At 37.5% G+C, this 72089-nt stretch overlaps 1 protein-coding gene and 1 pseudogene across 1 annotated transcript; one reads left to right on the top strand and one right to left on the bottom strand.

Moving 5' to 3' along the window:
• Positions 1-28546: 28546 nt before the first annotated feature.
• TMPRSS11B (transmembrane protease, serine 11B) lies at positions 28547-42748 on the top strand. The gene is made up of 10 exons (XM_008583395.1): positions 28547-28647; positions 30020-30135; positions 34989-35107; positions 35207-35274; positions 37838-37998; positions 38772-38810; positions 39337-39511; positions 40673-40932; positions 41420-41562; positions 42444-42748. Exons 1-10 carry the CDS (start codon positions 28547-28549, stop codon positions 42603-42605), a joined length of 1344 nt encoding a protein of 447 aa, XP_008581617.1. The 3' UTR covers positions 42606-42748.
• A 949-nt stretch (positions 42749-43697) lies between these two features.
• On the bottom strand, positions 43698-60343 carry LOC103599268 (annotated as a pseudogene).
• Between the last annotated feature and the right edge of the window lie 11746 nt (positions 60344-72089).

Below are 72089 nucleotides of genomic sequence, written 5' to 3'. Positions count from 1 at the left end.
ATATACCACAGTTTTTTTTATCCATTCATCCACTGATGGTCATTTAGGTTTATTCCATCTCTTGGCTACTGTGAATAGTGTTGCAATGAACGTGAGAGTGCAGGTGTCTCTTTGATATATGGATTTCATTTGCTCTGAATATGTACCTAGTAGTAGGGTTGCTGGGCATAAAAATAGTTCTATTTTTAGTTTTTTAAGACACTTCCATACTGTTTTTCATAGTGGCTGTATTAATTTAGATTCCCACCACCAATGTAGAAGAGATCCCTTTTTTCCACATCCTCACCAGCATTTGTTATTTTCTTTCTTTTTGATAATAGCCAGTCTAACTGGAGTGAGGTGATATCTCATGGTGGTTTTTAACTTGCATTTGCCTGATGATTAATGATATCACAAACTTTTAAGTGACATAGCTCAGCTCGAACCCATATCTTAATATGTTAAGTGTATCATTATACTTTATCATGATTCTTCTGAGTGTCGTTCTTCTGAAATATGTTACTAATAATGCAGTATGGATAATTTTTGACTGATGTGGTGACAATTCTACTTTTTCTTTCAACCTGGCTTCTCTGTCTTTGTTTTTCCCTAGTGCTCTTGGGACTTGCCCTTTAGAAGGGTAGCAGATGCTCACAGCCTTTGCCTGCCACATTTATCCATGAAATCTTCATAATCTGGATCTTTCTGTCCTCTCTTTGCCTCTACTTATTAAAAAATAATATTCTTCACATTATTCCCTTAAGGATAGTGCTCTGAGTCTTCAAAATTAAGCCCCTGTGAATAAATTCTGTCAATGTGTTAATTGAGACCAGTAGCTTAATTATTCTACCAAAATATAATTTGCATCTTAACAGGTCTCTTTCCCTGGGGAAACAGTGCATTAACGGAAAGGAGAGATGCAGAGGGGGAAACTACAGTCACCATGGCTTGAGCAGGAAGCGTGTGAACAGCTCACCTTTGAATGTCTGTCAATAGTCAACCACCTAGCATTTCAGATACAAGGCTAGAGCTGCTTATATTACCTGAAGTTAAATTAACTGAATTGGGCTACTGTGGAGTAAAAATGGACACTCAAACTCTGTTTAAAGGTTGTTTGAAATCAGGTTGAAAGAGGGGTTTGCTCTAGTATTCTATCCCAGAGATATTATTAACAATAATAAAAATATAATAATAATAATTATTAATAACATTATTAACAATCTTTGTTAATATTGAGAACAGCTTAAGCTGGATGACAGCTATTGTAATCCCTCATTTAAGTGGTAGGAAATTAATTTTCCTATCTTAATATATCTGTTGTTTTTCAAGCCATTACTTATTTTTGAGTTTCCATTTTTTGGATTAACTCAGATTAAAATTTCACAAGATCATTATTTTATTTTATTATTGTTTATTTTTATTAAAACAAGTCAATGAATTTTAAAAGACTAATAGAAAATATTTTCTCTGACCACAATAAAAGAAGGAAATTCAGAAAACTCACAAATGTGTGGAAATTAAACAGCAGTCTCCTAAATAAACAAAGAGTAAAAAGAAAAATCACAGGGAAATTAGGGAGTACTTTGATATAAAAAGCAAAGGACAACATATCAAAATTTATAAGATGCAGGGCTCATGAAGGGCTGAGGGGAAAAATTATACTTGTAAACATCTATATTAAAAATAAGAAAAATCTCAAATCAGTAATGTAAACTTCTACCTTAAGAAAATAAAAAAAGAAGAGCAAACTAAACCCAAAGCAAGTGTAAGTAGGAAATAACGAAGATTACAACAGAAATGTACTAAATAGGGAATTAAAAAACAAAAGAGAAAATCAACAAAACCAAAAGTTGATTCTTTAAAAAGATCAACAAAGTTTGTAAATCATTATTAGATTGACCAAGAAAAAAAGAGAGAAAATGGATATTTCTAAAACCAGAAATAAAGCAGGGCATTATTACATCATCATTATGGATTTTTGTGGTGTTAAGGCTTAATTTCTGTGTATTTGTGGTAGTGATCATTGTTTTTTGGATTCCAGATGCAGGGCTTTCTTGAGAATTTCTTGTAGGACTGGTCATGTGGTGGTGAACTCCCGCAGTTTTCTTCCGGAAAAACGAATATTTTTCCCTCGTTTCTTAAGGATAGCCTTGCTGGGTATAGTATTCTTGGCTGGCAGTTTTTTTCTTTTAATATGTTGAATATATCATCCCATTTTCTTCTGTCCTATAGAGTTTGTTGAGAAGTCTGCTGTTAGCCTGATAGAGCTCCTTTACAGATGGCTTGACGCTTTTCTCTTGCTTCTTTTAAGATTTGCTCTTTGTCTTTGAGCTTTGTCATTTTGACTAAGATGTGTCTTGGAGAGGATCTTTTTGGGTTGAATCTGTTTGGGGATCTTTCAGACTTAGAGCTGAAGGTTTGTGTCTCTCCCTATACCTGGGAAGTTTTCCATTATTATTTCATTGAACAGGCTTTCCATGCCTTTTCCTTTCTCCTCCACTTCTAGAACACCCATGACTTGAATATTTGTGCACTTAAGGTTGTGCACTGATAGCTCTCTTAGATTTTATTCATTTTTTAAAATTCTTTTTTCCTTTTTTTTTATCCACCTGGGTTATTTTGAAAAGACTCTCTTTAAGATCAGAGATTCTTCTGCTTGTTCTAGCCTGCTGCTTAAGCTATCAGTTGTGGTTTTTATTTCACTGAATGAATCTTTCAGTTCCATGAGTTCTGCTACATTCTTTTTTAAGGTATTAATCTTTTTGTAAATTTGTCCTTCATATCCTGGATTTTTTTCTTGTTTAATTATGTTGTCTGAGTCTTCTTGTATCTCAGTGAGTTTCCTTAAGATTGTTACTCAGAATTCCTTTTCAGTCATTTTGAGGGTTTCCTACTTTATAGGATCTGGTATCTGAGAATTACTGTATTCTTCTGGTGGTCTCATATTTGGGGGAGGGGAGGGTTTGTATTTCTAATATCTCTACATTGATGTCTGGTCATCTGAGAGTGCAGTTGCTTCTTCTATTACTCTTGAGCGGGCTTTGAGAAGAGAGACATCCTCTTCTTTTCCTGGTCTCTGCTGCCAATGCTTTCAAGTGTCTAGTGGGCCAACTGCATGGTGGCTGTGGCAACAAGCCATGTCTGTGGCAGCTGTGGCTGTGGCAGTGGCTGTGGTGGGCAATCCACATGGAAGTTGTGTTTTGGGCATGCTCCTTGCCTGTTTGCAGGTAGGTGGAGGATACTGCCCTCAGCTCCTGCGTAGGACCCTGGGGCATGCTCTGCCTCTTGCCTGCTTCAGGCAGAGGAGGCCATTCTCAGCTTCTGTCTAGTGTACTCTGCCCCCTGCCTGCTTCCAGGTGTAGGATACTGCCCTCAGCTACTGCCTAGGTGTTCAGGCTTGTTCTGCCTCCTTCCTGACTCTGGGCAGAAGGGGCTGTCCTCAGCACCAGCCTAGGCCCCTGAGTGTGCTCTGTTTCTTGCTTGCTTACAGGTAGAAGGGGCTGCCATGGGCTCTTGCCTAGGCCCCTGGGCATGATCTGCTTCTTTGGATCATTATTTTAGAAATGACTTTGGTTCAGCTCTTTCTTAACTGTTTTATTTTTTTTATTTATTTATTTTTTCCTTTTTGTCTTTTTTCGTGACCAGCAACGGATCACAACCCTCAGTGTCGCGCCCGTACCGGACCGGGACCGGCAACGGGATCGCAACCCTCGGTGTTGCTCCCGCACCTCGCTCAGCCAGTGAGTGGGAACCGGTCTGTATGTGGGATCCGAACCCTCGGCGGGAGCGCTGCCGCACTTCCCAAGCGGCGCACTGTAGCAGTGCACCACCGGGCCGGCCCTTAACTGTTTTATTTAACAAAGCTACTTCCAAATGCTTACATCCACATCTATAAGGGATTCTGAAATTCTACAGATAGTTTATCAAGTAGTTCTAAACCCTGGCTTTCCTCAGAATCACCTGTGGAGCTCTTTCGAAGAAGTGTTCATTCCCCAGGTCCCATTCTTATGTTTTCTGATTCAGCAGGACTGGGACAGAACCTGCCCACATATGCCTTTTAGAAGGTAGATAGTGACACTGATATTAGATGGTGTCACCATCTGCAAGTCTAGGAAAGTGTTTTAAAGAGGTAATAAAATATATTTCTTTCTTAAGAGAAAGACTTTACTATAAACTTTGGGATGGGAGGCAGGTTAATCATGTAAGTTTGACTGTTGCTATGTTTGTAAAACTGAAAATCTCCGGCCACATTGTAGGGTACAGAGTAGATTCTCATTCAATTTATGTAAAAAATTTGATTAACTCAGGCTACCATAACAAAATACCACAGACTAGCTGGCTTAAACCACAGACATTTGTTTTCTTACAGTTCTGGAAACTGGAAGTCCAATATCAAAATGTCAGCAGGGTTGGCTTCTGTTGAGGCCTTTCTTCCTCACATGGCCACTTTCTCACTGCAAATGGTCACTTTCTCACTGTGTCCTCACATTTCCTTTTCTCTGTGTGTGTGGGAAGGGGTGGGGGAGAGAAAGAAAGAGAGAAGGTAGGGGAAGAGAGAGAGAGAGAGCGCTGGTATCTTGGTATCTCTTTTTTCACAGTGATTTATTGAATGATAATATAATTAGTTTTCTACATTTAAAAAATGTGATTATATTATTCTTTCCTGTCTTATAAGGGCACTGGTCCTATAGGATTAGGGACTCGCCCTTATGACCGCATTTAACCTTAATTTTCTTCTCAAAGGCCCTATTTCCATATGTAGTCACATTGATGTTTAGGGCTCCAACACATGAATTTTGGAGGGACAATTCAGTCGATAACAACAGTCAAGTAAAAATTAATTTCAAAATGACACCTTGAATCAATATGATCTTCCAATAATATTATGAATAGAGTCAGAAATCTAAATATGATAATTTCCCTGAATCTGGGCACAATATATGTGGTTTTTGACAAATTAATCCATCTACTTGTAAATAACCAGGTTCAGCATTCAGGATGTAACATAGAGGTATCAGATTGTAGTTATTCACTCTAGTTCATTTGGTGACAAAATTCTCAGATTAAAATCATAAAACAGTAGGGTGAAAATAGTCTTAAAGTTTATCTACTGCAATTAAGTTCATTGTAATTGATGAAAAAAATTCCAGAGGGCTAAAGTGGTGTGCCACGGTGGCACAGCCAATGTGTGGCAGGGTGGGGACAAGTTCCTCTAAATTCATATGCATTATTCCTTTCAGATGACCTTAGGTAACTTCTTAGGTAGAACCTGGCACTGGCATTTGACTTTCATATGCACTGGTTGCCATTTAAAAAATATAGGAAATAATACGAACATAGGAAAGTAACTTTTATTTTAGATTAAAATTACTCCTGACTACAGAATAGTGAATTATTTCAGCTCAGAAGATCATACTTTTCAGTATCTTAGAGACTATGTGGTGTATTTTTAAGGTGGATCAAGAGCACAATTGCTCTCAAAATATACAAATGCCTAATTAGTCACCCCCAAACAGGGCACTGCTTCATATTAGTCCCTATATTTGAAAGTACATTTATGACCTGGAAGAACTACCACTAAGCTTGTCCTGTTTAAAATTCTGGTAGTCTAGTGTATGAGGTGAAGCAGTTTGTATTTGGAGAAAGGGAAAAATGGGGATGTGAGACCTTATGACACACTAATCACCAGCCACCACTTGCTGTAGGGAATTAGAAGGGCACCATGGAGTCCTCAAGGAAGGAGGTCAAGGAACGAAAAGCACGCCTAGAGGCAGTGGGCATGAGGAACGGTGTAAGAGTGTATGCATCCTTGCTGTGGATTGATTGAATTGTGTCCCCAAAGTTAGAAGCTTAATTAGAAGCTTAGTTCCCACTGTAACGGTTGAGGGTGGGAAATCCTATTGCGGTAATTGAAAGGTGGGACCTTGAAGAGGTGATTAGACTGTAGGATCATGCTGCAGTAAATGGATTAGTAGTGGTCATCAGGGGCGTGGTTCTGAGGCTTTAAAAGAAGAGCATGAGAAGTTAATCTCTTTCTGCTCCATGATTTTCTACCATGTGAGACCCCTGCATTGCTATAAAGCCACCACCAAAGAAGACCCTCACCAGATGTGTCCCTTGGGATTTGGACTTCTCAGCCTCTGAAACTCTAAGCAATAAATTTCATTTTCTTGCAAATTACCAGGTTATGTGTATTTTGTTATAAGCAACAGAAATGGACTAATATATAATACAGTCCTCCACTAAGTGAAGGGTGATGCTTGCAATGTTTCCTATATCAGAACTGCTTAGAAAGATTAATTAGGTGATCACTAGTCTAAGAGTTTATATTATTCATGAAAAATAGGTTTCATGTCTAGTGCATACTCAGATGGATTGTTAGTGGCTGCTGATAATGCTGTTTTGAGGAGGACGCTGGGGGTATACCTGGACTCTGCAGGACACTGATGTCTGTTACCACATGAATGGAAGGAGAGTGGTTGGTGAATGAATGCTGAGCGGTTTGCCAAGTGGATATTTATTGCCTTCCATTCCCCTCCTCATCCCCTCCTCTAGATTATTTTTAAAGCTGAATTGAATGTTAATTTTGAGGCAGAAATATGGATGGATTTGAAGGCACTTCCTATTTTAAAATTTTTTGAGTATTTATTTCACAGAAAGATTTACTATTATCAAGGTGATTTTCATATTTCTGAAGCCACATACAATGATAGTTGTGAAAACGCAGCTTCGCAAGTCAGCACAAATCTGAGTAAAGATATTGAGACTAAGGTAACTCAGATATTTATTTTATTAATATATCATAAATTTGGTTGAAATAGATATGGTGGCTCTTTTTTTTTCTCTCTCTTGATAATGTTTCAAAATTCTAGTATATATAAAGAATATGTCAACTCTCAGGGCATCAAACTTCTGTAAGCATAAATTTATTCAAAATTCAATTAATTTATTATTATTATTATTAACATTCTGAGATGTTGTTGAGGAGCAGTTGGAAGGAGGAGGAGAGGGGAAAGAAGAGGGTGTGTGGTCAAGGCTAGTGGCACCCTCCCCCCCATTCTGGCAGGGGAGACCAGGGGGCTTCTGGCAGTGGCTCACTCATGGCTTGGCTGGGTGTGGACTTTGGGGCAGTGTGGCTGAGGACCCTGGCACACCCCCAACATGGGAGCCTGGGGCACTTCTGGCATCAGCTCAGTGGTCATTGCTGGGCTGGATGCAGATGTTGGGGGACACGGCTGAGGCTGTAGGCCCCCTGCTGCCCAGCTTGGGACCCTGGGGCACTTCCAGTGGTGGCCTGGTGGTTATTGCTGGGCTGGATGTGGACATTAGAAGTGTGTGACAGAGGCCCGTGGCCTTCCCCTGACCCCAGCTTGGGAGCTGAAGGGGCTTCCAGTCTTTCTAGATTTTATAAATGTTCTTGGTGGCGTTAGATCTTTACTAGTTAGTATCAGAAATTTGTCTCTGATCTGTGGATTTTTTGTTTTTTCTTTCAGTTTTGTGTTGGATTATTTGCTATTCCCACCATTTAAATACTGCACTGGGACTAATTTGTCATCTTTTGCATACTTCTAAAATGGGGAAACTTCCTGTGGGAACCAGCATTTGAGCCCTGTGGTTGAGCTACATTGCTGCTCTACTGCTGATTCTCAGGAGAAGGCTTTTTGTGCAAGTCATGTTTTAATTATTGACTTTGTAAGCACTTCCAGATCTTGTGAGGTCCAATACACCTGGGTTGTGTAGAAACTCTGGTCTGGGCCTGTGTCTTTTCAGCAAACTGCACCCCCTGCAATTCTATATTCCTGACCAATCTCCACTGAGTGCTCCTGTGCTAATTGGAAGGCAGATCAGCTGCTCATACTATGCCCTAATGTGCCCCCAGTGGGCCCATCTCCTCCACTGCCTATACTCCAAACACTTCCCATGGGATCGGCCATATATGGTCCCTTGCAGTGACTTACCGGCCTCTGAGTGGCTCCTTTTTTCAGTTGTTTGTGGCCCCTCATTCCTGTGTGGGTCCATGGGAACCCTGTCAGGTTGCTGGCCTGGGGGCCACCAAGGCCCTCCTCTCCCCTGCCACCTCCAAACAACATCATACGAAGGGTACGGCTGCAACTTTTGCCAGCTCTTGTGTCATATGCTCACCAGCTCCAGCCTTGAAATGGCCAGGGTTGAAATGGTCAGAGTGGTCTTCTCTCTGTCATTGTTGCTTCTCTGCCTTTGTGAACTCCATAGGTCTCTGTTCCTCTTCCTCTGAGCACTAGTGGCCCCAGCTTGGCAGTTTGTTGCTTTTTAATAGTTATAAACTGGTTGATTGTGGAAAAGAGTGACTCTGAGTACCATCTATTCTGCCATCTTGATAAGATGTCCCTATTCAAAACCTTATGGAAGAAGGAAGTAGGTAATATATATCACATAGCCCTGGCTTTAGAAAACAACAACATAGAACAGCTTAACATAGATAAAGACAGAGAGAAAGGAGGAAGGAAGGAAGAAAGAAAAGAATGTTGGAAAAGAAAGTAAGGAATGTAAGAAGGAAGGAAGGAAGGAAGAAAGAGAAAGAGAGAAAGGGCAAGCTCTCCATGAATTAAAGTATTACTGTATTTAGCAAATTTCTGTTCAGGGCAAGAACTGCTACAAATCTATAGTCTCCTCTGTACTTGCAGGGGAATTACAAGGTGATTAGTGGCAGTCAGTCCTAATTGATTCCAATGATGAAAGATAACTGTAACTTCATGAAAACAAGTCAACCAATCTGTTTTTCTACTCATACTAGCCACCTCTTCCTCACCCATACCCATCTGGCCATACCTTCCCTGAAATAATCCTTTTTTGGTCTCTCTAGTAATTACTATCTCTACAATGGCTGTGAAGAAAAGTGAATCTTTTAAGATAACATCTGTCTAAGTATGTTTTTGAGGATGGTAGTGATAGGTAGGAATGAAGGGAGGAGGGTAGGAAGTACAGGGGAAAAGGCATAAAGGTGGATGCACTTATAATTTGGTAATTACCAGCATCTATTCTGGGAATTCTGAATTCTCAAAACAAAACAAATAAAAAATTAAGCTGATAAACCAACCAACCTACTTACCTACAGACAAACAAAAATCTTCAAAGACCCTTCAATTGATTATAATTATTTCACAATGGAATTGTGGGTTTATTTTTTTTAATTGTGATTAATATGGCTTTTGGTTTGAAAGTCTTCCAAAATCAATTAGTCTTCTTTCCTTATTAATATAAAGAATGTACTGAGTATATAATCACAATTCTCTTCATGCTTTGGTGTTATCTTTCTGAGCTTTCCCATCGTATAGATCTACTGGAGCAGAATTAGTACTGGCTCCTAAATATTTGCTGGAAGCTGTCTTTGGAATGCTTCCCTACCCTGCCTTTATTTTCTCATTTATCTCCTTTTTTTCCCCTAAAATTAAGTCAATAGAAAAAATTCTGTACGAGAGCACTGATTTTTATTGTATTATAATAAAATCTCATGCCAATCATTTGCTGGCCAGTATTCAGTTTCTCATATGTGTTTGAAATATTCTGATTTCTAGTTTGTGGTCCATATCTCTAATGTTCTTTCATGAACAGTACCTGTGAACCAGTTAAAAGATTTTTAGAGACTCTATACACACAGAGATAATATCTGTGTATTGTTCTTTAATAAATGCAAAAAAATATGGTAATTAAAAAATTAAAAATTTTTATGTGAAAAATTCAATATAGTCACAAAACATCTAAAAAGTCAGAAAGCAGCACAGTAGAGCATTTATGTTGTTTCTAGGCCAATGGTCCAAGTGCACAGTTGCAGCTGTCATTCAAGTTTCCTCCAGCAAAGAGGAATAGCGTGAGGGCTGAAATCAAAGCTGTGTTACATCAGATGTTGTAAGACAACATGGCATCCTGGAATGCAGTTCCTGCTTCTATTAAACTTATGGGTATTTCACTTATTCACATTATTTTCTACTATTTAGATTTCTGGACTATTAAAAACAGTTCTAGAAAAAATGAACTAAGAATTTCAGGAATATGTTTGGGGAAAAATAGGCTTAACAAACTCTTGCACTCCTAGCAGAGACTTGGTAGTGGGAGGGACGGTGCCATAGACTTGTAGTCTGAAAAGTGATAAGAATGAGAATTAAACTGCAGGCATGCATGTGAGTTTGGAAAGGTTGGCTGTTATGTATGCAAAAGGGGGTGAAGGGTCCTAACTGAAGTGTCTTTCCTCCCTACTCTACTTTTGTTAGGATCTCACGACAGGAAACAGATTTAGGGGTTTCTTGGTCATTCAGTAAGAAGATTGCAGGGTTAAAGGTGATGTTGGGGAGGGGAGTTCTCATTGGTTCTTGTGAAAAAATTTGAATACTACTACTTTTAAAGAGAAAAATTGTAAAAAAAAAAAATCCCTAGAAAACAAGGAAGAAAATGTTAGGATTTTGCCCCCTGCAAATCCCTAACCCTAATCACAATTTGAAAGGACTTTTGTACCGAAAGTGAAGTTTGTAAAGATCTTGAAGGTTTTGCAAAGGTCTAGAAACTCACTTGGATAAAAGGCTTAGAAGACCTCCTAGGTGATAAGCATATGGTTTCCAAGTCCAGTACTGTGGTTTTTCCAGCCTGCTAGTGTCCTTGAAGGCTCAAAATGCTGATAGCTGCCAGTTATAGCTCTTTTGCCTCAGAATATAAACCCTGTCTAATGAGCTACTCAGAAGTGAATTTGAGGCAGAGCTTCTCAAGGGAGCAATGAGTTTCCTCTGTGAGTAGCTGTTGAAGAGGGCTGCACTGGTTACTGCCCCTCTGCGTCCCAGGGAGTATAGTCAGCGCTTTCTAGTGTTTCTTTAGTTTCCTCCTGTTCTTTTTCTCTCTAAAGTCTCTTTTAAGTAGCAGAAATATGTGAATTTGAGTTATACTCTCAAACTTTCATAATTCAGTCTTAGTAAGGAGGTTTCTCTAAACAGCAGATGAGCCCAATGAAATGTAATTTTAATTGAAATTTTTTTCCTTGAAGTATACATAACTCTCAGTATTTTAGAGCAAAGAGAATTATGATAGGGAAAGAGAGCCAAACATTCGTGTCAGTTTCTTACCTTACTGAATATTTTACTACAGCTATCATAGAACTGAGACCTTTGTTTTTTATTTCCCTTTCCTTTTTCCTATACTACCTGGAAGAGATATGAAGAGATGGTTGAAACAGAACACGTGGAAGTTAGAGTGGTTGATAATCAATACATAAACTAGTCTAATAGTTAAATATTGAGTGCAGTTGGGCTGGCAAAGTTAGCATTTATGTTCTTAGGTTGAGGTCAACTGCTTGATATTTTATCAATTTTATGTTTTGTTTTTTGTTTTTTCTCACTTTCAGAAATCAGCAAGGCTAATTCTGAAATGTTCACCAACAACTGTAAGTTAAGGACTTTAATTATAAATTTAATACATTCACATGTATTTTCCCATCATTTTTCTAAAACGAATCCTTGAAGCACATCATGTAGAAATCTATAGTACTCTTTCAAAATTAAGTGATATACCAGATATCAGAGTTTCTCTTTGAAAAACACTGGTCTATAAATTTTAATATTTGTAAGGATTTGTACAAAAAGGTGAAATGAGAATTAATTCCAAAGAATAAAATCATGAGTGAAGAGATCCATATCTAAATAAGTTAAAATAAGAAAGATTGAAGAAAATAAAACAATTTAGAATAAGAATAAAATACAAACTAAGCTATATCAAATACATTTATTATAAGATAAAAACAGTTCTGCATCTTTTAAATAAATTCTTGTTAGAATGTCATGTTGCCCACAAGATACACCCATGCATTCATTTCCAGTGGATATTTATGGAGTATCTATTGTGCACATGGTACCTTACAGACAGTACTACATATTCTATGCAAGGTGCAGACATTAATGAAAGAAGGTCTCCACCTTCAAGAATTTTGCAATCCGGGCCGGCCCGGTGGCGCACTGGAGAGTGCGCCGCCTGGGAGTGCGGTGGCGCTCCCGCCGAGGGTTTGGATCCCATGTGGAGACCAGTTCCCGCTCACTGGTTGAGCGCGGTGCGGGCGCGACACTGAGGGTTGCGATCCCGTTACCGGTCAGTAAAAAAGACAAAAAGGAAAAGAAAAAAAAAAGAATTTTACAATCTACTTGGGAGACAAGAATTGTAACAAATGTATACAATAAAAGTCAGTGGTTGAAAGATGTTTGAGACTTGGAAAGAAGATAAGTAAGAGTTACCCAAACCAAGGTGGAATGGGGAACTATCATATGAGTAAGTTGAAGAAAAGAAACAACACAGATTAGGAGATGTTGGACAATCACTGAAGGGTTTCAAGTAACGTTTTAAGATAATATTTATTACAAAGCATAATTAAAGAGACCCAGTCTGTGTAAATAAATCCTTTTTCCAGGTTGTGGGAAACCACTGTCCAACAGTATCATAGCTAGTAACAGAATTGTGAATGGAAAAGATGCCCTGACTGGAGAATGGCCATGGCAGGCCAGCATGCAGTGGAAAGGCCAACCCTACTGCGGAGGCTCTCTGATCAGCAGATGGTGACTTATCTATAGCTCACTGCTTTGCTAAGTAAGTTTGAAAGTTTGAATAAATGCAGAATGCTGACTGCAGGCCTATTTGGGATAGCCTGTAGGCATTAACCTAAAAGTGTGAAAGTTCACCAAGGCCATACAAAATTTACAATAACCTGCATAATCAAAGGACAGGAAAAGCATTTAAATTTGGGAAAGGAGGTGAAAGTAAATGAAAGTAATTAACATTTTCCAAATAGCTACCTTGGCCTGACATTAAGTGCTTTACTTACATAATTCCATTTAATCATCATAATAATTATGTATGGAAGGTATAATTAACCTATTTAAAGATGAGAAAACTAAGGTTCAGGAAATGTGATATAACTTGGCCAAGACCATACAGCTCTTAAATAAAAGAAATTGAATGTGAACTCAGTTATGTCTGACTCCAGTTACTAGGTGCTTATTTGTCTTGACATCCAGGGGGTTACATCAGAAAATACACATAGAAAATTTAGTTATATCGATTGCAGACATCTCTAAACAACAAGAAATTTTACTGAAGACGTCTCTTTTTCAAAGTACATTCATAGGATTTGTATTCCTGAAGCCATTATCAAAAACTACTCCATGGATCATGGACTGCCTGGGGGACTTGTTTAAAGTATAGATTATTAAGTATCACACTAGGCCTTTTAAATATCAATCTCTGGAGGCAGAACCTGAGTTGATTCTAAGGGAATGAAGTTTAAGAAGCACTTCTGCTGAGCGTGTGGAGTTACTGAAGGTCTTAGAATGGGAGATGGATTGAAGAGTGTCACGGTTACATGAAGGTCTCAAAATCTTAAAAAACTAACATCTGACATTTTGAGGGAAGGGTGAGAATAGTTAAATAGGATGTTAGGTCCTAAACTGAGAAAGAAGTTCAGTGGCAAACTGGAGAAACTGGTCAGAAAATCTAAATTAGAAGCCAAGATGCATAGACTAGTTAAACATGATAGGGTGACCGAGCGAGAACAAGCTGCAATTTTTAATGTATACAGGTGCCCAGAGCTTGCCATGGGCTCTGGGAACCCGGGGTGTATGACAACAAGTCTCATTCTGGACCCTGGCTACTTATGGGACTGAAGATACTTATATAATTTTTGCCCAAATCAAGTGCTTAGAAACCAGATGGAACTGAATTAGCAGGAGAAAACACCAGTGACCCTGCTTGAGAGGATCTTCAGAAAGCTGACAGGTCTAATAGTCCTTAGCATATGTGACTGCAACATTTATAACATCTCCACATCAAAGACATTTTTAAAGATAAGAATTTAAGTTCTCATAGTGTTGTTTGGGAACCTATGCCTTAAAGTTGTGAGATAATGACCACTAAGAATGCTGTTGTGACTCAGAAATGGAGTATATTTTAATTACATTGTGTCCTCTAGTAAAAATAATTCAGAAGATTGGACTGCCAACTTTGGAACTGAAGTAAATAAACCATATATGACATGAAAAGTTCAAAACACTATTTTTCATGAAAACTATAACTTGCCTGAGGTTCATGATGATATTGTCCTTGTACAGCTTACTGAAGAAGTCTCTTTTACAAAGTCTGTTAATAGGATTTGTCTTCCTAAAGTTGAAATGAAGCTCTCAGAAAATGACAGTGTTGTAGTTACAGGATAGGGAACACTTACTATGAGTGGTAAGTTTCTCTGTGAAACATAATACCTTCTTGAAAATAATTATTTAAACAATTAACCAATCAATCAATCAATCAGCCCCTCATGCAACTAATCAATAAGTAAATATACTGAAAAGAAAACCAAATGGCAGGGCAAAAGACATGGCACCACACTGTCTTCAATTTGTACAGTATCTCTGTGAAGGAGAATTGGAAAAATTGGAATTATGCGTGAAGCAGTCAACTGTAACAAACATCTAGAAAAGATTAATCTAGCCTGAGACTGGCCTGGCTGAGGGTGACCAAAGAATATGCTTTATGCTATAGACATTTTTTGTTCCAACAGACAAGGATAAAATCCCCATAATATGCAGCATTTATTGCCCTTAGGTCCCCTTTCTTGAAGTGATACTTCAAGAAGTCTTTCTGGGGCCGGCCCGTGGCTCACTCGGGAGAGTGTGGTGCTGATAACACCAAGGCCATGGGTTCAGATCCCGTATAGGGATGGCCGGTTAGTTCACTGGGTGAGCTTGGAGCTGACAACACCAAGTCAAGGGTTAAGATCCTCTTAATGGTCATCTTTAAAAAAAAAAAAAAAAAAAAAAAAAAAAAAAAACCTTTTTTGAAATTTTTTAAAAAAAAAAAAAAAAAAAAAAAAAAAAAAGAAGCCTTTCTGAAGATTATTGACAACAAAAATTGCAATGCTCCCAATGTATTGTCTGCTTGGTGACCAATACAATGCTATGTGCTGGATTTATGTCAGGAGAAGCTGATGCCTGTCAGTTACATTATTGAAATTTTCTTCCAAAGGGCTAATTAAATGCAAGATTTTATCATCATCAAATATTTTTTATTGTATTAATGACTTACACATAGTAGCTTCTTATTTCAATCCACTTAAAATTTATTAATCCCATTTGTGAACCAGACTCCAACTTTAGTGCTAGGCATGTAGTGGTGAACATAGTCCCTGCCCTCATGGAGTTTTCAGCCTAGGAATCCAAATAAAAAGTAATACTTAGAAATTTGTAAGATAAATTTGGTCCTATTTCCTGCACAACCTGCAGACTTAGAAGCCTGCCTCCACCTTATCCTGAGATACAGCAGAGGCTGAGTATGCACTCGTATCACTCAATCCTTGGAGGCTTCATCATGGAGACTTAAATTCAGACCAATGTCCACAGTAGCTAAGTCACCTTTTCCATTTTCAAGGCTGGACTCACTATAAAGTCAAATTCTGATCTGCCCATTACAACATTTGGCAGCTGTAGGCGATATATTCTGGTTTGTGGCTGCCCTGAGTTTTGGGAAAAAAATCAACCCAGGATCCAGAGTTCTAAGCCCAAAGATGGTGGGTTGGTTTTAGTGCCCAGGGGGTACTGATAACTCCAGAGGAGAGGTAAAAGAAAATTCTTCAAGACAAGAAACATTTTTTTTCCTTCTTTTTTTTCCAGAATGATTCTGGTGGGCCACTAGCTTACCCTGACTCCAGAAATATCTGGCATGTTGTTGGAATAAACTGGGGTGATGGATGTAGTAAAAAGAATAAGCCAGGTGTCTATACACGAGTGACTTCTTACCGTAATTGGATTACATCCAAGTCTGGACTCTGAAAGAAGAGTGAGTATAGAATGGAACATAAACACACTGATGGGTATTCAAGATCTTTTTCTTTTGGTTGTTGGTAAACCAATTATTTTCTTATATACAAAAATATAAATGTCTTTTCAATATTTTATTTTATCTGAAACACTCTTCATTCATTTACCTATTTAACTAATATAGGAGATAGGAAGAAAAGAAAACAAAGAAGGGAAAAATATTATTTTTATTAATATCCTAGTTCTAGTTTATCTTACCATTATATTCAAAATTGACCTGAATTTGTTTTTCAGAATTGAAAGAAAATAAAATACACATTTTGTTAGTATGAGAGCATATATGCTGGATCTACCGAATAAATTATTTTTCCTTCTATCAATAATAATTGCATTTTTTAAAACTGGAGTATGTGAGACAAATAATATACATTCATTTTTTATTTATATGTGAAATAATTTATGTACCTCAGAAAGTCGTACGATATTGGAGTGGAGAAGTGATATCAGAGGTTCAACTAGACCAAGTCTCTCAATTTATACATCAAAAAACTGAAGGCCAGAGAAGAGAAATTATTTGCTTAAAATCATTCTTCATCATTTATGATAAGTTGATGAAGAGCTCACACGAATTTACCCCCACAGAGCTTAGATCCATAATTAGTCAGGAATTTAAAAATGATTTTTGTTGCAAATATTTTTGTAACATTTTCTTTATCCATTTTGTCCTTTGTTTGCTTTCTCTTGCAGAAAAAATAATGTGAAGTGCTCAAGAGCAGGAGCCCTATTTCAGTAGCTCTCCTTATAGTGAATTGCAATCTGTATGGAGGGCTGACTTTGTAATCTCTACAAGTGATTTACCTTTTGTAATTTCCGGAAATAAAAAAAAAAACAGCCCAAAATTTTAAAGGCTGCTAAAATAAATTGAAAAAATTCTCCTTCCTTCAGTTGTTTGAAGCATGACTCAAATGACAATCACAATGGCATCAAGCCAATCCATAACCAGGTGCGACAAGATGGTGTCTTTCTCTCCTACTGCTTCCTCAGGCAGTTCACACATTTTTATTGAGTACCTAGTGTGTTATGGGAACTGTCAGGTATAGACACAGTATCTCCCTTCAAGGATGCTACATTTAGTGGATAAAGATAGGCAGTAAACACATAAATGAGATAATTTTGTACTGTGATAAATGTTTAAAGGAAATAAAAAGTAGTATGATAGAAAGTAGTAGGGAAGATAAGGAGTACTTTGTACTGGGCAGTGTGAATAACCGCTCTGAGGGGTACCATTTGAGCTGTACCTAAACAATTAAAAGGCAAAAAAACAGAAAACATCTAAGAGAAGAGAAATCCAAAGAGAACAAGTGTAAGGTCCAGAGAGAGAAATAAATGAGGTGGACGTGTGGGGCTGATGGAAGGCCATTGCGACGGAAGCCTGGTGGAGAGAGAAGTGGGCGATGGAAGAGAATGCGGAAGAGGTAGCTTGGGGCCAAGTCAAGGAGGGCTTTGCATGCCATAGTGAAGACCTTGGATTTTAATTCTAACTATAGTGGGAAGCCCTGGAGTTTTCTAAGCAGAGAGAGTGAGATGATCTGATAATGTACACTTTGAAAAGATTACTTTAGCTTTGATGAAGAGAATGTGCTGGAGCAAGGGATGAAGAGTACACAATGAGAAGCAAGGAGACAGGTTAGAGAGCTACTGCAGTTGTCCTAGTAAGAAATGAACACATATTCACCCATTTCCTTGGGTCAGGAACATACCTCGGTGGGATAACAGAAGCGATCCTTTTACAAGTCAACTCAGATTGGAAAAAAAAGTATAATATTACTAAGAGGTATAAGAGGTATTTGAATATTTGAAAGGACTCATAAGATTCCACAGAAGATACTCACATAAAGCTTTTATTTGAAAATAAAGTATTCGGTGCAGCAAGAGAAAGTGCAGACAACCATGATGGGGGGGGGGGGTCAGCGGGGGATACACAGCCTTGGGCTCTCCTGAAGTTAAGATTCATCACACCGGTTTTGATGGTCCAGTCTGGAGACAGAATATGTACGTGTGTGAATAAAGACTACGGGGAGCTGGAACCTGTGTATCATGAGCCCTGGGACATGCCAACATTTAGAGTTTGGAAAAATTATTTTTTAAAAAGTGGTTCTTTTTACCTGGAAGCCAAGTGAAGAAAGTGTTTCAATAAAAAGTGATCAACAGTCCTAAATACTATTAATAAGTTAAGAGGAGGATTGAGAATTGAACGTTTGGAGGTGGCAACATGAAATCATTAGTGTCCTTGACAAACATGGTTTACAGGAGTGTCTGGGTCAATGACCTATTTGGAGTCAGTTTGAGAGAAAATGGAAGGAAAAGAAGTGAGGACAACACTTTGAACTAGTTTTTCAAAGAAATATAGCAAGAAGGAGATGTAGGATCAGAAAATAACTTTGCTTTTATCTGGGAGATACTGTAGAAGTTACTGTGTGTATGGAAGTGATCCAGCATACAGAATAAAAATGATATAAAGAGGTATGCATGACAGTTACAGAAACAAAGTCCTTGAGAAGGTGAGTGCAGGCAGTTTAGCTCCAGAGTCCACTTACCTGTACTACCTTTTGAGAAGCAAGTAGATTAGTAGATTTTTATGGTAAGTGCCAGTAGAAACTCTCATCTGGTTCCTTCTGTTTTCTCGATGGAATAATGAGCGAGATTATAAGGTGAGTAGAAGGAGGAGGAAAAGAAAGTGTTGGGGTTAAGCACAAGAGAGAAGAAGTCAGTGAGTTATTAGGGAAATAAGAGGGAGTTTGGATTAGGGAAACAGAGAAGGATTTTCAGAGAGCATTAAGGATCTAGTTGAGGTTTGTGATTATGATTTTAAAGACTAGTCAGAGTGATGTGGGTTTTTCTTCAGCTGGTGTTCATGCACCAAAAAGTTGGAAGCCTGGGTTTAACCATATTAGTGGTTTCACCAAGCTAGATGGTGAATGGAGAAAGGGGCAAAGGCAGTGGGTGTAGATGTCATGACTGACCGTAGTATTTAAGCTCAGTAAGGAGAACATGAAGATATCTGTGGGGTATACAAAAAAATTCTGGTCAATGGAATACAGCTTCAAGTGGGCTTTGGGCCATTAGGCCTATATCTGAGACTAAATTTAAAAAATAAACTTTAAAACAATTTTCTATATTTTGTATCAGTTTATCTGCTCTTTTCTGGTTCACTTTTCAGTGAAACCATTCCTTCAATGCATTAATATGAAAATCTGCATCACATAACAAAACACTGACATATAAATTTAAAAATCCAGTTCTCATCTGCTGATGTTTCTATTGCAAACACAATCCTTTAACAAGGAGATCATTATTAATAGTCCTTTATTAAAGCCAAGGTTAATTAGAGGCTGCACAAGAAGTGGGGGGAGAGGTGAATTTTAATATTTAAAGTGCAGCAGTTGTGTGCTGAAGCTGGCATACAAGCTTCATGTGGGTAGCTTGAAATTGGTCAGGGTGTATTTATACTATGGAAATTGGCAAATGCTACACATTAGCTCCCACCCAGTGATGCCAAGACCTGGCTGTTAAACACTTGCCAGGACACCACTGAATGTAACTATCTCTCATTTACGCTTTTAAACGAAATCTTAAGTACGACTGGATCACAATTCATGTTCCGTAGCTTTACAAACTAGCTTTTGGCCACTGTTCCAGATGTGTAATTAAATGCCCTAAGTACTGCCTCCTAGTGTCTGTGGTGAATAAAGTTTGTTACTGGTTTTCATTTTTCATAATTCCAATACAAGAGGAAGTTTCAAAAGAATTTGTTTTTGAAGCATTTCATAGTGATGTGTCAAGGACAATTCAGATTTGAAGTTTAAAAGGATTAAAGGATTTCTGGAAAAAATCAATGGCATATTGTTTATAATATGTTAATGATAATATGTTGTTCTACATGGTTATTAGCTTAATTATAAAAATAAAATAATTCTATCATTCTTCCGTTATTGCCTTTAAAAATTACTTATCTTCATTTAAAATTTGTCAGTTAGGCAATCATAGTTGAGTAAATAAAAGTTTGTTTTTATGATATATAGGAATACATATTATACAAGAATTCTGTTAAATAATAATCTCAGGTTTTATAAGCATAGGTATATGCTGTTTAAGTCAGATTTTTTTTGTTTACCAAAGATAAGATTCAAGGAAACAGAAATCATTAGCCAGGGTAATGACGGACTGTCCCTACATTATCCTTCCCAGACATTTGATGAGAAAGCAAGGATAAGAGGATTCAACACAAGCTACGATCAGAGCAGGAAACTTAAAGGCCAGAGAGGCATTCTAAATTAACCTGACTTCCTTTAAAAAAAACTGCAATGTGTCACCTGAATCATCGGCCCTGCTACATATCCCTAACTACAGTACAACGGCGCTGTTCAGAGGACAAGCATCTCACCAATCAGGGAAAATTAGTCTGGGAACACCTCTCTCTCCTGCTTAAAATTCTACTCCATCCCTCACCCCCTATCTCAACAGCCTTGGAGAATAAAATCTAAAATCTTTATTATGACTTGCAAGTCCTTAAAAGCTTGGCTCACTTTTCCTACTCCTTATTCAAGACATAGCTCAGGTGTCACCTCCCACCAGGAAGCCTTTCCCAACATTCCCAGGCTAGTGTTCCAGACCGCCTAGGCATACACCTGTCACTGCACTTCCCACAGATGTAAAAATTGTCTGTTTATGCATCTCAATTTCCTACTAGGCCATGAACGTCTCAAGGGCTCGTTTTCATCTCTGTGTTCTCGGACTTGTGGCTGGCTCAGTGGAGGTGTTCATTGTGTCCAACTGAATAAAAATGAAATACGCCATCAAGTCCTGGCTGCTACATGTGTTTCTGTTTTACCTCCATCATTCCCTTGCATGAAACCCATTTTCCAACCAAAACTATTACTTAAAATTTCTGAAACGTGCTATTCTGGGCCTTTGTAAATGGTATACTCTTGTTTAGGATGCCCTTCTCTGACTTTTTTTTTTTTCCTGATAAACCCCTACTGTGCTTTAAAAAATAGCTCACACTTTTGTGAGACTTTTTATCCATTATAATCTCATGGATTTTGTACCTATTGTCTTCAAGCCAATATCTCATCCTGGGAAGTTCTACAAAGCCAACAAATGCAGTTTATTTTCAGCTTGTATTAATTTGGCCCCAACACTCCAAGAACCTACATTGTATTGCCAATTCTACTTTTTTTTTCTCTACTCAGATCCATATAGAAGATAAGCTTTTATTTAACAGGTATATATAATTTTTAAAAATTGCATAAGAAATGTATGAACACATTATCCTTATGAAGAAAATGAACCTACTATAGATCAGGCTAAAATCTCTCTAATCATCATTTCCAATTTTGGTCTCTTTCCTTTTTTCTGTGTGGAAATCCTTGTTTTGTGAATCTTTCTAGATCTTTTCATATATTTATTCATCCTTTCATAAACAGATATATGAATTTAAATACATTTACTAGCATCCATTAAAACTTTGCAGTATTATTTACTGTTTATTTGAAGTTTTAATGGTATAATATTGAATTATTATTCTGCACATCATATTTTACTCAGTAATTTTCTTGAAGTCTTTTTATATAGCTCTACAACTGTCAGTCAGGTTTTAGAGCAAGAAAGGTATGTTGAGTAGAAAGAAATTTGAAGTAGAAAATCATGTACTTTTGTTGGGGCAGAGAATCAAGATGGCAGAATAGACGGTCCCCAGCATCACTCTCCCACAATTGACCAATTTACAACTATTAAAAAAGAAACAACTGCCAAGCTGGTGCCACTAGAGATCAGGGGAAGAGAAGAGACCTACAGAGTTCATGAAGGCAGGAGAAGCTGCAATGAGAGGAAGAAAGGACTGCTCCAACTGTTTCGAGCCCCAGCTGTTTCAAGGCTGGCCCTGGTGAGCACATGAAACAAAAGCTGGCAAAAGCCACAGCTGTGCCCTTTGTGTGAAGTTGCTTGGAGACTGCAGGGGAGAGGAGGGCCTTGGTGGAGCCAGGCCAGCAGGACCACTGACAGCATTCCAGTGGACCCACATAGTAATGAGGTGCCACGGACAACTGAAGAAAGGAGCCACTCAAAGCCAGTGAGTCATTGCAAGGGAGTGGTGAATGATCAGTCCCATGGGAAGTGTTTGGAGTGGGGGGGCTGGGGGAGATGGACCCACTGGGGGAACACTGGGGCACAGCATGGACAGCTGATCTGTCCTCCAATCAGCACAGGACCACTTAGTGGAGACTGGTCAGGAATGTACAACTATAAGGGGTGCAGTTGGCTGAAAAGATGCAGGCCCAGACCAGAGTCTCCACACAGCCCAGGTGTACCAGACCTAACAAGACCCAGAAGTGCTACAAGGCCAGTAATTAAAACCTGAGCTGCACAAAAAGCCTTCCCCAGAGAATCAGCAGCAAAGCAGCAGTTTAGCTAAACGACAGGGCTCAAGTGTTAGTCCCCACAGGAAGGTCCCTCATTTTAGAAGTAAGTAAAGGACAACAAATTAGTTACAGTACAGAGATTAAGTGGTGGGAACAGCTAATAATCCAACACAGAAGTGAAAGGAAAACACAAAATACCCACAGATCAGAGACAAAGTTCTGATGTTAACCAGTAAAGGTCTAACACCAGCAAAGAACACCTATAAAACCTAAAAGAGCTGGAAGCCCCAGGCTCTTGAGCTGGGGTTGGGGGTGTTGAGAACCTCAGCCATGCCTTCCTGATGTCTGCATCCAGCCCAGCAACTACTGAGCTGCAACCAGAAACACCCCAGGATCCTGAACTGGGGAGGGGTGCACCAAGGGCCCCAGCTATGCCCCCTGACTTTCACATCCAGCCCAGCAACAGCTGAGCCATGGCTGTAAACCCCCCTGGCTCCCAAGCCAGAGTGGGGAGAACCCACAGGACTCAACCATGCCCACCCACCTCCACCTCCATTTCCCCACCCACCTCCTACCTGCCCCTCCCACTGCTCTGCAACATCTTTGAATGTAAAATAATAATAATAATAATAAACAAACAAACAAATAAAAAGAAAGAACAAAAAAAGATACATAATACAAAAATCATAACTTCAAATAAGATACAAAGTTAATATTTAAATAAAATGAAGAAAGAGATAACAAATTGTATATTTTACAGACTTTATAGAAATAATACAAAATTGAGAAAATTAAAATTTTTGTTAATTGCCTGCCCATTTCTATAATACTTTATAGAAATGTATGTTGACTGTATGTTCTTTGATTGTCTCTTAATATGTCAACAATTTTTAAGTATGACTTTCTGTATAGTGAAGAGAAAAACAGTTCAAGCTTTGCTCTGGTGTGATCTATGGGAATTTGTTTTATTTATCAACAGCAATAAGTTAACACTGAAAGAGAGTGACTATGAATCTCATAAATAAAACCGACTAAAAGAAACACTGTAATATATTACTATTAAGTAAACTCCAGACTATTTAAATTTCACCAGCTTTTTTCTCTAATGTCCTTTTTTCATTCCATGATCAAATCAGGATACCATATCACATTTAGCACTACTTCAATCTTATTGAGAAAAGTTACAGTCAAAGAGTCAGAAGTTTATACTCATGACCATCATGCCATTCACAAGCCTTTTGCATTTATCCATGCTTAGCTATTATAAAATACAGGGTCCAGCTCACATGTCACTAATTCAGCAAAGCTTTCCCTCTGTTCACCAAGGACAGTTCGTCACCTTCTTATTTGTGTTTTCACTGTGGAGTGCTTGTGCTGTTAGCCTGCCACTCAACACGCTGCCAGACCATTTTACTCATGTTGCAATTATTTTGACACTGAGATCCTTGAAGGAGCAAAATACCTTTTATTATTATTATTTTGGTCTTTGAATTCCAAAATTCCAAGTGTCTAGCACAGTGGAGGGTAAAATTATAGATATTTAATAAAATGCTGAATTGAAAAAAAATTTGGAAGAAGTGGGGGCACAGGCTCTGAGATAAGCCTCAAGAATGGCTCACAGAATGCTAGAGAACTGATGCCTGGGGAGCTCTTGAAACTGGCATTATCAGAATAGCTAAGATTCAGGGATCACAAAGCCACTGGCAGTGATGATATTACCACTAAAGTGTCTTGACACCACAGGCTGGTCTGGTGTCTGCTCACTCTAAAATTGTTTCTCAGCCCCAGGAAGTTGGAGAATGAACAGTGGCTGCTGTTGCTACAGAAAACATTACATTACCATGACATTTTACTATCAAACCTAAAGTCAAAGGCTTGGACCTCTGACTTGCTTATCTTTTCCAAGTTTCATCTAGCTGGCAGATTCTAATTTGCATCTAGAACTGTAACTGCAAGGTAGTCTGGGAGTTGTAGTTTTTAGTTTCCCAATCTCTGCTATATAGAAAGGTACCTTAGAATGGAGGATGAGTGAGTCAACCCACCATATCTACTATAACCTCATTCCTTTTAACATCTGCATAATATTCCACATATTGATATACCATAGTTTATTTAACCATTCCTCTACTGATTAATAATTTGTTTTTTTTTTGCTATTGATAATTTTGTAATAAACATCATCATATATTACTGTTTGAGTAATGTACCAGGATAGATACCTAGAAGTGAAACTTTTGATAAGTACATATATTTAAAATTAAGTGAATGCGGCCAAGCAAACCTCTAAAATGCTTTCTCAATTTTAACTCCTGCCATCAGTGGATGAGAGCCCATTTCCCCAAACTCTTTCCAAATCCTGAAATATTTTTTATTTTTAATTTTAGTGGTGCCATACTATTGTTTTAATTTGTATTTCTATAATTATTAGTGAATTAAGTGAATTAAGATTAAGCACCTTTTTATGTGTTAATTGGCCATCTGTATTTCTTCTTTGAAGACCCTATTAAACCCCTAAAAATACAATATTGAGTTTTCAAAATATTTTATTCACTTTTAGGAGGTCTTCATATACTTTGGATGTAAATCATGTATTTGAAACATATAACTTATTTACTGATCATCTACTGGATACTAAGTGCTGTAATGAGCATATGAAAAACAGAGAACTATAAGATACAGTTCTTGCCTTCAAGTTCAAATAGCTTGCACTTGGGGTGGACCCTCCATAGGACACATTTAAATACAAATCAATATAACATCAAATGATTAAATCCAAAAAGAATACTGGTGACAGTAAATGATTAGAGCCCAGAAAAAAAGAGATCAAAGAGGATAATGCTTTACAGGGAAGGCTTGGTGAAAGAAGTGGCAAATAGGTTGGACCATGATGTAAATAAACATTGAATGGGTAGAAATGTCAATCTTGGGAGTATTAGACAGCATGGATAAAATCATGGAGGTAGGAAAGTACTTGCCGTTCAAGAAAGGGGACTGTAAGAAATGGCTCAAGTTAAGTCAAGCTTTAGGTAGCATCACTATTAAGACAACACAGTGTCCTGGACATTGTGCCAAGCTCTTGATATATGAATACATGGTCTCAGTTGATTCAACAGCCTTTCAAGTATGGTCCTGTTATCCCCCATTTTTACCTGTGAGAAAGCTGAAGCACAAAGAGATTTATTTCCAACAGCTGTTACCTGTGGACCTGGCATTGGAGCAAAGGTCATGCCCTTCCTGTTACACCATACTCCTATGGAAATAAATAGTAGCATGAGGAGAGATGTATAAAGAGAGATGGTATTCTGAAGGGCAATAGAATAGCAACCAACGAAGTTTGTATTTTATCCTGAAAGTAGGTGAGAGTTTTAAAGTGAATATGTGTTTTTGGAGGATGAATCACACTTATGAGGATTATCATTCAGGTCTCTGCTCAAAGCCACCTCCTCAAACAGACCTTTTCTGACCACCCTAAAGATGGCCACCCCTACCCTGCAAACCACTTTCTACCCATTTCTAACCTTGCTTTATTTTCTATTTATAACGTGAATAAATATTTCACATTAAATTATACATTTACTATTCTGTTAGTGTTTGTCTGTATTTCCCATTAGAGTGTAATGTCCATGAAAGCAGGCACTTTATTATACTCATTGTTTGATTTCCATTTCTGAGAGCAATGTGTAGCCCAAGAACTGTAAGGTAAATATTTATTAAATCAATGAACAGAGTGAGCGTGTGGTTAAAGATACAAAAAGTGGTGCACAAATCTAGCTATTTGTATTTACATGCCTAAATGGACTCTAAATTTTTTGTTTTCATGAGAATTTGATGTGTCATCCCCAAACTTAATTCATATTCCCTTAGAATTTGTTGTCACCCAAAAACTTAATCCATATTCAACTTTTGAATAGTTAAATAGTTTTGTTTTCTATGGAGAATTACCAGAATGAACTTTCTTACTCCAAAACCTCTCTTCATCTGTAAATCCATTGCTACAAAGAATGTACAGAGTTCCAGTGAGAATTTTTAGTTTAAACATGTTTCAAATGAGTAATGCTGTAGCCAAATTGTTGTATCAAAAAATGACAACTTATATTTAAGTCATTTGTCAGAGACTGCTCTGGTGGATGCAGTTGGTTTCACTGGGGAGGAGCACTATGCCTTGAAAGGGTGGATGGAACCTGAGTCAGAACACTGATTCACCAATCTGTGGTGGTATTTCTTGGGTGGACCTCTCAGATGACCAATCCTAGTAATTCCTATTGTTTTTTCTAAGTATGCCATTCCAAGAGATATTTTATTTCTTCCTTTAAACCACAGACCCACAGCTGTCATCACACTTGTTAAACAAGTTTCCTTTTAATTGCTTTCCACTATTGCACCCAGCCCTTAAAATCCCAACTATCATTGTGGTTTGTACATTTACGTGAGAACCACTGATCAGGACAAAAGGAGTTCAGAAGTTTCCTTTATTTTTGTTAACAACAACAGCCATTATATCAGCACATTATGTATAGGTAAGTAGAGATTTGCTTGTCTAAAATTCTACATAAATAAAATGAACACTGTCCCCAGTATGACTCCCAACCAAGGGTTGCAGTAAAACAATTGAGTTTAGGGGGAAATTTGTAGTTTTTTCACAGAATTTTGGATTTCCTGCATGGACACAACCCTGTCACAAACATGTACTTGTTTCTGTAATCTGTAGTTTTATGTAATGACTTGGGGAGTTCTTCCGAAGTGGCATGCAACTTAACATCCTGTAAATGAAAAATAATGTGAATATATGACCATTGTAAAGTAGACAGAGGGCATCAGAGAGAACAGTTTTTTCCTCATAAATCAAATGCTAAATTATTGCTGGTAGTGATGGTGGTTATGACTTGTTTGTATTTGTTTAACATCTCCAGTTTTCTACAGTGCCTTCATGAATATTATCTTAAATCTCACAGTACTGCTGCTTCATAGGTGTTCTCTGTAAAACCGTATATTTTCATTTATTAAATGTTCACAAACTAGAATAGTATAATTATATATAGACATGTGCTATCTAATTTTAAAGTATTTAACTAGGTAATTACATATATATTTTCTGTAAAACCGTATATTTTCATTTATTAAATGTTCACAAACTAGAATAGTATAATTATGTATAGACATGTGCTATCTAATTTTAAAGTATTTAACTAGGTAATTATCATATGAAGTGAACAGTAATCATTAATGGCAAAATTTTAAGAACATTCTTTCAGCTTGCAAGAAGTTTGCATCAAAATGTATGAAATATAGCATAATTAACTGAATCTAATTATAAAATATTTCATGTTCAGATAACTGTGAAATGTAAATGCATACCTTACAAAATATTTTTTTCTAAAATATATATCTTGAGTCAGTAATTGAGCTCTTTAAGACATGTTTATGCACAAACTATATATATGTATGGGTATGTATTCACAATCTCAGTATTCATGTAAAAATGTAATTGGAGAGGGCACACTCACTGTGATAGAATATACTAAGAAAATTTTTTTGAGCTAAAGAAAATAATTTATTGTATAATTTCTTTTTTATTAAAGATGTTATTTTTTCATAGCCCTAATGTTTTCTTATTAGCCGTATCTCTGATCTATCAATAGAAGAAACAGTGATTGCACACATTTAAAAGTGGAAAGAAACTGCATGATTGTTTTATTTTGTTCTGTTCTGTTTTGTTTTGCCTGTGAGATAGTCATCACCTTTATGCTGGGTAGATGATTTTGTTTTGTTTTGTTTGGTTTAATCGGATACCTCCTCCTTTCCTTCATCATTTTGACATTTGTGTGAAGTCTTAACCTGAAAGGATTCCAAGGATTAAGCCATTGTTTCTAAGAACTCCTAGTTACCAATGAAAGTTTCAAGCCCTAATTCAGTGGTTAGATTCTGAGAGTGAGGCATTAATCCAATTACCCAGCAGAGCTTGAAGGGATTTAGAAATACGGTTGATTCTGCAAGTGCATTTGAGAACTAGACCCTAGAAAACTTCATGGGTGTCTAAGTGATGAATAATTAAGAGGAAGAAAAAGAACACCAGAAGTGGAAGCAAAGACTTCAAAACCATATTTTATTAATTTCAAATTTTTTCTTACAGTTAGTCCTGTAGAATGGAATGGGAAAAATCTCAGAAGAAAGCTATGTTTTAGATCTTTGCCAAGGTATCATTGAGAAAATCTGCCCAATTCTATAGAAAGACCTGTTCTGAATTAAAGCTTTAAAAATAAAACAAGTTAAAACAAGAAATGTACAAATGTGCCCCCAATTAAGAGATGATTAGAAAAAAATAATCATCAAGAGTTCATGGGAGACAGAAAAGTAAAGAAAGGGTGTGGAAGAAAGATTATAGAACCAAGCAGTGAGCAAGGTACTTTTCTGGTGGAGCCGAATGCTTATAAGGTAAGGTAAGTGCCGACCTGTCACTGAAAGATAAACAATGTTTTGAATTTGGCAGTTAAAAACAAATGCTGTTAATTTAAAGGCTTTTGAGAAATATCAAGAAATGAGAATGTGAAATTCAGGAAGGGTATAAAAAGTTGAGAAATTAGTCATCATTAGAATGGAAATAGACGTTTGTCTTGGAAAGAGAAATATTAACTTTGTACGGGGGGGGGGTGGAGATTATTTTAAGAAATTGGCTCATACAATTGTGGAGTTGACAAATCTGAAACCCATAGGATGAGCTGGCAGGCTAGAAACTCAGGCAGGATTTCTACGTTACTGTCTTGAGGCAGAATTCCTTTTTCTCCTGGAAACCTCAGGTTTTGCTCTTAAGGCCTTCAACTGATTGAATGAGACCCACCCCCATTATGGAAGATAATCTCCTTTACTTAAAGTCAACTAATTATAAATGTTAATCACATGAAATACCTTTATAACAACATCTGGACTAGTGTTTGACAAAAAGGCTGGGCACTATAGCCTAGCCAGAGTTGACACATAAAATTAACCATCACATTGTCCAGTTTCATTTTTGGCCAATCCATGATTCACAGTTTGCTGCAACAAAACTGAATTGCTAGTCATTCTTTGAGTGCTGCATATTGTTTCCCCTTCTTGCACTGTCTTCCTGTGCCTTTTTTTTCTGGGAAATTTCCACAAATCCTTAATGCAACTTAGGCTGAGGCTCTCAATACATATTTGTTGCCCAAATGAAACAGTGAGATACCTAACTTATTGTAGATTTATCATGGCATGCTTTTCTACAAGAGATATCTTTGAACCACAGCAGTAAACAATCTGTGTCCAAGATAGATGGACACTGCTCTAACCCGTATAACACTTCATATTTGTGTGTGTGTGTTGTATATAACAAGGACATACCAAATAATATAGAACTATGATGATACTTTAAAAAATTATGATGGGCTTAGGCATTAGGAATTTCTAAGGCATTTCCCTTCCGTTCCCTTCCTGACAAGATTTTCACTTGCTGGTACAAACTCTCTTGAGGGAACTAGATGACAAGTCCAGATAACTTGGCACCAACTGTTGTATTCCTGAAAAATAATTTCATAACAGATCCAGAGAGGTTCAATCATAAGCTTTAAGGGAAGCTCATGGTTTTGTTTTCTTTCTTCCCTCCCTCCCTCCCTCCCTGCTTCCTTCCTTCCTTCCTTCCTTCCTTCCTTCCTTCCTTCCTTCCTTCCTTCCTTTTCTGCTACTACTGTGCCTAAATTTGGAGCTTCCAGGGGTGAGTAAGAGGAAAGAAATACAGATTTGAAATGATTGTGATTTTTCTGATATCTCCCTCATCTTCATAACCTGTACTTGCAGACCAGTCGCAGCTCCCCGTGCATCTTTGCCACTATGGATGATTGCCCTCATTGTGTTTGGAGTGCTGGCAATCCTGGGAATCACAATTGGTCTACTGGTTCATTTTCTGGCAGTAGGTTGGTTAAGAACATAATTTTATTTTGTTATAATCTTTATTCTCATTTTTATAAAACATAAACAATTGCAAACAATGAATTATCTCCCTTTAAAGTAGCACGAGTGACCCCAGATCCTAGAAATAAACATTATTAACATTTGCCAAACATTGCATTGCAGAAATTTTTGAACAGACACAGGTAAAAGAATGGATATCCACACAGAGACATCAGTGAATAGATAGATAACTGATAGATAGGCAGAAAAAAGTAATCCTACCAAGACTGTACATGTGTTATTTTAAAATTAAATATTATACTTATTATATGTGAGGAAGAGAAACCAATGAATATTGAATTTCAACTAATTATTTCTTCATAGCAAATACGTTAATATAGAAAAATCTCTTAATATAGATTTTTAAAAGACTTTAAAAACATCAGGAAAGTAGAAGTCATCTTTTAAAAAACTGTGTTTTAACTTTAGACATTGTATCATTTATACCCTAGTATGAAAGACAAGAAAATCAGCATACTTATATTTCTCATTTTCCCCCCATACTTCCCAGTAGTTTGGTAGCAATATTATTCTTATTACATTGTCAGTGTTTATAACACCTTATTCTGGTTTGTAATCAAAATTATTACAGTTTAGTTTTCAATATGTATTTAGCAGAAGCATATGCTTATCGTCAATCCTTTTTTCATGGTTTTGCTGTGCTTGAATGCTGTGGGTTTGGGGTTTTTTTTCCTCTAAAGCTGATATGCTCATAGTTTAAATAATCAAATAGTCACTCAGAGTTTTGTACGAAGAATGCTGCCCTTCATCCACTACCCCTATTTCCCACTTCTCAGAGGCCTCCCTTGTGCATGGACAGAACCCTGGCAGCCAGCTTTCTGTAGTCAAGTTGGAAAGTGGCACAGAAGTTTTGAGTATGGTGTACCTGACCTCAACTGTATTTCAGTCTCCCTGTTCTAAAAACCTAAGAAGCTGGGGAAGACACTAGGATTTAGCTGTTTCAACCAATATTCCTGGTTTTACTCCTAATTCCACCCCTACTTCCAGGAGTGCTTGTTACCATTTAGGATTCTTTGGTTTAAAATGGCGCTCATTCTTAATTTCCTCACCACTGCATTAGGGATCCAGTTTCTTGGGTCTGTTAGGCCCATTAACACTCCCTCACCTGCCTCCAGCTTCCATAATGCTGCTGTTGTATCCTCTCCTGTTATCATTGTCTTTGTGGGTTAACTTTTTTTAAACCCCCAAACAGACACTTTTCCTGACATTTTAAGAGATTTGGGAGATAACACATTTAGATGTATATATTAAACTCATCATCTTTAACTGAATGTTCTTGATTCTTGAGTTATTTATTATGATTGGTCTTGAGGTTGGCTATATATCTTCTTGAAGTCATTCTTTCAAGGTCTGAAGCTGTTGGAATTCCTCAGATTTTACATGCAGAAAAATGCCTAAGCAAAAACAGTTATTTGTTTGCATTATCTTTTTCTCAGAACTTTGTAAACTTTCTCCACTGTCTTTTGTCCATTTACTATTGTTAAAGAAAAGATCCCGATCATTTTCCAGTTGTAAATGTAAATATAAATTATTTTTCTTCCTGCCTAAATAATTATAAGATTTTTTATTCTCTGGATTCATCACGCCCAGTCTATCTTAGTATTGTGCTTATTCTTCAGTTTTTCTTAGAATACAGTGGGTCCTTTTAAGATACAAATTTCTACTCATTCATTCTTTTAAAAAAATTTTTTATTAATATTAATATTATTTTTTACATTCTAGGATGCTGTTGTGGAGCAGTTGGGAGGGAGGGAGAGAGGGGAAGGGGAAGGAAATTGGATGGAAGAAGGAGGAAGGAGGAGGGATGGGATTGAGGCCTGTGGCACCCCCCACATTCCCACCGGGAAGACTGGGTTGTGGGGGGCTTCCAGTGGTGGCTTGGTCATTGCTGAGCTGGGTGGAGGTGTGACAAAAGCCCTTGTCTGCCACCATCCCAACTCAGGAACCGGGGGCCCTTCTTGCTGCGGCTTGGTGGTCGTCACTGGGCTGGTTGCACGTGTCAGGGGAGTGTTGTTCTTTTTTCTTTTTTTTCCAATTAAGCATTTGTTGGATCTCCTTTGTCTCTCATGTTGTTCATTCCCTTGATAATTTCAGTTCTCCTTTTCCATTTCATTTTGTTTTTCTTTACTCAAGTTTGTTCTTCATGTCACAAGATTTTTAATCTATATATGTTATTTCCAATGTGGCTTTCATCTTTGATAGTTTTATTTTCCTCTGCTACTTTACTGAATTCTGCCACTTTTCTTTTTTACTGTACTATTGTATATTATTGAGCTTTTTCATTGACTATATCTTTGAGACTATGGGAACTAGTTGTTAAAATTCTATCCCTGTTCTCTTAATTTCCTTTTCTGATTTTTGTTTATATTCTTTCTTTTTGTGTGTGTGGCTTTTATCCTCCAAGATCTTTTGTAATTATTATTTACTCTTCTTTATTTGGACCATGTGTTTTCTAAAGAATAGTGAATTTTACCTTCACTTTTTAACAATTAAGAAGCTGGGGTGGCACTGAGAAAAGCTCCCTAATTTGAAGACTTTCTAAATTATGATGTAGTGATTCTTGACTTCTCTCTCTCCTTTACCCCAGCTTAATTCTGTCAGGTTGCTTCAGCTGGGAAATTAAATCACATATATTAAAAATGACATATTAGTGTTGTTTCACTTTTATTTTTAATTCTGTCTGTCATTCTGTAGTGTCAAAATAAATCTTTGCATAAATATTCTTGTCTTTTTCTGGGGCCTGAAGTCTCATTACTCTAATCATTGAGAACTTTAAAATATGAATTTAGCTCAGTTTGTGAGATATACTTCTGATCTGTATTATTTCTCACTTTAGTGCATATTTCACAATTTGAGACATGTTTGCTTCATAGTTTGTGGTTTGGAGTTGTAGCTTTTTTTTTTTTTTTTCCCTTAGAATTGAATCCACTATTTTTGTCTTTTGTTCTTTTTCTGGGTATAGAGGTAGGAGAATGTAGAAGAAGTACTTTTACTCTGTCAACTTTAAATAGAAGTTCTTTCATAACTCACGCTTAAACCCTGATGTTGTACCCAGAGCACTTAGTACAAAAAAAAAAGTAAGAAAAAGAAAAAGGGTGCGTGTGTGTGTTTCAGGTTTTCTTTTCAGAAACAAGTTGTAAGTAATCAAGTCATGAAAAACTTCTAAAATGATTTCCTTTTTTTCTGCCTCTTTATTCATCTTTCTCAATTCATATTGACTTCTGAACTACTTGTAGAGATGGGAATGTTAATCAATCATATGGTACAAGAATGCCTTATAAACATTCTATCCCTAGGGGTTACTTTTATCTCTTTAGGTATCAGCTGAGCACAATGGTTGTATTCAAGTGACTTCAGCATAGTTAGTGAGCAATCTCAGTGTCCCATTAGGACTGCTACATATAATTAAATGAAGAAAAGGATACTCAACAGTTGATTTCCTTGTTCTAGGATATGTTTTCTTATTCTGAAATGTCTTAGACTTTAAATATTCAGTTTATCCACTAGCTCTGGGGAAAGTATTCAGTTGTAATAAAACCAATACCTATCTTGCCAATTTATTATTTTACATGAAGAAATATTCATGGCTATCTGACATTGCAGTAGGTAGAAATAATTAGGAATCCAAATAAAGAGCTGAATGATACTTTGTGAACATTAAATTATGAGAAAGAAGTTGAATAGTTTCAAGATCTATTTTTACATGCTTACGGTAAAATCTAGTAAACTACCATTTAAATGCTTGGTCTCTACAGTAAGACATCCGTGTCCCTCAGAAAAGCTAACGTCAATTAACGAATTTTATTTGTAAATCATTTAGAATCAACCCGTTTTCAGCATTTTGCCTAAAACTTCCTTATTTTTCTATCATCTTTCTCACTCTAAAATATTTTCACATTGATTTTTGAAATTGATATCATATTTTAATTATGGTATCTCCTTTCTCTGCATTCATATAGAAATTTCAGGTGAAAAATCAACTATATCATCTAATTATATTCTTATTAATACCTCACGTGATGGTTTCATCCATGTTGAGCTTATCTCTTCCACAAGATGATCCTCAAAAGCAGTGATGATATTGCAAAGTAATATTTATATTTACTTAATGCTATTATACTCTAGGCACTCTTTTACAGTATCTAGCATATTCCTAGATGCATAATATCTATCACACACATTGGAGAAAAGATCTATCATATATCAAGTAGCTTAATGTCTATAAAAATTAAGGAAGGAAATATAATGGATTAGCTATGGGCTTCAGAGTCAGACAGATTGAATTTTGATTGTTGGTTCTTCTTAGCAGCTATATAATTTTGGATAAGTTAGTTAATCTCTCTAAGACTACATTTCTCCTGAAAAATTAGTATACTTCCTAAGGTCTTTCTAAAGCATCTTCATGTAGTAGATGCTTAAATGGTGACCATTTTTATTCATAACCTTACAACTGATTACTCTAGACAGAAATCTGTCTCAACCAAGATGTTATGCTTCTTTCTGACCTTTGTCTGATATGTTTGTTTGTATATATACAAACACACATAGACACACAGCACACACACACACACACACACACACACACACACACACACATAATGGGCCATTGTTGATCCTATAAACACTCTCTATAATTCCCAGGTTATTTAATCAACTGTAACAGAAGGAGTCAAAAGAACTCATCAGTATCTAATGTGAGCATAATACATACTAGTTGGAATTATTACATAATCTATATTTGTATTTAAAATCCAGTTAACTTAACTATTTCTTGCATTATTTCTTTATCTCACAGAAAACAGGACCTATTACTACAAAGGTAGCTTTAAAGTGCTGGATATTCCCTATAATAAAAATTATGAAAGGGAGACATCACTAGAAAATAACTATCTTAGCAAAATTCTTGAGACTAAGGTAAGTTAGTATTTTCCTATATTAGTTTCATTGTTAATTCTCTGAAATATAAACATATTATTGGAATTTGATGTTTGACTCTATGCTCTCTTTTAACAGATGGATGATGCATTTCAAAGTTCTAACATTTACAGACAATATATCAATTCTCAAGTCATCACACTGGTGTAAGTAACTAATGGCTAAAAAAGAGATCAACCCATCATTTATACCATTATATTTCAAATTCCTCTGAGGAAAAAGTCTACTGATATGTTAGTCATTGGCCAATATGCAACTAATATCCAGCATTATTATAAGTGTCAAACTAATTGTTCAGGACAAAACCAAAGCAAAGACAGGGGCTATATGGCTGTTTTCATTAGATCTATTGAGAATGCATTAATCCTCAAATTAGAGGTGACCCATCCTTCTGATTTCCTCAGTGTTCATGTCTAGAAAACATTAGATGATCCCTTAGACCAATGTTTGATGCAATAACATTCTTATTTAGCAGTAGCATTAACATAGACCTTGTTTTCTTCTGTCTTTTTACTTGCAAGTCAGCTGAACACCCTGTGGAACTGCCTCTAGAGTTATTATTAGATATAGGGTAGAAGAGAGCATATCTATACCAGGCTTTAATACCAAAGAAAACCTTCTAGTCATCATAACAGGAGATAAAATAGCTATGCTATGCGTTCCCTGCATGTGGGTTTGGAGTAGCATGGAATAGCAGAGGGAGTCAGCCATAGGGCAGGAATTAGACAACCTGTGCCCAGCCTTTGCTACTTAGCAGCCCTAGAGTCTTGGGTGAGCCACTGTATCACTTTGAGTTGATGATCCTCTATCTCATGAAATAATAACAACACCTGCCCTGCCTCACTCATAAAACTGTATTCAGGATCAAAAAGATAATTCATGTGAAAATATTTGCAAATAAACACTTTTAAATGCAGACAATTATTGCTTTTACCTCCATCAAAGCCACCAGATTATGTCTGTCCTTCTTCCCCTACTCCTAGGACTCATGGGACTACTGGAATTGCAGAATGGATTAGTTCCCAAGTAACATTAAGCTTGGAGGTCAATTTTAGTGCTAGATAGAAATAGGAGACTAAAGTTAAAGGATAGTCCCAGAGGTGACTGCAACTACCAGAAGGCTTTCTGTGCTTTGACTTCCCATTCATGTTACTTCAAGTATTTATAGGTAGCATGGGCCAAGAGGAAATGAAGAAGAGGCCACAGGACAGAGGTTTTTACTTAGACATACAATAATCAACCTTACATGAGATGAGTGCTTCCTGGGAATTATTATTATTATTTATTTATTTTTTTTCCTTTTTGTCTTTTTTCGTGACCGGCAACGGATCGCAACCCTCAGTGTCACGCCCGTACCGGACCGGGACCGGCAACGGGATCGCAACCCTCGGTGTCGCGCCCGCACCTCGCTCAGCCAGTGAGCGGCCAGTCTATACGTGGGATCTGAACCCTCGGTGGGAGCGCCACCGCGCTTCCCAAGTGGTGCACTGTAGCAGTGCGCCACCAGGCCGGCCCCCTGGGAATTATTATTGATTAATATGCCAAAATGTTGAGCTAACCCATTAAGGAGACCCAAAGCATAATAATGCCCCTTCAGACACTAGCCTCAGGGCTCCTTGACAATTCCTGCATATCTATTGGTCACCCTTTTCCCAGTTCTAAACAAATCTCATAAACACCACGGTCAGATCAATCTTCCTCAAACAGTTTTACTCCACAACTTCTTATCGCTCATGCCCTTTGGCTAGCATTAAAGCCCTCCTTCATCTGAACCCAGTTTCCTAGACAGTGGTCACTGGATGACTAGGCATAGGGGGACAGAGTGCATAGTGTAAAGAGCCCAGGTTATGGAGTCAACTGCACTAAATCTAATCCTAGTTTAGTAGCTGCATACTCTTGAACACATTACATAACCTCCCAGAGCCTCAGTTTTTCCTTTTCTATAAAATGAAGATAAGGATACCTATGCTGCAGGGTTGTTGTGAAGACTAAATGTGATAACAAATGTGATAACAAAGTACATAGAATATATACCATGAAGTACATGGAACATAGCAGATGCCCAGTAAATTATAATTAGTACTATTGCCATCCAGTTATTCTGGGGAACTATTTCTCCTCATCTCTGCTTGATGTGATTTTCTGCTTGATGATGGAGTATCAATGAAAATACTTTAAGGTCTGGTATGTATGTCACCATGTCCATGAAAATTTCTCTGATTCTTTAAGTAAAAAATGACATCATTATCCGTACCATTAGGTAAGCTAAATATCTTATTGCTTCTGCTTCACTTATTATAGTCCCCCCTAAAAGTCTGGAAATTCTTTGAGGGTAGAAACTATGTATTAGTCACTCTTACATCACCCAATAGCACCTAGTCCAGTTGCTTGTCTCTAGCAGTTGCTCAGTAAATGACTGAAGAATGCATGAATAAATGATCCCAGTTCTTAAGTGATACCTTTGCCCTGTGCCAGGCTTTCCTTATCTGCTCAGATTTGTAAAACTGCTTGTCCTGTAAACTGAATAATGTAGCTGCATGCATACTGTCCCAAGTAAATGTAGGTAGATGGATGATACTGTGCTTAACCTGAAGTGAAGGTACTGCACAAACCCATAAAAGAGCAGAAGAAACCAAGATATGAAAGACCAGGGAATGAGGAAGGAAATGCTATTTTTAGCAACATATGAAACCTTTATGTTGTTTCCAGTCCTGATAACAACAGTGTGACAGCACATATATGGCTGGTATTCAAGACTCCCAGATCAGTGAAGGCAAACATAAGAGGAAGAATTGAAAGCATCCTACGTCAGATGCTGAGAAACAACTCAGGATCCTTGACGACAGATCCTAATTCTCTGAGACTCACGGGTAAGATTGCATTAGATGGGAGCAATGTTATTTTCATTGTTTTATCCCTAACACATATCACAAAAACCGGGCACAAAGCTAATCTTCAATATTTTTTTTAAATGAACGAGTCATTGTTTTACATTAGAGCAATTATTGAGTTCTTTGTTATTAAAACACATTCAGATCACAATAACGTCACACCTTATATCTGGCTTTGGAAGAGGGGGGAGCTGCTTCTCATTCCAAAGCAGATATTAATACTTTAAACAGTCCTCGTAAGGAATGGTATGACTTGCTATTCTTTTTATGATTTCCTATAACTTTCAAAAGCAGCACTGGATATGCTAACTTTTTAAAAGTTAGTTTTGTTTACTGACAGGAATCAGGATCACTTGTAAGGACTTTCTCTTCTTCCAAGGAAAAATACTGGCAATTTTCTATGTTAGATGATGTAGAATACAATTCCAATTAAATAAGAGAGAAGTCTCTCACATGGAACTATGAACATGGTACTTTCGTACCATACATTCACATATGAGAGTACTTCAAAAGTTCATGGAAAAATAGAATTAAAAGATATGCTAATACTCTCATGAACTTTTTGAAGCACCCTAGTATAGTAAGATAACAATTTCAATAAAGTAATGTTTTCTTGTTTCTATTGACAATTATCCTGAGATTCAAAATTATTTCTGGACTCTCCTGCTCTGCTGAACCTATCATTTTATTCCATTAGCCCAGAGTTAGTGGTGCTAGGTATTAAATTTACTATGGACTTTTTTCTTTTTCAGAAATCAGTAAGGCTGATGCTGAAAAGATTATCAACAACCGTAAGTTCAGCTATTTTTTAATTAAATGTGTGAGATGATCTAAAACATAACGTCAAGATTTGTTACTCTTGGCCAGTCACAGTTCTAAGTGCATTACATACCATAATTTATTTAATCCTTGTAGCAATTTTAGAAATAGATATGATTATGATCCCATTTAGAGACATGGAAACTAAAGCACAAAGAAATTAAATAATTGCCCAAATTCATCCAGCTTATAAGTGGTGGGGCCAGAATTAAACTCAGGGAGTCTGGTTGCAGAGCCTGTGGACTTTACTGTGCCTTCATCTGCCTCCCACAGCTTACACATTCTCCAAGTGCTGAAATGTCTTGAAGATACTATGCAGGGTATGGAGGCGATCCAAGGGCTGCTAGTGATTCCTGTACAGATCACATTCTGTTCCCATCAGTGCAAGAGATGGCCAGATATAATCATACAAGAACCACTCAGTTCACTCTCTGCTTTGTAGTCAATTAAACGTTATCATTCTATCCTCAATGAAACAAAACTCACCCTTTCTGGCAGGCTGTGGGAGACGAGCAAGGATGTCAGCTACCTATGATAGAATCAAGGGAGGTTCCATTGCTCAGGAAGGAGAATGGCCATGGCAAGCAAGTCTCAAAATGAACGGCCGACACTACTGTGGAGCATCATTGATCAGTGAAAGATACCTGGTGACTGCAGCTCACTGCTTTCAAAAGTGAGTTTATAACATTGCCCAAGAGTAGGAAGACAAAAGGCCCTAGGGCAGTTACAGTTGCATCTGTTATCCCTGTTTAATTATTAGGACCACTTCCTTTCATTCCCCAAAGTGCAAAAGTGTCCTGGTTTGGAAAACAAATTATATGGTAAGCCTATTTAAGACTTTTCTAATTTAACGGTAAAAATGGGAAGTCATTCATTCATTTTTTTTTTTTTTTTTTGGCGGCTGTCTGGTCCTGGGATTTACATCCTTGACATTGGTGTTATATTATAACACCCTTGACATTGGTGTTATATTATAACACCATGCTCTAACGAACTGATCTAACCAGGCAACCCTCATTCTTGACACTACATTTTTTTCTCGGATGATTCTTATCTGTCATCACTGTATACTCCAGACATCCTAAACTACTTGTGCTTGCAAAAATACATCATCCTGTTTTATACCTCGAACCCTTTCTGCACATGTCTGCCTCCCTCTCCTCATCTTCTAGGCAAATATGATAGCCCTATAGTCTCATCCAAAATGATTCCCTACAAAATCTTTCATTCCCTTAAGCTTACAAATTTAAGTTCTCCTATTTTGTGGCCCCACTAATTATACACAAAACTATTTAAACAGTTATTATAACTGTTTGTGTTTACATACTTCTTTCATTAGATTTAAGCTTTTTGAAAGTATGGGCTATTTATTTTTATTTCTGTATCTCCATTGCCTTACATAGTATATGATATGAGGACTCGAACAAGATTTTTTAAAATTAATTCAAAAATCAGATTGTATCATTATTAGTGAACTATAGAGCAAGGAAATATTAATGTCATGAAAAGAGTGCAGTAGGGGCCAGCCCGGTGGCGCACTGGATAGTGCGCCGCTTGGGAAGCGCGGCAGCGCTCCCGCCTGAGGGTTCGGATCCCACATACAGACCGTTTCCGCTCACTGGCTGAGCGAGGCGCGGGAGCAACGCCGAGGGTTGCGATCCCGTTGCCGGTCCCCGGTCCGGTGCGGGGGCAACACTGAGGGTTGCGATCCGTTGCTGGACACGGAAAAAGACAAAAAGACAAAAAAAAAAAAAGAAAAGAGTGCAGTAGATGCAGAATGTATTTCTATTATTTTGAAGTAAATACAAAAAATACATTATTTTTGCTTTTTTAGGACAAAAAATCCAAGAAACTATACTGTCAGTTTTGGCACTAAAGTAACTCCTCCCTATATGCAACATAATATTCAACAAATTACTATTCATGAAGACTACATCCAGGGTGAACACCACGATGATATTGCAGTTATATTGCTCACTGAAAAAGTTTTATTTAATAATGACGTACATCGAGTTTGTCTTCCTGAAGCCACACACATTTTTCCATCTGGTGAAGGAGTTGTTGTTACAGGATGGGGAGCACTTTCATATGATGGTAAGTCCCGGAAAGCTTAACATGCTGTATAAGCTACAAATGCAATAAGAAAAATTAGTGATCTAGGTACAGAGTGAAAGGCATCATTTACTTCCAGATGCCCAGTACTCTCAGGCAAACTGATCTCTCAAGAAATGCTGCATATGAAGTTATCACTTTGCAAGTTACTGTGGTTCGAAACATTCAAAGGGAACAGTTTGGTTGTAGAACCTCCCTAACCGGAGAACCTAACTGAGGAAGTTCTGGTCCAAAGATGTAAGAAGAGAGCTAAAGACATAGAAATACAACATTAGAAAGATATTACAAATTATACTTTGTATGTTTCTTTTTTTTAACTCCTTGAATGAGGGAACTGAGTGGGCTTTTTCATCCTAAGAATAGGCAACAGTTAAATATAGGTCTTATGCACAGAGGACAAAGCAAGGTTTCCATCCTGCTTTGTTTCAGAGCAGTTTTTTTTTTTGCTGATAATGATTACTTCCTTTAGGTGAATACCCAGTGTCACTTCAGAAAGCACCTGTGAAGATTATTGATACAAACACTTGTAATGCTAAAGAAGCATATAATGGTATGGTAGAAGACACAATGCTATGTGCTGGGTACATGGAAGGAAATATTGATGCCTGCCAGGTAATTCTGGACATTATTCATGTTCACTACATGGTATATAAATAATTGCTATTATTGTATAAAAATCATCAAAATGGAGCCCATTCTATATCCTTCAATTAATTTGCACATTAACAATCATGTTAAAGTCCTTCTTAGCTTTAGCACTAAGGTAATTCTTCCTTACATGCAACATGTGTTTATAAGTGTTTAACGCACTTATGTTGGACTTATTATGAGTAAAACACTGTCCTAAGTCCTTTACAAATTTTAATTCATTTGATCCTCATCACAAACATATGATGTAGGTACTACCATTATTCTCGTTTTATAGATGAGAAAATTGAGGCAGAGGAAAGTTACGTAACTTGTACAAGGTCGCACACTTAGTAAGTGGTAGAACTGCCTACCCAGACCCTGGCTAAGTGGTAGAACTGGCATACAAACCCAGGCTGTGTAGCATGACAGCCTATACTCTTAACCATATTTCAACAAAGGACCAGTCTCAGAAAATTCTCAATTACTTTTAGCTCATTCCCAAGTCTGTCTCACTGTCTTACTTCCCTTGTGGCTAAGGTTCTGGCTCTTGTTCTCAAACACGAAGGTTTGAATTCCAAGCATATTCATATCATGCACCTCCCAAAAGTTTTCTCATACAACTAGAGCTTATAACTTATAAGATCATGCTTTCGAGTTTCAGGTAAACCCCAAAGAGTCCCAGGGAATGTATTCCGGTCAGTTACAGTTGAGGTTAAGGGTAATACAGGGATTTACATCATACACCTTCCTATGGTCTCTATGATGCACTAATCACTTACAAACTTCATCTGAGCATGTCATTTAGTGCAAGAAAAGTATCTGAAAGGAAATTCTCATAATGATAAATATTTTCTTTTATTTAGGGTGACTCTGGAGGACCACTAGTCCATCCCAATTCTCGAAATATTTGGTACCTCGTTGGAGTAGTGAGTTGGGGAGTTGAGTGTGGTAAAATCAATAAGCCAGGAGTCTATGTCCGAGTGACTGCCTATCGCAACTGGATCACCTCCAAGACTGGTATTTAAGAGGAAAGCAACCTGTAACAACTATCGTAGGTCGTTTTTGACTGTTACTTCTAAGCCTTGCTTAACATGCATTTTAAATTAGTGTGTACAAGAGCTGCTTTGAAAAAATTGTCTTCTTGATATAACATTTATGAACTTTAATTTTAAGCAGACTCAACAAGACAAAACAAGAAATCTCATTTTTAGTCCAGAAAGACCTAAATAAAGAAAGTGCTCCTATCAAAAACAAACTATTATAATACAAGAGCACTTCAAACAGTCCATGGAAAGATTTGTACTATCTTTTAATTCTATTTTTCTAGACTTTTTGAAGTGTCCTAGTACTACTTGTTTTCTATTTCACTCACCCACATCATGGCTGTCTCACCACAGCATAAAGCTATTGGTTTTCATTCAGACTATTTGGAATTTTGAAAACATGTCCTTGTTCATGGCATGAGCAGACAGCACTGTGAGAGATTGGAACCAACACTGTAAGCGCAGGGTTGGAACATGCTATATCTGCCTCCAGGTCATAGCTTTTGTGGAAGGGATCTGGTCATAAACTGAACCTGGTCAAAATGTAGGCATTGAGTTATAATCTCTTATTTGTACTGGGGTCTTGACCAGTTTTTGCAATCATTGTGAAAGAATTTCACCATCAGCAAAACTATGCAAAACGATACATTTTAAACTTCCAGAGACCAGGTACAGTAATTCTTCAGTGTTGATGCAGTTTTTCATGGAAATTCCTTATTTGTAATGTATTTTGAAAAAGTAGCTATGAATATGAAAATGTGTAAGGTATTTCAATTAAAAGAAATCTAAAACAAGACTATCTTTGTTGAGTGGCGATTTTCTTTCTTTCTTTCTTTCTTTTTTTGTTTGTTTTCTTAAGAGTTCTCAGGTGGCTTTTTCCTCTTTTCTTTTTTCTTCTTTTTCTGTAAAAAGAAGTGTTGTTTCCACGTGGTCCATGGCCTGGGAGAGGGCTCATGGTGGTGATGAAGCTACCTCGAGGCTGAAGGGAAAGGCACAGGCAGAAGCTCCAGGCTGGGGGATGTGGTGGGTGGGCCCCTCAAGGGCCACTGGGCGCAGGAGGCTCCTAGTAATACTTCAAGATGAGGCCGGCATAGCCAGAGTTGGGCCCCTCCAACCTGCAGTCAGGTGGTTGCCCATCTTCTGGCATGAGTGTCAGCTGCTGGTCTGGGAAGTGGTGTTCCAGGAAGCCACGGAGGTGGGTGTCCGTACGTGCCAAGCTCAGGGTGTGCAGATCCATTAGGGCCTGGCTCAGGCTCATCTCCAGGGCCAAGGTGGCTTCCATAGACCCAGGCTGCCTCCCCACTCATCCTGGCACAGCTTCTGGATCACCTGGCAAAGTGCTCTGGTCGTGGCTCTGGTTTTGCATCTTCCACAGCTGCTGGGCACCCTCGGACTTTCTGTGGGCCAGCTCATGGAAGAAATGGCCCATACCTTCCAGGGCTATGTCATTACACTGGAAATAGAGGCTCAGAGAGAGGTAAGTGAGGGAGGCCTGCAGGTGCAGGTTGATCAGGTGGCTGACAGTGGCCGCCATCTCAGTGCAATACTTGTGGTTGATCTGGGAGCTTATGGTTTGTCCACAAAAAGGAGAAGACAACCAAAAGGGGGGAAAGGCATTAGCAGGTCTTGTAAGAAGGATGATGTGAAGACAGAGGATGGTTCTGGAAGCTGCAGAGTGGGCTGGGGAGGAAGTTGGGGGGGTGGAGTTTCAAGGGACAGATTCGCACTCTGTGTCTGCAGGTGGTTGTTTTGTGAAGCAGGAATATTAATTACTGGCCATATTTTTGAATTTTTGATTCCACAGTCTCTGGAAGCGAGCATAGGGTCCTTTTTTTGAACCACGCAGTCTCCACCAGTTAAGGAACTTTAGTCTGTAACATTCACTCTTAAAGAGCAGAAGTTTTTTTCAGCCATAAAAAAGAATGAAATTTTTCCATTTGCAGCAACATGGATGAACATAGAGAAAATTATGTTAAAGGAAATAAGCCAGGTACAGAAGTGTAGAGCTAGGGCTGGGGTCTGAAGCTCACAGACCCCTCCAGCCTGTTCACAAACCCTTCACACACAAGTCTATGAGCTAGGAAAGTAGCAAAAAGTTCCCTGGAGCCTTGGTTGAAGTAGGAATAGTCTTTATTCAGCACACACATGTCTAAGAGCTAGGCAGTACAAAGAGAAACTCAGAAACTCAACTGCTACTGGCAAAGTCCAAAGAAAAACTGAAAACTGAGCAGGTGCCAGCAGAGTAAACATGCTCTATTTTTAGATGCAAGCTCTCTGCTGGCCAGGCTGCTTCACAAACTGAAGAACACATACAAGCAATTAACCAAAAAGATACATGGGTGCACATGTGCACTAACTCCACCCATACACAACTTGTTTACAAGAAATGTCCTATTTTCCCCACAAGAAGGAAAAATACCCCATGTCCTCACTCTTGGTTGGGAGCTAAGAGAGGAAGAAGGAAGGAAAGACCACAGTGGTGCATTGGACTTGGAGAGGGAGAGAACATACCTAGGGTTGCCAGAGGGAGAGGCTGGGGGGAGGGAGGTCAAGGAGAGGTTGGGTGGGGGACACAGGGAATAATTGTAACTTGTAGTATGAGCATGCTGATAGTATTGATCTGATCATTACATCTTGGGCACAGGTGGTGATGGTCAGCTCTGTGCCGCATGAATATGTATGATCAATTGTTGGGAAAATATAAGGGAAATGGTCAGGGCCCTTCGGATGTTCGGAGTCTTGCTGAGCATCTGAGGTGAGTGCACGTGTGCACAGGTGCTCCTTATTATTGTCTAATGTGATTGTGCATGTGCATCTGGGTTTTTTTTTTTTTTTTTTTTGGATTATGGACTTGAGTATAAAGGACTAATGGTGCAGATACATGGAGCTTCTAGAGGACACTCTGGGAAACCATATTAGGTTGACTGTTCCTAGTTCTGAATAAAGCCTATTATTTCTTCACCCACGGCTCCAGGACCTTTTCCTATTACCTAGCTCGGAGACCTGCGTGTGAAGGGTTTGTGACACAGTATGGACAACAGGCTCGAGGGGTCTGTGAGACCTAGCCTTAGCTCTACATAAATAGGAAAAAAAAAGGAGGAAAAGTTTTTATCAGTTTTTACTAAAATTTTGACTTAGAGTCTTCACAAGTCTTCATACAGTATTTAAATTTTATTTAAACTTCAATGATCTAGATAGGATATACAAGAGAAAATGTTTCACTTACTGACTTTTCTTCTATGAGAAAACATGTATTTTACACTATCTACTGAAAACCATTTTACATTTATCAAAGATCTGGAATAAGTATATATCATATATAATCATGTAATGTAGTTGTCCTAAAGTTTCATAAATTTACATTTAAATGGCACTTTTGGTGCTTTGATACCATACAAAATCCCAGTTTCTTAAAATGCCTCACATGTTGGCTGATGGTGAAGGGTAATCCTATGGAACTCATCCATTACTAAGAGGCAATTTAAGGATCTGTTTTTCAGGGAGTGTGTAGGATTACAGGTTAGAAGGAGTGATACTAGTGACCACTAAGTTTCTAATCTGTTAGACAATCATGTTCTACCCGAGGGCAGTCTAAGATGGCAGCAGAACCCCAAAATGGCAGAAAAGTTTCAAGGCCCCTAGAACAGTACATCTTCCAAAAACAAAAACTCTGCCTCCCCTTCTTCCTCACAGCCACATCCCCTTCCCACGTGCGTGAATTTCTCCACCTATAGAAAAATCCCAACTCAGCTTAACCCTCGCTCACTGCCCTCCCCTCCCTCCCTAGCCAATAGGAGCAGTCCAGCTCAGAGTAAAGGGATAGAAAGGGCCCTCCCTAACTGTCCATGCTGCTGCTCCCACTTTCTAGAGAGCAGCTCGCCTGTCCATTTTGCCTACCTAATACATCGTGGTTGAGCCTTTAGCTCCTGGTGTGTTTCTCATTCTGCCTTCGGGCAGGGTTTTTCCTTTCATAATCAACTCTGTGATTTTATGTTTCTAAGCCTTCAGATGCAGCTTCCGTAGTAGTTGAATTATTCCACTTGAACCTATGACAGAACTTCATCTTGGACTTGGAATCTTCTTGCCTCCCATCTGCCTCTGAGAGCAAGATTTTATTAATGCAGAATAATAAACTCCATATTTTGTTAAAAAAATCAATTTGTTACAAATAAATGTTTGTGCAACTCCCTTTTTTCATTCAAAATGAAAAGAGCTTTATGGAACCTAATAGGTAAATTTGTTCAACTTTGAAGTATAATTTAAAGTATTCAGTACCGGCCGGCGCTGGGGACGCAGTGGCGCTCCCGCCGCGGTTCGGATCCTATGTAGGGATGGCCGGTTCGCTCACTGGCTGAGTGCGGTGCGAACAGCACCAAGCCAAGGGTTGCGATCCCCTTACCGGTCACAAAAAGAATTAAAAAAAAAAAAAAAAAAGAATTCAGTACTTTACTGAATTCAGTATTTTACTGAGACTGAGTATTTAGTATTTTACTGAATTAAAGTTTGTTAGTAGTAAACTCAAATGAGAAGTAGCAATGCAGAGGCAGCTATTTAATATGTTTAAAAGTAAGGATTATTTAGTAAATAAAATACAGTACTGACAATTATTATATCTACTTGTGCACATTCAAAACAAATGGACCATGCATATTTTTAAATAATAGTATATACCATAAATAAAAAAGTTGCACCTTAAAATGCACTCTGCTTAATTATTTAACTGGTATGTAATGAAAGAAAAAAAAGAACAATTACTAAGTTAGTTGCTTTATTCATAAAATGAAAACTTTAAATATGTTTCTTGATAATCTTGACATTATCATTATGTTAGGAGTAGTTAAAAAGTTGGCAAAGATAATTTTGATTAAAAACATATTTATCTTAAATATTTCATATAAATTAATTAAAAGTACATAACAAAATGTATGCAGTCAATGCATAATGAAAAGGAGACTTCAATGTAAGTGTTTTGAAAGTTTACAGCAATGTAGATTGTGTATTACACATATTAGATTTCTATATTTCAAAATCCTGAGATCACATCATAAAAGTCTTCTAAGTATCAGGGGGCTGTCAGGTTCACAGAGGCATGTATAAGTTTACCAAAATTCTAATTCTTATAATAAATCTCAAATTTTATCATTAACAGCAAATACTGTCAGTTTATTTTCCTTGTGACAGGTTTACTTTATTCTTTTTCAAAAAAATATCTGCCAAGTACTGAATGTTCTATAACAACAATGGTGAATTCAGCTTGCAAATCATACAAGTGCTAAAGTGATTTACTCGAAACTATCATTTTAATTCAAATATGTACAAAAGTGTGTATGTATACTTCTCATTTTTTCATTCAGAATATTACAAAGACATGGATGTGCTCAATGTCAAGACTTAATACAATTTATAATTTTTAATGTTTCATCCAAGGCATTCTTAGTGAAATTGGATTTTTTTCTTGCAGATTTGTGGTAGTGAAAAATACAGTGATTCAATGACTCCTGGTACAGTTTGGCGCCACTACCTCAATTTGCTAAGGTGCCAGCCATTTTAGCCACTAATGCTTTTGCACCATCAGTTTGATTTCACAGACTTCTTGAAAGGGCATTAGAGACCCTTAGGGGTCTGCAGACCACACTTTGAAAACTGCTGATCTATGCTAATTATTCTAAAGGGAAGTCTACATAACCAATATCCACAAAATAATACCATCAGGCTGTAAATATTCAAGAATTGTTCATTCACATATTCATGGTACTACAGAAGCATGTGGAAAAGGCAACTAACCCAGAATGAGGGATGGGAACAATCAAAAGTTGATCAGATGAAATGCCCCTGAGATGAGCCCTGTGGGGTGAACAAGAAGAAGCAGGAAAAGACTTGTTGAAGGGTGGGGTGCTTGGGAAGGGCATCCAAAGAAGAGAAAACACATTGTCAGACACTGTGACTGACTATACCAATGTGTATTAGTCAGGATAGGGTAGATTTTATTGTAGAAAACACATGCTTAAATTTCCATACTTTAACACATCAAAATTTATTCCTCACTCCCAGGCTATTGCCAGTTGGATGGCTCTCCAAGGCAGCTGGAATCAGCAACCCAGGCTGCTTTCATCTTGTGGCTCTGCCATGTGAACATGTGGTCTCCACAATCTCTGTGACAGAGGAAGAGAAAGCTGCAATAGAACCACTAATAGAACTGAAAATATATCTACTAATGCTCCTAGACAATTTGCTAGAACTCATCAAATGTTCCCTTCTAACTTTAAGGGGCTGAGATATGTGAGAGAGTTCATGGATATTTGGAGAGCCATACTTTTCTCTGGCTTAACCTAGTTTCTTAAAACAGACCCCTGGCACTGATTTCTATTGTTGCAAAGAATAGATAGTTTCCAAAGAGTAAACAGAGAGGGCTCTTGTGACTAATAGGCAGATTCACCTTGCAGCTCCAGATCAAAAAGGAGTGGAGTGGCATCTAGAGGCTCTGATAAGCAAGAGATTCTTTCTGGTATAATAATCAAAAGCTCTGTCTAATATTGGAGAGCTAAATTTTTTTAAAAAAATAAATAGAAGAGGGAAAAGGAAACAAGTATCTTGAGAGGAGAAGCCTTTAGAATACACAGATTTATATGTCATAATGCTAAGAGAAAAACGTTATACAAAACGGCTTTATAATTTGTCTTTTTATATAAAATATGAATAGAAAAAAGATTAGAAGGAAGTACAAGACAATAGATTTCATTTTTTAACAGTTTATTCTAGTAATATTATAAAAGATTTTTATTTTCTAGAGTCTGTCTTATATTTTCCATATTGCAAGTAGTTACTTTATAAACAAAGGCAAAACATTCAGCTTTGTATTTTTAAAAAAGCCAATCTTAGTGATACATTTTCTACAAATCATAAGTCATTAGATATTTATGAGATATTCATGACTTGGTACTTTTCCACCCTAAATTGGAACATGTGGCTTGATGTAAAATCTGACAACATGATTGAAAATTTTGCATTGAACAGTCTTAGAAAATCATATAGTTACACAGCCACCAAAAACTGAAAGGCTGTAATTATGTTTCTTTTTGCTCAGATAGGACATATTTATAAATGATAAATTTATTTATTCTTGTTCTCCACAAATGTGTTAATGAAATTTGTAATAATCCAATTTTTACAAACTAAATTGCATTTTAAATTGCTAGAATAGCTTGGTATTTAAATAAATGCATTATTTTGAATTATTTTTCTATGTAAAGTATATATACACATATATTTGCTTAAAGGATAATAAACCTTTAATTATTACTTCTGACATTCGGGTTTCTATTTTCTTTTGCAAACAGAAGAGCGCGCCTCTGTTTTATCACTTCTCCCAGCAGAGGGCACTTCAACCCATGTAACAGACTTCAGGTATTCCCCATTAATGTCAAACTGACATAGTTAACTTGACAATTCTCATAAGTCAGTAAAATACCGTCCCAACAGGAGGCAGGAGAATCGACAAAATGAAAATTTTCTCTCCCGTCCTTATGTCTGGTGAGCAAAGAATATAAACTGAGATGATTTATGCACATTCTTATCAATGTGTACCAGGTATGAAATGAATGGCAACAGCTCCCAGATGGCAAGCAATTTTTAAGTGGGTGGCATCATATCTAGAAAGGTTTAAAAATGGTTTTGGGGGGAAAAACACTGATTAAATTCCATTTAAAAAATCCATTCTTGAAAAGGGTAGTATCAAGTTCCATAAATGAATAAAAATATGTATATATTAAGTAATGGATTTTGCTTTAAAAACCTTGCGATCTATTGGAGAGAAAGTATAAATACACAGCAAACTCAAATGCAAAATAACTGTAATAAGTGCCAGGTTAGATACCTACATTCCATATCTCCAGTTGCCTACTTGACCATTGCAAATAATTCAGAGTGCCCAAAACTTAACATGTCCACGATATTCTATCACCTGACTTACATATGTGTTCCCATTCCTCTGTTCATTCATTCATTTAAAAGCATTACTGTTGCTGAAAATTTATTGTCACCTTTAATTTTTCCTTCTCTCTTATCTTTCCCCAAGTCTTAAATCCTGATGGTCTCCTGACTAGTCTCTAAAGTCTTTGGTGATTTACTAATACACGAAGCACAACTTTTAAAATTGGACTTTAAAAGCCTTCGTAATCTGAATTGTATCTAAATTCCCAGTCTTACCTGTGGGTTTCTCCTGTAGCCACTCAACAAGCCATTCAAAATTCAAATTTTCTTTAAAGCCCAGCTCAAATTTTACCTTAAAATGACTTGGTAAAGATTATTCTCTCCTTTTCCCATTCCCTGATAGCATATCACTTAGATTTCTGCTACAACATTAATCAGAGTCTGTCTTGTATTAAAAGAATGTGTATGTCTCTTTCCACTATGCCACTTTTATCAAATTCTGAGCCAAACAGCACTCTGAACACAAGGGAAGCTTAATATGCTGAATCAAACAGTACACTGATAGTCCAAGTAGGGTATCTTTATCCTTGCCAACTTGTTCACTTGTGCTATGCACTGCTTACATCTGTTTCCTTATGAGAAACACACTGGAAGAGCACAGGTTTCTATTTTTTAATTTTTAAAAGATTTATATAAATCCTAAGACTTTGTCCAGCAATGGGCTATAGAGAGAATGTTGTCTTTGAACAGTATTTTCTAGGTTAAGATTTGGTTAACGAACAGTAAAACATGGAAGGGAGTGAACCCTTTTTTAATAAGCTTTCGAAAAAAAAAAAAGCACTTTTCAAAAATTGCATTGTTTAAAGACTTTTCCTGGAATTTTTAAAAAAGGATTTTGGATTATCTCTTGTATAAAAGTAAAATTTAAAGCAAGAAAAATAATAAGACTGCATCTCCAAAAGTAGCTTTGTCCACTTGGTTCTGCTATATCTTCCACAACTGAATATTGGCTGTTGACTAGTATGATATTTCTCTGGAGCATCTGATCTGAAGGACTGCTAAGAGTTTTAAAGCTCAGAGGACAGAGATATTTACCAAAATACTACCAAGGGATTATGTAAAATAGTCTGTAAACAATTCAAAAACATCACAAGGTCATAAAAATTTTACTAAGATTTCTTGCAAGCATATTTCCTCATGTTCATTAACACCTCCAGGCCACTTATAACCACTCACCTCCTCTTTTTATACAAAGTGGCTGCAAAAACACAGATATCTGAATCATAGACTGATAAGAAACATTTGAAATCTGTAAATCCAATTTCTCACCCAGGTGATACAATTACCCTTCCTTTGCTTGAGCACTACTAAAAGCAAGGATCTCTTTAGCCCTTGATGCTGTTTATTTCATTTTTGCAAACAAAAATTATTAAAATGTACCAGCATATGTATAGCTATTATTTGTGAATTTTTTAGTGAAATTTCCTACTGTAATTTCCTCTTTTTTTTTTTTCTTTTGTGGCTGACTAATTGACTAAGCTAATAGGCTACCCCTAGCTTCCTGTTTATCAGCAATTCTGATGATATCTCAAAGGTATACCTATTGCCACATTATTTTAAGGAACATATATATATATACATATAAAAATACACATAGTACAACATTAGTGTTTAAGCTGCATATAATTACTGGAATTCGACTAAAAAAATGTTTGCCACATATACATGCAAAATCTTGAGGCCTCTTTCTCAGGTCTCAGGTCTTTGCAGTGTGCTGTGATTGTGTGCAACACTTGTGTGTTGTTTGCATGAAAATCTTCCCTCCATCTGTCAGTCAGACTTATGGGAGCTTTTCTGATGTTTTCTTTCATTGCTACTTTTCAACATCCTATCAGACCTTTTGTCATCGTGGGCTACTCACGGATTTTTTTTCAACTCATGATTCTACCTCAATAAACATGTTCTAATTTCCCAATAAGAGTAAAAGAGACCCCAACTTTATTTTTTTTTTCTTTTTTGGTGGGAATTACCACTGCCTACTGTTTTCCTCTAGCCTTTTTCTTTTTTGCTAGAGTCCCTTTAAGCTTTCCAAGAGTCCCTGTGCCCCTTGTCCTCTGACACTCCACTCCACTGCTAGACCACACCCTGCTGTTCAGTTGTGTTATGCCTTTGATGAACTGAGTTCTTTCTCTAAAATCCACTCATTTGTCCTCGCTCTGTTCTCACTGACCCTTCATCAAATGTTTTTTACAATGTGAGTTCCATACTCTTTACCATCCTGAAGGTCCATTTCCATCTGTCAGTTTTTCTCTTTAAGCATGGTTCACAAAAATGAGAATAGTCTTCTGGTTGCTGTGTTACCAGTAGAGAGTACAGTGGAATATTACCTCTGTGATCTAAAGCAATCCTCTCATGAATGTATCCTGAGAGTTTAAAGCAGACAAATTATACGAGGCAGAAAAGTGATTAGCTAGTTGAACAGGGAAAACTCTAGTTCATTCAACAGCTGTTTTGTCTTCATGATGGCATAGAGTTAGTTCAGCTTGTTTTCCTTTTTCCCATACCACCAAATTTGTTTATAAATGCAGTTCATAAATTTAAAGATGTAGAGACTTCCATAAAGTAAATGACAAATAGGCTTGCATTGTATTGCACTTCACGAAAGCAAAACATTTACAATTTCTTTGACCTGGTTTTAGATTCCTTTCTAGCATTCACAGCTGTTAACATTTTAGGTATCTGTGATAAAGCACATTTGTTGCTTGATACACTCATTCATTCAATAAACATTTACTAAGGGTTACCCTGTGCCAGGTACTGTGCAGTACGTTCTCAAAATCAAAGACAAATAAGAAACAACCCACATTTTCTCAGAGCTTACGTGGAGATGGATAAATAAATATGTAATTCAAAGTTATGTGACTTGTATTATAATAGTATAATACAGACATTGTTATAGGAGCACATTGGGACCAATTCTTCCGAAAAGAAATACTATTTTAGCTGAATTTAAAAACCAAAATATTTCAAGCTGTCAAAAAGTGTTTCTTGAACTAAATGGGTAGAGGGCATACCATACAAAAGGAAAAATATGCACAAAGAACCGGAGGTATAACTGAGCACGCAGACTGTTTGCAAGACTGCAAACAGGACTTTCAACTTTCAGAGAAGGCTGAAAGAGTTGTGCAGGATGAGGCAGGAAAGCTAGATGGGAACTTCGTTAGACTCATTGAGAAAAATACCATAAAAAGGGAGAAATATAACACAACTAGATGTAGATTAATCACCAAGTATTTCTCTGAATTTATGTGTGTCCGGAACAGTAATCATTATTATTGAGTCTGGTCAAAAGAATAAAATATAACAATATGGTCTTTGCCTACAAACCTGAGAAGTCTAAACTAAAATATATGAAATACTACAGGACAAATCAAGGCAGGAAAAAATTGGGAAATGTACTTTTTATAAGTATTCTAAGGTGAGATTATATCAAGATGAAATAGTCATCCTGGAATGGTCCCGGAAGGCACACTAGAATCATGGTCTAAAGCATAGACATTGGAGTTGTCAGACCTGCATTGGAATTCTGTTCCTGTCATTGCCAAGCGTTGTGAACTTAAGCAAGTTCCTTAAACTCCCCAAGTCTCCATGTCCTTGTCTGCAAAGTAAGAATCATAACAGTTACTATCGGGGCTGCTTGTACATAAACACAATGAATATAAAGTCTTTAGCACAGTGCTTAGCACATAATAAATTTTTTTTAAAAATGACCTATTTTTATACAAGCTAGGCCTTGATGGGAAGAGAGAATTTGAATAGGTAGAGAGTTGGAAAAAGGCTAGCATTTCAGGGGAGGGAAATAATAGACTTGAACAAATATGTGAGCACTAGGAAAGAAATGCACATTAAACACAGGAGAGAGAAGGTTGGGCATATAGGATGAATCTAGAGGCAAAGTTCCCAGCTTGGAAGCCCCAAGGGCAGAAGTGGGATATGCAGTTTATAACAAGAAATCCTCAAATCCATTAGTGCTCCGAACAATGCCTAAATATATATTACCTACCAGTTCCACATATGAATAAATGTCACAATTCATAAAATACAAACTCATCTGAGTCAGTGAATTACTAGATATTTTAACTTTTATCAATGAATGTCATTCTTCAGGTTTCACATCCTCCGAGAGGTTTTCTCTGGTTCTATTACCGAACATAGTCCCTATGCCCTTTTTCACTATTTAGTCCCTTATACTGTTTCAGTTTGCTTCATAGCACCAAGAGCAACCTGTCATATTATGTATTTATTTGTTTACTCCCTGTCTCTCCTCTTTGAATACAAGCTGTCATGAAGACAAAGACCTTGTCATCACCACCATCACTCCAGCAACTACAATAATGCCTTGATGGGCCTTCAGTAAATATTTGCTGACTAAATAAACAGATCCACAAGATACTAGTTTCAAATACATACTATAAGACAAATGAATTGATTATGTTATATGCAGCCATTTTCGTATTCTCAGTGAACAATTTAAATTAAAATAGCATCGGAGTTTTTACTTCCTTTTTATAGTCATCTTCGGCTCTTTGCCTGAAACGAGAACTTATTAATAAATAAGATGCTGCAGAAGAATTGGCTCAATTACAACAAGACACATAAGAGGAAAACCAAAGTCTTTCTTCTAAAAGACTGCAGCTTGAACACGTAAAAGAACATTGCTTTTGAGATACAAGTTCATGACATAACTATTCATTTCAGCACTCAAATGATAAAGACATTAATCAGCACTTCCTCTAATCCCAAACCGGTTAAACCTCTAACATACTATTTAAAATTAGGTAATGTGTGTTGTCACTGGGATGCCTACTCATCTACTGCCAATACATTTTGAACTTGTACAACCTCAACCACCACAAGACAAAGAACATACGTCATGAGATTGCTTAAATGTATGATAGAAACAAGATCTGCTCTCTTATGTTAATCGATTAGGTCATCAAAGGATATATTTTATATTTGATGAGAAGTTTGGTGTGACTCAAAGTACTCAATATATAATGTTATGTCAGGAATGAATTTTTACTATCAATGTCACATTATTTAAGCACAGTTATGTTTATCAGTATCCCTGGCCTTTATTCTGATATCTGCAGACCCAAATCAATTAGATTACCACAATTATAGGGCAAAAGTTGATAGCTCCACTATACTAATTTATGTGTCTGAACATCCCTTTACTAAGAGTTTGATAGAGTTGTTTTCACTTCATTTTCTTCCTGTAAGAGTAGTAGAAATCATGTGCTTGCTCTTTTCTTCTCCCAAATCTGGCTGTCATTCTTTAAACAAAGCACATTAGCAAATTTGCTCTGGATATTTGGCAATGAATGCATAGCATGCATTAATATAAATCACAGTAGTAAGCAATCAAGTAATTACACATTAGATAACCTGTTTATCCATATGCTCTCCTATTGCTGCATCAGAGTTATTTCTGACATGTCTGTCCCTAAAAAATCCTAAGCTCCACCTCTTGCAAATCAAGTATGATATTTTCAGTACTAGTGATTTGAATAGTTGCATGTGTAAATCCCTCCCACCAACGATACCATCTGTTATCTACAAAATGCAGAAGTGGAGTCAGGAAATTTGGCATGGTTCTGGTTCCCTAGTGGAACAGCCTCCTCTGCTATATTGTAGCCCAATAAATGTAGTTCCCTCTTCTGTTCCTCTTTCGTCTCTCAATCAATTAATTATAAGTAAGTCCAAAAAGATTTCTTTACTACAACTGAAAGGTGTTGCTAATCCTTTTTATGATTTGACTGTAGGAAGAGAGGCTAGTGGTAACAGATCTTAGGATAGAGTACGGTCTTAGTCTGGATTTCCTAGAAAACAGAGCCTGAGGCAAAAAACTTACTTTATGAGATATGCAGTTCTAGGGAAGAAGGACTAAGGGAGAGAGGGCAATGAGCAAGAAGGGATACAGAGCAAATGTAAGGAGTACATTACTAACCGGGCTACAGCTATGTAAAGCTAGTGGAATACGGAGAGTCTATAAGCAGCTGTGTTTCTGAAGTTTGTCCAGGCAGAAAAAGGGAGAAGAAATGATCCATCTCCTTCTGTCTGCCACTGGAAAAGTTCACCCTATGGTGCATCGACTGTGACACACTTTTGGGTTGTATCACCTGGGCTCTCTGGCAGCTATGAGGAATCTAGATCCCAAAACAGCAGTGATAGCATCCACAGTAGCAGCCGCACTACATGGAGCAAGCTAGAGAGTGGAATTAAGCCAGTGACACCTGTCTACATGTTGTCTGCAGTCTCACAGACCCAGCTGGGTAAGCCAGTGCACCGCCACAGCATCTCAGAGGCAATAGGAAAACCCCAGGTGGAAGGCAGGAGATACACAATAAAGAGTGAGGCATCACACCATCAGGTCTTCCTTGAGAACCCCCTGAGGGACTGGGAGCAGCCACCTCAATAGAACTGGCTGGCCAAGCAAATGGAATACCATGAAAACACGGCCTCGACTATGAAGGCATCAACGAGCATTCTCCACCAAAGTCTGAAACCGCTCCTCTGTGGTCTGCCCTAATGTGGTAGGAGCCAGGTAATCTTCTGGAGTGTCATCAGGGGCATCTTACAAAAAATTACAGTCCAGAATCCAAGCAATACACAAAAACTGCATTCAACTAGTGACCCCGTAGAGCAGAGAGGGCATGAGATCACGATAGAGGATTGCAGTTGTTGTAAGAAAGACTTGTTTCTGGAAATTGAGCTTGTAAAAGAAGCAGGAGAATAAGTCATTCTTTTTATTTTATTTTTTATGTGACCGGTAAGGGGATTGTAACCCTTGGCTTGGTGTCGTCCACACCGCACCCAGCCAGTGAGCCCACCGGCCATCCCTATCTAGGATCCGAACCCGCGGCGGGAGGCCTCTGTGCACCCAGCGCCGCACTCTCCCGAGTGAACCATGGGGTCGGTCTGAGAATGTCATTCTTAATTATGAACTGTTCAAACTAAGTTCTTTAAAGGTTTCTGACCATTTTGCAGTATTCACCAAAGCAAAGAAATGTTAGCCAAAGCAAATAGTACCTGCGGTGTGGGACATGTGAGGCACTGTGAGGTAAAAAAAAAAAAAAAAAAGAAAAAGAAAAATAAACAAACTACTTGGAAGTAATATAAACTATATTTCAGTACCAATATTGTGACCTGAAAGGTTTTCTCAACCTCCCTGATCTGTTTGCCCTCCAGTATAATGGGTATAATAGTGTATACTTCACAGCATTGCAAGGATTAAGGAAATGAAGTAAAGAAAGTGCTCAGTATAGCGAGAGAAAATCAGCAAATTTGATTAAGTCAGAAACTTCCCTTGAACCGTATTTCTTCTCACATCTTTTTCTTCTCAAATATTTAATTTCACATGCAAATAGGTATGCAGGTCTTTTCTATCAGCTACATAACACCAGTCAGTTTGGTATTAAGTGATTTTTACTTTGAAGTAGTTAAAAATTTAACCAAGGTGCTAAAAACATCCTCTGAACAATAACTGATCTTCAGTATCAATATCTGGGTGCTGAAATAGCTCAGTTATAATAGCATTTATTATGCACTGCCCATGTAACAGGTGGTGAGCTAAGTATTTAGCATTGACGATCTTATTTAACCTGCCAGTGGCCCTACGAGGTAAGAGTAGGCCAACTACAGAATTCCTGTGGCCCAGGGAAAAATGAAAACACAAAGCTCCCTAAGCTTTTTCCTTTAAAAATATTTTATTACTTATAAAACATAATAGGGATAATAATGGTACATGAGTAACACTGTGAGCTAACAAATTGCAATAACAGTCTTGGTGTTATAATTTTAGATCATAAAATAAATAATACTGTATAATGAGGAATTGATTTATCATAAATTTTTTGGCTTGCTTTTCTGGAAACTCATTTATTAGGTTATCAACATTTATACTTTTATCAGCTTCAACAGTTAATATAATTGAAATTAATGTTAGTTGCTCTTGGCAAGAACACTTTCTTTTTAACTTTTTAAAAATATGAAACTTTTTATTTTTAGAACAGTTTTAGATTTACAGGAAATTTATGTAGATGTTACAGAAAGTCTGCATATATCCCATATGTCCTTTCTTTTGTTGTTAACATCTTACAGTAGTACAGTAACATCATACGTTTTTCATATTTCCTAAGTTTTCACCCAATGGTCCCTTTCTGGACCCAGGATCCTATTTAGGATACTGTATTACATATAATTGTCATGTCTCCTTAGGATCCTTTGGCTGTAATGGTTTCTCAGACTTTCTTTGTTTTTGATCACATTGACAGTTTTGAGGAGTGTTGGTGAGGTATTTTGTAGAATGTCCCTCAGTTAGGATTCCTCTCATGTTTTTCTCATAATTAGACTGGGGTTATAGGTTTTGGGAGAAGATCGCAGAGGTAAAGTAACATTTTAATCACATCATGTCAATATGACTTATCATTGTTGATATTTACCTTGATCACCTGGCTCAGGCAGTGTTTGTCAGTTTTCACCACTGTAAAGTTATACCAGGCATCCTACCCCCCTTTCCATATTGTACTGTTTGGAAAGAACACACCACTTTGCAGTCCAAACTTAAAGAATAGGGAGTTATTCCCCATCTGCTTGAGGCTGGAGTATCTACATAAATTATTTGGAATTCTGCATGGGAGATTTGTCTCTTTACTCCGATCTATTTATTTATTCAATTGCCTGTTTAAACCAGTATGGAGTCTTGGATATTTATTCTATACTTCAGGTTATAATTCAATACTTTACTTATTTTATTGCTCAGCTTGTTCCGGATTTGACCAAAGTAAAAAATCTGCATCTACATTAAGCTAAACATGAGTTCATATTGATGTCTCTGAGTCTAATCCATTGCCATACGAATTATTCTAGGCTCAAGATGTTTGAGCATTTTTAATTTTGAGAAAGCTCTTCTTTCTCAATATTAAAGTACAGCTTTTAATGCAGCTACAACTGGAACTGTTAAGCATACTTTATAGGATCTGACAACATTGGGATAAATTTCTGATAAATTATTTCAAAATGTAAGTTTTAGTACATCAACAGTACATCTAGATGATTATCAAAAACAATTTATCTAAAAAATTTAACTCTTTATAATAATCAGTTTTGTGCTAGTCTGAATTTAATATAAATATAAATTTATACAAAAGCATTTTAATGTTTCTTCTGACATTTCCTGAAACTTATGAAAGTAATATGAGAAAGTGAAAGAAGCCTTATTATTGGTACATAATTTAAAGCACCTGTACAAGGAAAAATTAATTTTAAAATTATAGTTTTCATTAATAATTGGTTCATACACAGCTTTAGAAGAAAATAGTATTCTTTTCTATCAGATGTGATCATTGTTAAATTTAATTTCTATTTCTAAGCCATTGGATATGTGATTTGCAACATTACAGCATGTTTTCAAAAACTAAAGATCCTAAACTCTTTGAACAACTTTAATAACTCCCTGATATATTTTTCTTACAATGCCCATGTATCCACTTTTATTTTGTAATAATTTACTGGCAAAGGATGTTGCCTGAACTCCAGCAGTCCCTGTGCTAATTCTCAGGATGGAGAGTTAATATTTGTGCAGGCGTTGCAGAGGCAGCTCTGGGGACAGACAGACAAGCTGATCTTCTGTCAGTGATCTCAGCCTTGCCTTCATATGGAGAGCCCCATCTCTTCAGGATCACTGCCACTGCTGCTTCTACCTCTGTTGCTGTTGCTGCCATCGCCATTACCAACCTGGGCCCATGTCTCATCCTAGCATCCTGCTCAAGTCTGCATACCCTGAACCGGTCCAGGCATGCACATGCACACCAGAAGACCAGGCCAACTGCTTGCTGCCTATGCTGCCCATTGTGCCCAGGGACCTGAGCCTGGAGGTGAGGGCACTGCTGCTTGAGCAGAACCACACACTCATGCTATCACCCAATGTGTTGCTTCTACTCACATGCATATTCAAAGAAAAAAATCATCGATTTCAAGATAGCAACAGTAAAATACTAAACTAAGTGAGGGGTCCTTCTGGCGGGAAGTATTTTGTGGGACTTCACAAGTTGTACTCCTCTGTAGCCATGCCTGGGGTAAGGACTTTTATTATCCTTATGAAAAAGTTTGTAAACTGTGGTTTAAAAAGACATCTTCCCAAGGTTATATAACTAGTAAGTAGCCGAGATGGGAATTAAATCTAAATATATCTAATCCAGATGTTAAACTCTTAGTCATGATACTGTGCCATATAGAAAAACTACACTCCCAAAAGATTTTTTCTTAATCCTCTGGTTAATCACAGAAACTGCTGTTAGCTTATTCTATTGAACCAGTAGTGCTGTTTTTGTATGGGAAACACCTTTTTTCTGTTTTTTTTTTAAAAAGAAAGAAAGAAAGAAAGAGGTCTTTGGTACTGATGTCTTTAGAAGATTAAATGTTGTAGAATGAGTGAATGGGTGCGGATAAAACTTATTTCCTCAGTTGTAGCATCGGAGGCAGCATATAGCTCACACTCCAGAGCTGCATGACTCAGGTTTGAATCCCTGCCAGGCTATTTATTTGCTGGGTGACCTTTGAAAAGTTGTTTAATTTCTCTTAGCCATGTCTCTCATTTTACCATCTGTAAAATGGTAGCAACAATAATACCTACCTCACAGGGTTGTCACTGAGGATACAGTGAGTTAATCCACATAAAGCACTTGGTAAGTTGCCCAGTATATATTAAGTCCTTAATAAATGTTAACATTTATATAGCTTTAAGGTTTTGTAACAATTTTGTATTTGTGGATATGAGAAGTAAAGGATTAAGAAGAACTTGAGCATAACCCCAAATTTGTCTCCAGGTGATGGGATTGTGAATTTCAAAAATTTTCTTCTTATATTCTTATTTATTTTTCAAATTTTTAGAATTTATATATACTGGTATTATTATAATAAGAGAAAAATACATTTTATTTTAGAAACATAAAAAAGTAAATATTTATCATCATTACTGCTTTATCCAATGTTATCTCAATTTTCTCTTTCTCTCTTTACACACACACACACACACACACACACACACACACACACACTCACTCACTCATGGCAATATAAATCCAGAAAAATATATGTGCAGGCCAATCATGGACTTTGAAGCAGAGTTGCCAGATTTATCAAGTAAAAATATAGGATACCCAGTTAAATTTGAATTTAAGTAAACAGAAAATAATTTTTAGTATAAATATATCCCAAATATTGCTTGTTTTAGAAAATGAGTGGTGGGCTTCAAACTTAGGCAACATAGCTGTGGAGAATGGGAATATGTCAATTATCACATAGAACGTACACTAAAAAATTACTCACGGTTAGTCTGAAATTCAAATTTAATAAGGCATCATGTATTTTATCTGGTAACTCTACTTTTTACCCCTGTTGATAGATTGATGTTGATTTTCTTCCCTGTTTATAACCTGACCTACACTTCAAAAAGTTTTGTGGAAAAATAGAATTGAAAGATATTACAAATCTTTCCATGAACTTTTTGAAGTACCCTAGTATATAACCAGTGAGAGGAATTTTTCTCAAATCTTTTTTTTTAAATTGAGGTATGATCTACTTACCAAAAAGCTATAATATTTAACATATGTATCTCAATGAGCTTGGAACCTGTGAAACCGTCTCCGGAAACAATACCATAAACTTAGGCATTGGTTGCTCAATATTTCTCCACAAAATAAAGCAAAATGTTCAAAGATTCAAACACATAGGTTTGATCCCCCTGCAACCCCAAGTTCTTGTTCTATCATACACGCACACACACACAAAGCCACACAGGCAGGAACATTTCCCTTCTTTTCCACCACACATCCTCCTTCTCACCATCATAATGACCCACTATATCCAATCTTGTGGCCTATATCATTTCTTTAAAGGGAGTGAGAAAACAAACATCACACCAAGGAAGTAAAGTAGAATAGTTTGAATCAGAGTAATACATCTTGTTCTTCTTGTCCCCTCGTGTCTGGGATGTGTCTGTCCAACTCCTATGTGAGTTATGAATCATGTTCCTTCCTTTACTTTGTTGAATCATGGACAGCCCTTGGGCAAATGCTCTGGTATCAACTCTTATACTGCCAAAGGACATTTTTTTTTTATTTGGTGGAGTTAAATTAGTCTTGAGCCCAATCCTCCAATCCTCTGCTGGTGGCTTCTTTACTTCATTTTCATCGGTTTCTTTTTAGCTGAGGGCTCGGCCTATTTGGTATCAGGGATTGTGTCTAGCAGCATAACTCCTGCTGTCCAAACTATTTACCTTGGTTGTATTTCCTTTCAAATTGGTCAAGATGTATTTGCCATTTGGGCTTCTTCCCATGACTCTGTCTCAATCCCATCTCTCTATGGCATCACTTCTTTTTAGGCAAGAGAGTCATTTGAATTATTAAAAATAATATCACCTTTCAGAAAATGGTGGTGAGGCCAAGAATGAGTTATCTCTGTCAGGAAGTCAGCCTTGCACATCCTGAGAGGCCTCACAATCACTGGCTGGCATTTGGCAGTCTTTACACCTGTGGAATTGGAGGCAGGGGTGAGAGGTACTGACAGTCACTGATACTTCATGGTCCTTAAATTTTGGAGAGGAAGCATGTAGAAAACTTTAGTTGGAGGAGAAACCAACACATGTCAACATTTCTCCCCAAATTAATAGTCGACATAGTATAGTGGAAAAAGCAAATACACAAGTTAAAATCTTGGCCCTACCACTCACTAGCTGTATGACCTTGAGTTTGTTGACTAAACTTTTTGAGCATTGGTTTCTTTATATTTTAAAGGGGTGTAATAATACTTCGAGTGCTGTTGTGTGGATTAGAGATGATAAAATGAGGCACATGGCACATGATAGAAACTCAATAAATAATTTTAATCTTGATTGTTATGTTCTCCTAATTGGAACTTTAAGGTTGAAAGTTGTAGATATAATATTTTCTTTTCTTTCTTTCTTTCTTTTTTTTTTTTTTTTGCAGATTGGGAATGCAGAAGGACTTTTACTTTTCACTTTACACTCACATAACTTTTAAGTTTTTTAAGCATGGGCACATTTTTTTATTAGAGTGTATATTATTACAAATTGTACTTATTCTTTATGCCCCTTATCCAATCTCTCCCCATCCCTTTCTCCCTTCCCCCGACCTCTGATAACCCTAGATTTCTTTTCTCCTTCCGAAAGAGTAATGGTTTCTCTGTTTATCTGTTGCCTAGATGATCTCTCCAGTGCTGAGAGAGGTGTGTTCAGGTCCCCCAATATTATTGTAGAGCAGATACTTCTATCACTATGGAACAGGCTTTGTGGAGAGAGACATCTCTTCTTTGGTTTCTGCTGGGGACTCTCCTTATGCCAATGCACTCCAGTGGCTGGCAGACCATCTGCATGGTGGTTGTGGCATCTAGCCACTTTTGTGGCAGCCATGGCTCTTGTCGTGGCTGTGGTGGGTCACCCACATGGAAGTGGTGTTTTTGGCATGCTCCTTGCCTGGTTGTGGGAGGAGGGGTTGGTCCCTGGTTCCATTGTTTTTACATTCTAAGATGTTGTTGCAAAGCATTTGGGTGGGAGGGGGGAAAGAAGAAGGGGGAAAGAAATAGGGTGGGAGAAGGAGGAAGGAGAGAGGGCATGGTTGAAGCCTGTGGCACCCCCCCTCATTCCTGCAAGAGAGACCAGAGGAATTTCCAGTGGTGGCTTGGCCATTGCTGGGCTGAATGCAGATGTCAGGGGGGTGTGGCTGAAGCCCTCGGCCCCCCACTGTCCCAGCTCTGGAGCCCGGGGTGTTTCTTGTGGCAGCTCAGTGGTCATCACTGGGCTGGTTGCAACTGCTGGCAGTGCATGGCTGAGGCCCTTGACACCCCACCACCTGGCTTGGGAGTCTGGGGCACTTTCTGTGGTGGCTTGTTGGTCATCACTGGGCTGGTTGTGGGTGTTGGGGGACACAGCTGAGGCCCCCAGCCCTCCCCGCTCCCTGGCTTGGGAGGCCAGGGGGCTTCTGGTCCTTCTAGGTGATTATAGGTGTTCTAGGTGTTCTTTGGTGAAGTGAGACCTTTACTAGTTAATATCAAACTTTGTCTCTGGTCTGTGGGTATTTTGTTTTTTCTTTCAGTTCTGTGTTGGATTATTTGCTGTTTTCACCATTTAATCTCTGCACTGGAACTAATTTGTTGTTCTTTGGTTACTTCTAAAATGCGGAACTTCCTGTGGGAACCAGGACTTGAGCCCTGTGGTTGAGCTAAATTGCTTCTTTGCTGCTAATTCTCTGGGGAAGCCTTTTTGTGCAGCTCAGGTTTTAATGGTTGAATTTGTAGGTACTCCTAGGTCTTGTGACATCTGGTACACCTGGGTTGTGTGGAAACTCTGGTCTGGATCTGAGTCTTTTCAGACAACTGCTCCACCTGCAGTTCTGTATCCCTGACCAGTCTTCACTCAATGTGCCTTTGCTGATTGGAGAGTAGATCGGCTGTCCTCGCTGTGCCCCAGTGTTCCCCTGGTGGCCTGTCTCCCCCACAGCCCACACTAAAACCATTTCCCATGGATGGGCCAGCCTCTGAGTGGCTCCTTTTTCCAGTTGTTGTGGCTCCTCATTCCTATGTGGGTCCACGGGAAACTTTTAGTGTTCTTGCTGGCCTGAGGGCCACCAAGGCCCTATTCTCCCTTGCCACCTCCAAAAAACTTCATAGGAAGGGCACAGCAGTGGCTTTTGCCAGATCCTGCTGCAAGCACTCAGCAGGGCCAGACTCGAAGTGGCCAGGATTCAAAATGGTGGGAACAGTTTTTTCTTTCCCTCATCATGGCTTCTCCCACCTTCATGAACTCCATAGGTGTCTCCTCCTGTTCCCCTCAGCTTTAGCAGCCCCAGCTTGGCTGTCATTGCTTTTTAACAGTTGTAAATTGGTTGATTTGTGGGAGAGAGTGATGCTGGGACCATCTATTCCTCCTTCTTGACTAGAAACCCCCAATATTTTCTTATATAAATGAAGATACCATTGCATCTGTGAATTTCAGCTTTCCTCATGATTTGAGTGTGTCCAACATAATTGTTCTTTGATAAATTGAGAGAAATGATGATGTTTCCCTTAGCTATTCTGATAGGGCCATAAATTATATACAATTTCCTCTCAAGAAATTCCTTAAAAGACACACTGAAGAACTTTTCAGTGTTACGTAAGATCCTAGTTAGGCAAAACCCCCCAGATACCATAAATGTCAGCCTTGTTTTGTTGCTTATCTATTCTTCCCTGTAGCCTATCCAGTGTATAAATTAAGCACACATATTACAGTGCCTGTTTCATACTATAATTGTTTAAAGACACATGATTTTTGAATGAAGACATAATTTTATAAATCTAATTATGTACATAATTGCCTTTAAGAGAGAAAAGCAAAGGAGAGTTTACTATTTAAGAAAAAATCCTGAGAGCTTCGGAATGCAAAATCTTTATATTGGGACACCCTACTTCCTATACATTTCTTGATTGGAATTCCCTATGACTGCAGTGATATGTCAAAGGGTAAACCATAACTGAACATGGAAACCTAGATCCAAGAAAGTCAAAAGAAAGATGTCCCGCTGAATTTCCAGATGGGGTAGGGGAATCAAAAAAAGGAGAAAACAAGTGACTGAAAGATCTAGTGGTTTCTACTCTTCTGGAAAAATGGGAGATAGTATTATTCTCCAGAAGATTCAATTCAGTATGTTCTCAGTAAAAAGCACAGTATTGTGGGAAATAAAGGATAATAAAGTATATGTAATAAGACAGTATTTTAAAAATTGCATCAATGTACTTTTCTTTTTTGCATTCTTTTGTGCATGAACAACCCTCTGTTATGCCAAGGATATCCATTTGCATTAGGATTTATACAGTAGAAATTTTGTAAGGAAAAATGCAACTTTTTAAAAATCTAAAGTAAGATTGGATTTGTAGTTGAAAGTAATAATTTTGAAAGCTAAGCTTTGTCAAGAAAGAAAAGTATTTTCTAAATCCTTTTAGCTATAATTGTCATTTCTAGAGCCAGGTCCAGGCAAGATCATTAAGACAGCTAAGGGAAGCTTTGAAGTTCTAAGTGAGGTCCTATATATGGTCTTGCCAAGCCTGTTGTGAGGGTACTTCAAAAAGTTAGTGGAGAAGTAGAATTGAAAGATAATATAATTTTTCATGAACTTTTTGAAGACCCTTCATATGGAAGTAGTGTTGCACATTTGATGGAGGCAGGTAGCTAGATAGATAAACCTGAGGCCTGTTCTCCATGGTCTGTTCCATGGCTGCAGGGGAAAATTTCCCATGTACTTCAATGGGGAAATGTGGAGGTACTGAGAGAGCCCAGGAACTGACAGCAACCTGGGCTCAAATTGGCTGCAGAAAGAAGGGACTCTGTGACCAGAAGCAAATGGCCAGGACCAGACTATATTGGTGGGTGCGAGGATGGTATCCCCAAAGCCAGATAGAACAAGTAACACTTCAGCGTTGATCGGTTCAAGGACCAGACCAGAAAACAACAAAGACTGAGTGTTTCCTATGACTCAGAGGCTCCTACTGCTCAAGCTACCTCAGGGCACAAGTATTATTTATGCATATATCAATATACCATCTTGGAGAAGAGCAGAGCAGGATTAGGAAATCAAGAAAAAATCATAACAAAAATGAGCATTTACCTGAAAAGAAACATTTAAACCAGCCCTGATAGGAGTTTGAACTTTGAATGCAAGAACATAATCCAGCCCAGTTAGGGAGTGAAACATTTGAAAGAATTTAAATGAAAAGACACAGTCATTCAAATGTTACTATATAACACACAAGGCAAAGGAGCATCAGGAGAAAGATGGCAGGCATCTTTGACAGAAAAAGGAAAAACATTTTTTTGCATATTTGAGTTTAGTGAGTAGATATTGATCACATTACTTCTCCTAAAATAGATAAGTAAAGAATAAAGGAAAGTATCTAGAGCTGAATCTCAAGCCACAGTCTCTCCCTGCACCAGCCATCTTTATTCAGTCAGATTTGTGAGATATCCTGAAGTCAACTTTGGGACCATGCACCATCTGAAAAGAAATCAAAGGCAATAATGAATAGATTCACGTAGAGTTTGACATTTTATAACCATTACTTCCTAATGAGGATTTAATCCAAATCATTTGATTGTGAATGTAGAGGAAACAAAAAGCAAGAGGGATTGAAGGATCTAACAAAGCAGTCATCTAAAACATGACTTAATAAAGGGAAAATCATGATATATTTTGATGCATTCTTGATTTTTAATTTATTTTAATTTTGTATAAACTTTAAAACAATGATAGCAATATTATGTGATTATAAATTGTTTTTTTAATAAACTCAGAAGTCTTGAGATAGCCATTTTACAAAACAAATGCTATTTCTTAAGTAGGACTTTTTTTTATGTATTTAGAAAAGACATGATTAATGTCTATCTGTTTTAGGCAAACCATCAAGCATTTTAAAATCTGTCCTATAGGCTAAAGAGTCTAAATTACTAAAGAAATACAGAAGACCAATTATGTAACAGGATTTAAGCAATATTGAAACAAGATTTTCAAACTTGCAGCTACAAGTTTTAGAAAACTAGTAGAGTTATGTAACTCAAAAATAGATATTTATCTGTAGTATTAGCATAACCAGAATTATCCAAGAATATTTATCAAGTTTTCTAACAGACACAAAATTGTGCCAACTGCTGTTGAGAATTAATTGGAAAAGTTACAATATCTACAAACCCAGCTAAATGGATTCCTTTACCTGAACTTTGGTGATTACCTTTCTTTCCTTCCTTCCTGTTGTAGTAAATAATGTGAGACTGTGGTTTTCTCTTTGGTACCATCTTCATTGGGTTTTTGTTTTTGTTGTTGTTGTTGTTTGTGTCTTTTTAAGTAATTTCAAAATTAGAAAAAAGGTGCAAGAACGTTACACAGAATTTTATTTTCTCCACACTATTTGTAACATACAGCCATTATGTCCCCAGATACGTTAGTATTTTCTACAAACTAGGATATTATCCTAGGACGATAAAATCAGGAAGCTAACATTGATACATCATTACCTCCCAATCCACAGACCCCATTCAAGTACCAACAGTTATCTCAACTACATTCTAAAGAAAGATAGATTTGTTTAGTTATTTATAACAGCATTGCCTTGTTGCTTCCTCTTCTATTTAATGGATTATAATCTGGTACGAGTACTACTTATTTTGACACTAAAATTATTCTAGATTTGCCCTTCCTGCTGGCATCTATGCTTTTTTTTGACATGTCCCTATAATTATTTCAGTAATTCCATACTTTCTAGAAGAACAAAATGTTCCAGACTCATTTTATATTCTGTGAGCCAGCCTTGGAATCTGCCATTTCTCCAAAGAACTCTGGGTCCTTTAGTGGAGAATGGTATCTGGAAACCAAGACCTGAATGCTAGGTGTGATCATTACTATTACAGTATTGCAGCACCCAAGCCTCTTTAAGTGGACAGAGTTAAACAAGATATGTATAGCTACACTTATAACTAGAACTATGTATGTATATACATATTTACATCTATCTTTCTTTATCTATCAGTATGTTTAAAATTATGAATTTATACCAATACCTCCAATTTCAGTCCAAAATCATAAGGTTCATTCAAGCTTTATCCCTTTAAATATTTGTAACTTCCTTTTTCTACTGTGATAAACTTAGCTTCTATTATCCTCAATATATTTACTTATTTGTATGCCAATCACCTGACTCCTTGATAGGCTGCTGCTTCTGCCTACTATGTGATTAACTCTCTGCTGGGATCCAACCCTGAGACGGGCCACTGCCACCTCCCTGCATGGCTCCTCATCCTGCCTGGGCTCTCTCCAGGCACCTCATGTGGATGTCTATCTCACCCAAACCAACTTTATGGATTTTGGAGTGAATTATGAAATAAGTATCAAAGCAAGGAGGCAAGGAAGGAAGGGCAGAGAATAGGCTTAATAGACTTTTAAATCACAATCATGCTAACATTTAGAAAGACTTCAGGAGAAAGGTTATGCTTCCCCCAGCAGTATATGAGACTGCCTTTCCCCATACCTATAATTTGATATTAAAGAGTTTTTAAATATCATTTAATGTGTGAAAATGAAATATCTTTTTTTTTTTTTTTTTGTCTTTTGTCTTTTTTCCGTGTCTGGCAACGGATCACAGCCCTCAGTGTCACCCCCGCACCGGACCGGGGACCGGCAACGGGATCACAACCCTCGGTGTTGCTCCCGCGCCTCGCCCAGCCTGTGAGCGGGAACCGGTCTGTGTGTGGGATCCGAACCCTCGGGCGGGAGCGCTGCCGCGCCTCCCAAGCGGCGCACTATCCAGTGCGCCACCGGGCCGGCCCGAAATATCTTTAATTTAAATTTAGATTTCCCTGATTTCTACTGAGATTGCACATCCTTTCCCATGCTTATTGGTCATTTGTATTTCTTTTTTTGTACATTTTTATTTACTAGAAAGTAATGATTTTTTTAAGGAAATTTTGCTTTAAAGTTAGAGAAATGTGGCAAAGGCTTAAGGGGGCCAAAGATTTTCTTTCTTTCTAAAAAATGAGTTTATTCAACATGTTTTTATGCTAAAAGGAACAATCCTGTACAAAATAGAAAATTTCTTGATACAGGAGAAAACAGCCATTGATTGCTAGTGTAATAGGCTAGTGAAGATCTGCTCTAGGGCCCAAGAGGAAGAGCCTCAGACAAGAACGGTTTATTCATGCATCCAAAGAGAGGAGAAGACAGAACACATGGACTCAGAGGAAGGCAGTTTCCTAGATGAGTGTGGAAATTCACTACCGATTCACTTCTATTTCTTGAGTAAAATAGGTAATACGGCTACCACCTGAATGAAAATGAGGAGGAAGTATTTAAAAAGAACAGAAGGTCTAAAATAATTGTCTAGAAGAGTATGAGTAAGAATAGAATACAGACATTTAGTAGGATTATTAAATAGCATTAGAGGCCACTTGAGGTTAGGGTCATAAATTTAAGGAAGAGATTTGAGAGTATATACAAGGAAGTGATTATAAAACAGGGCCGTGTTAGATTGGAAGAATTAATGCTGTGAAAATGTCCATACTGCCCAAATTGACCTACAGATTCAATGCAAACCCCATCAAAATACCAATGACATTCTTCACAGAAATAGGGAAAACAATCCTAACATTCATATGGAACAACAAAAGACCCTGAATAGCCAAAGCAATCCCGAGTGAAAAAATTAAGCCAGAAGCATTACATTACCTGACTTCAAATTCTACTACAAAACTATAGTTATCAAAAGAGCATGGTACTGGCATAAAAACAGACACCCAGACCAATGGAACAGAATAGAGAACCCAGAAATCAACCCACATACTTACAGCCAACTGATCTCCAACAAAGGTGCCAAGAACATACATTGTGAAAAAGTCTGCCTCTTCAATAAATGGTGGCTGGGAAAACTGGATATTCATATGCAGAAGAATGAAACTAGGCACTTACCTCTCACCATATACAATATTAAATGGATTTAATCCATGTAAAATGGATTAAGGGTGTAAATAAAAGATCTGAAACTCTAAAACTCCTAGAAGAAAACATAGAGGGAACACCTCAGGATGTAGGACTGGAAAAAGACTTTATGAATAAGACCTCAAAATACAGGCAACAAAAGAAAAAAAATGGGATTATATCAAACTAAAAAGCTTCTGCACAGCAAAGGAAGCAATCAGAGTGAAAGGACAACCTACAGAATGGGAAAAAATATTTGCAAACTATACATCTGACAGGAGATTAATATCCAGAATATATAAGGAAGCCAAGCAACTTAATAATAAACAAAAACCAGACAATCTAATTAAAAAAATGGACAAAGGAGCTTAATAGACATTTCTTAAAAGACATACAAATGGTCAACAATTACATGAAAAAATGCTGAACATTGCTAAGCATCAGGTAAAGGCAAATCAAAACTACACTGAGCTGTCATCTCACCTCAGTCAGACTGGCTATTATCAAAAAGATAAACAGGGCCGGCCCAGTGGCGCACTGGAGAGTGCGCCGCTTGGGAGCGAGGTAGGGTTTGGATCCCATGTGGAGACCAGTTCCCGCTCACTGGCTGAGCGCGGTGTGGGCGCAACACCGAGGGTTGCGATCCCGTTAACGGTCAGTAAAAAAAGACAAAAAGGAAAAAAAAAAGAAAAAAGATAAACAAATGCTGGCGAGAATGTAGAGAAAGGGGAACCCTCCTACACTGTTGGTAGGACTATAAATTGGGCAGCCATTATGGAAAATAGCATGGAGGTTTCTCAAACAACCACAGATAGAACTACCATATAATCCAGAAATCCCACTGCTGGGTGTATATCCAAAGGAATGGAAATCATTATGTCAAAGTGATACCTGCACTCTCTTGTTCATCACAGCTTTATTTATAATAGCCAAAATATGAAACCAACCTAAATGTCCATTGAAG

Source organism: Galeopterus variegatus, unplaced genomic scaffold (genome assembly GCF_000696425.1).
Source record: "Galeopterus variegatus unplaced genomic scaffold, G_variegatus-3.0.2 Scaffold97, whole genome shotgun sequence".
NCBI classification, from domain to species: domain Eukaryota; kingdom Metazoa; phylum Chordata; class Mammalia; order Dermoptera; family Cynocephalidae; genus Galeopterus; species Galeopterus variegatus.
The sequence above is the reverse complement of the archived record's forward strand: the minus strand, read 5'-3'. Positions and strand labels throughout refer to the sequence as shown.

What these genes read in the sequence shown, in the direction of transcription:
- TMPRSS11B (XM_008583395.1), top strand. Translation starts at nt 28,547, where the DNA reads ATGGGAGACAGAAAAGTAAAGAAAGGGTGTGGAAGAAAGATTATAGAA. An exon ending in GGTTCATTTTCTGGCAGTAG is followed by an intron (nt 30,136 to 34,988) that starts GTTGGTTAAGAA and finishes TTTATCTCACAG; the next exon opens with AAAACAGGACCTATTACTAC. An exon ending in GGGAGCACTTTCATATGATG is followed by an intron (nt 40,933 to 41,419) that starts GTAAGTCCCGGA and finishes TACTTCCTTTAG; the next exon opens with GTGAATACCCAGTGTCACTT.